This window comes from Panthera pardus, unplaced genomic scaffold, assembly GCF_024362965.1.
Source record: "Panthera pardus isolate Hobbes unplaced genomic scaffold, ASM2436296v1 HiC_scaffold_27, whole genome shotgun sequence".
Lineage (NCBI taxonomy): Eukaryota > Metazoa > Chordata > Mammalia > Carnivora > Felidae > Panthera > Panthera pardus.
The window spans coordinates 1,934,343-2,004,684 of record NW_026526843.1 but is presented as its reverse complement, the minus strand read 5'-3'; the positions used below and the strand labels follow the sequence as shown (position 1 = coordinate 2,004,684).

General features: G+C 51.7%; 1 protein-coding gene and 1 pseudogene across 5 annotated transcripts; one reads left to right on the top strand and one right to left on the bottom strand.

Annotated features, from left to right (window-relative positions):
* Positions 1-32,903: 32,903 nt before the first annotated feature.
* Positions 32,904-57,501, bottom strand: L1CAM (L1 cell adhesion molecule). Of its 5 annotated transcripts, XM_053891469.1 has the most exons (29): positions 57,096-57,223; positions 47,405-47,595; positions 44,674-44,688; positions 43,987-44,092; positions 43,540-43,742; positions 42,431-42,553; positions 42,154-42,324; positions 41,755-41,866; positions 41,435-41,619; positions 41,145-41,276; positions 40,873-41,016; positions 40,156-40,267; positions 39,873-40,039; positions 39,594-39,750; positions 39,291-39,415; positions 39,020-39,130; positions 38,546-38,743; positions 38,214-38,284; positions 37,802-38,024; positions 37,105-37,220; positions 36,679-36,880; positions 36,470-36,592; positions 36,196-36,369; positions 35,976-36,095; positions 35,734-35,886; positions 35,346-35,480; positions 34,933-35,005; positions 34,816-34,827; positions 32,904-34,263 (listed from the first exon to the last, which is right to left on the bottom strand). In XM_053891469.1, exons 2-29 carry the CDS (start codon positions 47,478-47,480, stop codon positions 34,032-34,034), a joined length of 3,771 nt encoding a protein of 1,256 aa, XP_053747444.1. In that variant the 5' UTR covers positions 47,481-47,595; positions 57,096-57,223; the 3' UTR covers positions 32,904-34,031. The 5 variants fall into 5 exon arrangements, with proteins under 5 accessions (XP_053747444.1, XP_053747448.1, XP_053747445.1 ...); XM_053891473.1 differs by lacking the exon at positions 47,405-47,595 and having other exon boundaries at positions 57,096-57,501; XM_053891470.1 differs by lacking the exon at positions 34,816-34,827.
* Positions 57,502-63,675: 6,174 nt separating this feature from the next.
* On the top strand, positions 63,676-64,456 carry LOC109259835 (protein lin-37 homolog; annotated as a pseudogene).
* The last annotated feature ends 5,886 nt before the right edge of the window (positions 64,457-70,342 follow it).

The window sequence follows — 70,342 nt, the reverse complement described above, 5'->3', positions numbered from 1 at the left end:
ACTGTCCTGGTTGTAGTTACCAAAATCCCCCTGGTGGATAGTGTCCTCTCAAAAGCTGTAAATGCCTGTTCACAGCTACTGACTACCAAGCAAGTGATGTCCCTGCGACTGGAACTTCAGAGGAAAAGTGAAAAGAATGGCTGACCTGAGGGTTGTGGACCTGGAATTGTAGCCTGTGAAGATCACAGGGATTCTGCAACAACGTGACCCGTGAGTATCACACTGAGGCTCGCTAAGAGCCACGAGCACCACAGAGCAGAGCCGTGGCGCAAAGACGTGCTAACGCCTTAGGTTTCAATCACATTCTCTGTTACGCTGAGAGGCTAATCAAAAGGGGGGAATTGTTCAAAAGAAAACCGCAGGCCCCAAATAGCATGACATAGGCCAAGCCACCCAACCAGGGCTTAGTACCCAAGCTAATCGCATTGTCAAGTTACCCTAGAAATGTAAGTCGTAATGGTCAGTCAGGAATTTTCTCATCAGTGCCAATGAAGGAATCTTTCCCATGGGCCTTCTCCATCCCCCAAAGGAAGATGAGGTCATCCACCTAATAAGACTCCTTGTGTCCTGGGGCACCTGGGTGGCTCTGTTGGTTGAGCATCCAACTCTTGATCTCAGCTCAGGTCATGATCTCAAGGTTCGTGAGTTCGAGACCTGCTTCGAGGCTCTGTGCTGATGGTGTGGAACCTGCTTGGGATTCTGTCTCTCCTTCTCTCTGCCCTCCCCTGCTTGTGCTCTCTCTCTCTCGAAATAAATAAACTCAAAAAATAAAAAAGGACTCCTTGTCCTTCCCCCTAAGGGAATGTGACCTTGCCTGGAATAATGCTTTTTTTCGTATTTTGCTAATAACTTTTGGGGCCTACCTTCCTTCCCTTAAAAACCTTCCACTTTGTACAATTCCTTAGAGCAATGTTCCACTTGCTAGACAGGATGCTGCCCGAATCATGAATCACTTTGAATTTACACAGTTGAATTTTCTTCTTTAACAACTTGTTGAAGCCCTGATCCCCACTGGAATGATATTTGGAGGTGGGGGGATGTTGGGAGGTAATTAAGTTTATTTTTTGATTTTTTTAAATTTATATTAAAAAAGAGAGAGCACAAGGGGGATGGGGGCAGAGAGAGAGGGAGAGAGAGAATCCCAAGCAGTCTCCACACTACCAGCGCAGAGCCCGATGCGGGGCTCGAACTCACGGACCGTGAGACTATGACCTGAGCCAAAGTCAGACGCTCAACTGAGTGAGCCACCCAGACACCCAGCACCGTTCTTTTTTAAACTTTTTTTAATGTTTATTTATTTTTGAAAGAGAGAGACAGAGCATGAGCAGGGGAAGGGCAGAGAGAGAGGGAGACACAGAATCCGAAGCAGACTCCAGGCTCCGAGCCATCGGCACAGAGCCCAATGCAGGGTTCGAACTCACAAACCATGAGATCATGACCTGAGCCGAAGTCAGACGCTTCACGGACCGAGCCACCAAGGCACCCCCAGCATCGTTCTTTTTTATTGGAAATGTGGAAGTATTAGGGGGTGAGTGCCTTTTCAAAATTTTCTCTTGTTTTTCTAATTCTTTTATAATGGGTTTTATTTTTTCTACTGCAGCTTTTCACAAAGGATATTGTTTTACACATGATTATGGCTTATCCTTTCAGTAAATTTTTTTTTTTGGTTCTATATCTCAAATTGAACCACCAGGGTGCCGGGGTGGCTCAGTCAGTTAAGCATCTAACTCTTGATTTTGGCTCAGGTCATGATCTCACAGCTCGTGGTTCAAGCCCCGCATTGGGCTCTGTGCTGACAGCTCGGAGCCTGGAGCCTGCTTCAGATTCCGTGTCTCCCCCTCTCTCTGCCCCTCCCCTGCTTGTGCTCTGTCTCTGTCTCTGTCTCTCTCTCTCAAAAATAAACATTTAAAAAAATATTTTTAAAGAATGCTTTAAAAAAAAAGAAGAAGAAGAAGGCACAGAGTAACCAAATCAAGTGTCTTCCCCCAGGAGCTCTACAGACATCCCCTCCAGAAGGAGAACAGGGCAACCTCTCCCCAGCAGTTTTCTGGGCAATTTGGAAGCAAGTAAGAACACACATCCCCAGAGAACCTATTTGTGTGGAGACCACGAAGGAAGAGGAACAGTAGAAAGGTAATCCAAGATACCAGCCACCTGTACCTTCCCAAAAAGGTAAGGATGGGTTAGCCTTAGGAAACACTGTTGACATACAGAGTCCCCAGTCCCCACCTGTGAGATTCCCTCAGCCTTTAAGTTTTGAGCCTTTTTTTAGACTTTATTTTTAAGTAACCTCCACACCCAACATGGGGCTCAAATTTACAACACTGAGATCGAGAGTCGCACACTCCATCAACTGAGCTAGCCAAGCACCCAGAGTTTTGAGCCTTTCGTTGAGTGTTTCCTAGCTGAGGTTCTTGTCCCTCTAGGCTCCTGATTCTCCTGTTCCTGGAGCTTCTTCCTCCTCCAGTCTTTTTCTACAATCCCTCTTCCACTAACCTAGTTTCTTCAGACAAAGACATACAGTCTCTTTCTTCCTTTCTCCCCCTTACAGGTTGGCCAGAGTAGAGCTCACTCTCTTTAGAAAAAAGTTCCAACTGAGCAACTAACACAGCAGTTTTTGGTTTCTTTTGTCCGTCTTCCTCTGGAGTTCCCCAAATAGGGTATCTGCTGCTGAGCTTGGGTAATCATCAGTCCCCGCCAGCTTCCCACCTTCTCTTCATTTGAGTTTTGAGAGTCAAGACAAAGGTGGTCAGGGACAGGGAGCGATTTTGATATACCCTTGGATCCATGGCCATATATTTTCAGAGACAAAAATCCCCAATAAAACCGAGGGTGAGACATGTGAGGGACTCACTCTCTCCTGAGTACACCGCTGCAGCTTCTCTCAGGTCACCTGTCCCCAAAGGCTTTGTGTACGGCTGTCAGTAACCCCTCCCAGTGGGTCTCCCATGCCTTCAGTTTTTCCAGACTCATGGAGGGGGGTGGTGTCCGGACCCCAGCATGCTTGCTCCACCAAACGAGCAAAATCTGGTTGTAGAATTCCACGAGCGAGGCTCGAAACGGAAAACACGCTGACAAATGCTTTTGCAAACGTTTGGGGCACAGGGCGAAGAAGGCTTTAAACGGGTAATATCAGATGACAGAAAAGGCGAGTGGATGACCTCAGAGGCCCAAGTAGCTTCTCAATGGCAGCAGCTTTCTGGCCACCCAAATAGGAAAGACTGCCTTTCCTTGCATTGAGACAAGAAAAAAGTTAAAATTACATGGCATTTTTGGTCTCCTTTCCGATATTGACACCCATCGGCCAAACACCTTAATAATAACAGAAAGACAACAGGAAAATCTCCAAACACTTAGAAATGAAATGATATACTTCCTAAAAATCAAAGAAATGTCCAAGGAAATTTTAAAAAATACACTGAACCGAATGACAATGAAAGTATAGTGGCCCCTGGGTAGCTCAGTCGGTTAAGCATCCGACTTCAGCTCAAGTCATGATCTCACCATTTGTGAGTTCAAGCCCCACATCGGGCTTGCTGCTGTCAGTGCAGAGCTTGCTTGGGATTCTCTGTCACCTTCTCTCTCTGCCCAGCTCCCCACTCTTGCATGCTCTCTCTGTCTCTCTCAAAAATGAGTAAACGTTAAAAAAAAGAAAATGAAAATACAGCTTCGCCAAGTGTGTGGGACACAGCTAAAGCAGCACTGAGAGGGAAATTTATACACTAAATGCATACATTAGAAAAAAAAGGATAAGTCTCAAATCAGCAACCTGAACTCCTACCTCGAGGAATTAGAAAAATAAGAGTAGAATGAACCTAGAGCAGAAGGAAACAATAAAGATAAAAGGACATCGGGGTCACCCAGCTGGCTCAGTTAGTAGAGCATGTGACTGTTGATCTCAGGGTTGCAAGTTCCAGCCCCACACTGGGTGTAGAGCTTAAAAAATAAAATAAAAAATGAAAAAGAGGACATCAAAAGCAGAAAAACGAGAGAATCAATGAAACAAAGAGCTGGTTGCTTGAAAAGATCAATAAAATTGACCAACCTCTAGAAAACTGACAAAGAAAAAAGAGAGAAAACACAAATGCCTGATATCAAGAATGAAATAAGGGATGTCAACACAGACCCTCCAGGCATCAAAGGGATAATAAGGAATTCGACCAATAACTCACACACATACGTGTGACAAAAACAGAAATGGAAATGGACCAATTCCTCGAAAACACAAACCACCACAGCTCATCCAATATAAAAGAGATCGTTTGAATCACCCCATAACTATTAAGGAAATAGAATTGACTTAAAATCTCCCCCCACCAAAAAAAAAAAACCACTTCCAGTCCCAGATGGTTTCACTGGAGAATTCTGCCAAACGTTAACAGAAGATAACTGTCCATTCTATACAATCTTTTCCAGAAAATAGAAGAGGAAGGAGCACTCATCAATTCATTTTATGAAGCTGGTATTATTCTGGTACAAAAACCAGACAAAGACAGATAAAAATTAAGGCAAACTACAAACCAGTATCCCTGAATACAATGAATATAAACAGGAATTCTTTTTTTACACAGTTTTTTAAAGTTTTTATTTGTTTTGGGGAGAAAAAGAGAGCATGAGTGAGGGAGGAGCAGAGAGAGTGAGAGAGAGAGAGAGAGAGAGAGAGAGAGAGAGAGAGAGAGAATCCCAAGCAGTCTCCAAGCTCTCAGTGCAGAGCCTGACTCGGGGCTTGATCCTTTAAACCATGAGGTCATGACCTGAGCACAAATCAAGAGGCAGACACTCAACTGACTGAGTCCCCCAGATGCCCCTAAACATAGAAATTCCTTTTTCTTTAATTTCCTAACGTTTATTTATTTTTGAGAGAGAGAGATGAGCGTAGAGGGGCAGAGAGAGAGGGAGACAGAGGGTCCGAAGTGGGCTCGGTGCTTAGAATGGAAAGACCAATGTGGAGCATGAAGTCATAAACCGTGAGATCGTGACTTGAGCCAAAGTCTGATGCTTAACTGACTGAACCACACAGGTGCCCCTAGAAATTCTCAATAAAATATTAGTGAATGGAATTCAGCAGGATAGAGAATTATACACCAAGACCAAGGAGGGTCTATTCCAGGGATACAGGCTGGTTCAATATTTGAAAATTAATCAATGCAATCCACCATATTAACAGCTTAAAAAAAGAAGAAAAAATACATCCTGGTATTAATTGATACAAAAAAATTGATACAAAATGCAACACCTATTCACGATTAAAAACTCTAAGAAAAATAGGAAGAGAGGGGGAAGCTCCCTAACTTGATTACAAGTGGCTACAAACGCTCTACAGTTTATATTATACTTAAAAGTGAAAGACTGTTTTCCCCTTAAGATCTAGAGGGGACCAGGTAAGGATGTCTGCTCTCACTACTCTTATTCAAATAGTGCTAGAAGTTCTAGCCAATGCATTGGCTTGCAATGCAAGGCTTGCAAGACTTAGGGCAAGAAAAGAGAATAAAAGGCATATAGGTCAGAAAGGAATAAATAGGGGCGCCTGGGTGGCTCAGTCGATTAAGCGTCCCAACTTCGGCTCAGGTCATGATCTCACAGCTCGTGGGTTCGAGCCCTGTGTTGGACCCTGTGCAGACAGCTCAGAGCCTGGAGCCTGCTTCGGATTCTTTGTCTCCCTCTATCTCTGCCCCTCCCCTGTTCACTCTCTGTCTCTCAAAAATGAATAAACATTTTACAAAATTTTTTAAAGGAAAGGAAGAAATAAAACTGTCTTTATCTGTAGATGACATGATTGTTTATGTGGAGAATCCCAAGGAGTGTACAAAAAAACTCCTGGGACTAATACGGGAATTCAGCAAGGCTACAGTCTACAAGATCAGTGTGCAAAAATCAGTATACTACAAATGAACATATGAACACCAAAATTAAAATACAATATCAGTTACAAGAGCTCAAAAGAATACTTAGGTATAAATCTAACAAAATATGTATAAGACTTGTACGCTGAAAATTGAGTCTAAACAAGACTCAACATAGAAGAGATGTCAATTGTCCCCAAATTAACATGCAGATTTAATGCAATTCCTATAAAAATCCCAGAAAAATTTCTTGTAGATATAGATAATATTATCCTAAAATCTATGTTGAAAGGCAAAGAAGTTAGAATAACAAGCGATCTTTAAGAAAGAATAAAGTGGGCCAGACTTCAAGCTGTATTACAAAGCTGTAATCATCAAGACAGTATGGTATTGGCACAAAAACAGACAGATCAATGGAACAGAATAGAGAAGCCAGAAATGGACCCACAAACGTATGGCCAACTAATCTTTGACAAAGCAGGAACGAATATCCAATGGAATAAAGACAGTCTCTTCAGCAAGTGGTGCTGGGAAAACTGGACAGCGACATGCAGAAGAATGAACCTGGACCACTTTCTTACACCAGACACAAAAATAAACTAAAAATGGATGAAAGGCCTAAATGTAAGACAAGAAGCCATCAAAATCCTCGAGGAGAAAGCAGGCAAGAACCTCTTTGACCTGGGCCTCAGCAACTTCTTACTCAACACGTCTCCAGAGGCAAGGGAAACCAAAGCAAAAATGAACTACTGGGACCTCATCAAAATAAGGAATTTCAGCACAGCGAAGGAAATAATCAGCAAAACTTTTAAAAGGCAACCGATGGAATGGGAGATGATATTTGCAAATGACATATCAGATAAAGGGTTAGTATCCAAAATGTACAAAGAATTCATCAAACAACACCCCAAAAAACAAAGAATCCAGTGAAGAAATGGGCAAAGACATGAATAGACACTTCTCCAAAGAAGACATCCAGGTGGCCAACCAACACATGAAAAAATGCTCAACGTCACTCCTCTTCAGGGAAATACAAATCAAAACCACAATGAGATACCACCTGACACTTGTCAGAATGGCTAACATTAACAACTCAGGCAACAACAGATGTTGGCAAAGATGTGGAGAAAGAGGATCTCTTTTGCATTGTTGGTGGGAATGCAAGCTGGTGCAGCCACCCTGGAAAACAGTATGGAGGTTCCTCAAAAAGTTAAAAGTAGAACTACCCTACAACCCAGCAATTGCACTACTAGGTATTTATTCAAGGGATACAGGTGTGCTGTTTCAAAAGGACACATGCACCCCAATGTTTATAGCAGCACTATCGACAATAGCCAAAGTATGGAAAGAGCCCAAATGTCCATCGATGGATGAATGGAGAAAGAAGATGGGGTGTGTGTGTGTATATATAGATATTTAGATAGATATATAATGGAGTATTTCTCGGCAATCAAAAAGAATGAAATCTTGCCATCTGCAACTACATGGATGGAACTGGAGGGTATTGTGCTAAGCGAAATTAGTCAGAGAAAGACAAGTATCATATGACTTCACTCATATGAGGACTGCACTCATATAAAACATGAACATAAGGGAAGGGAAGCAAAAATAATATGAAAACAAGGAGGGGGACAAAACATAAGAGACTCTTAAATATGGAGAACAAACAGAGGGTTGCTGGAGGGGTTGTGGGAGGAGGGATGGGCTAAATGGGTAAGGGGCATTAAGGAATCTACTCCTGAAATCATTGTTGCACTATATGCTAACTAACTTGGATGTAAATTTACAAATTAATTAATTAATTAAATTGAAAAAAAAAGAAAGAGTAAAGTGGGAAGAATCACTTTTCCCAACTTTAAGACTTATTATATGGTTATAGTAACTGAGATGGTGTGGTTATTGGTAGAGGAAAGGCACACAAATCAATGAAACAGAATAGAGAACCCAGAAATAGACCCTCACAAATATACCCAAACTGATTTTTGACCAAGACGCGGAAGTAATTCCATGGAGTAAGGACAGACTTCCAAGGAACCACTGGAGCAACTGGACATCCATAGGCCAAAAAATGAACCTTGACCAAAGTCTCACACCTTATACAAAAATTAACTCACAATGGATCATAGGCATAAATGTAAAACTCTTAGGAAAAAAAAAATAGAAGACAAATCTCTCAGGACCTAGGGCCAGGCAAAAAAGCTCATACATATGACACAAAAACATGATCCATACAAGGAAACATTGATAAATCAGACTTCATTAGAATTAAAAGCTTTTGCTTTCTGAAAAACTGTGTTAAGTAAGGGGATAGAAACGCAAGCTACAGTGTGGTAGAAAATACTAAGAAGCCACATACCTGAGAAAGGACAGGTATCTTGAACATATAAAGAACATGATAAATTGTCTTCTGTAGCTGCCCCAGTGTGCCTGTCCATCACACGCCCACTCGTGCGAGAACGTGGATTAAAGCCTCGCTTCACTGTGCTCCAAGTCCCTGCGTCCCTCCTTTGATTGTGTCGATGGGCTTATTTCTAACGGGAGGAAAGTCTTATCTCCAACGGAAGCACAACACTGATTCCATTGAACTGGAAGTTAAGACTGCTGCCCCGCCGCTTTGGGCTCTTCCCTAGGGGCAGTTACAGCAGACAGTTTATCTCCTAGCATGCAAGTCCCCCCCTCCCCGGTTCCTCATTGGCTGAGTACTGCAGAGGTCACAGCCTTACCCGGACGTTCCCTATGCCCATGGAAGACTAAAAGCAGTCTGATTGGAACAAATGTACATTCCCTGAGGTGATGGAGAGACTTTTAGTCCCTCCTCCCTTTGTTCTTTGGAGCATGCTCATTGCAAAGCCTGAGAAAATAAGCCAATGAATCGGAGAAGGGAAGAAGAACCAGGAAGTGAAATGTCCAAGGGTTTGGGACTCCATTAAGGGGGGGGGGGGTGTACATATTTCCAATAGATTGTAAACCTACTATTAACTAGACAGCACAGCTTTTATTTGGTATTTCTGAAAATGAATCATTTCCCTTCTCAGACCTCCCTTTGGAATTAAGACCTCTAGGACAGCAGAGCATAACATCACAGGAACAGGAAGCAAAAATTTTGCTGGCAGGTCACTAGGAGTTGTAGGGAGTTAGTGTCATTTGCACCCCTTGATTCCTGGACCCATGAATCCTGGCTATGGGAGAAAGAGCACCATTTACTAGATGTTGATTCAGAGTATATATAGCTTTCTGGAAAACTTTGCTCTAGCCCTGCAAGGTATTGCCACCTAGCCAGCACTGTAACTGAGTCTTCCAAAGGCCATTCCACTGTTCTATCAAGCCAGTTGCTTCAGGATGGTGGGGAACATGGTGAGACCAGTGAATTCTATGAGCATGGGCCCATCGACACACTTTTTTTTTTTTTTTTGGACACACTTCTTTTGCTGTGAAGTGAGTTCCTTTATCAGAAGCAATGCTGTGTGGAATGCCATGAGGGTGGATAAGGCACTCTGTATGTCCACACACAGTGGTTTTGACAGAAACGTGTGCAGGGAAGGCAAATCCATGGATTTGAGTAAATGTGTGTTCCAGTAAAGAAAAACACTGCCCCATCAATGATGGAATGCATACCATGTATACTGATATTTAAAGTTTTTAAATTTGGTATATTATCTAGCTTCTTGCTTGTTATCTTATTGAATTAAGGCCAGAATGATGAGAATTTACTTGCAAAAGATAATATGTATCTCAACTATTCAATATTTTATTTTGATAAATCTCATGGTAGAGGAACAATAATATATTGTCAGGAATGGAAAAAGAGGTTTAAAAAAATTTTTTTAGTTTATTCATTTTTTGAGGGGGGGGAGGGGCAGAGAGAGAGGGAGAGAGAGAAGCCCAAGCAGGCCCCGCACTGTCAGTACAGAGCCCAAGGTGAGGCTCGCACTCAAGAAACGTGAGATCATGACCTGAGTCAAAGTCAGATGCTTAACTGACTGAGCCACCCGGTGCCCTGGAAAAAGAATTTTTAAAGTAATTTTCATAAACTCAGGATGTTCATTTTAAACTTTTACCTAAAATGAAGCAAGTGATAGTATATTTTCAAAATTCAACTTCAATCCTTCACCAAGAGCCAGTTCCAACAAAGTATACTGTGAAATTATAGTCAAATTTGAATAATCTTTTTCTACTATTTTTTAATGTTCATGTATTTATTTTTGAGAGAGTGAGCATGAGTGGGGGAGGGGCAGAGAGAGAGGAAGAGAGAGAATCCCAAGCAGGCTCTGTGCTGACAACACAGGGCCTAACACGGGGCTCAATCTCACAAACCGCAAGATCACGACCTGAGCCAAAATCAAGAGTTGGATGCTTAACCAACTGAGCCCCTAAATGATCTTTTGATGAGAGAAATGGACCTCATATTTTAGACACTTTAGGGTTTACAGTTGACAAAGGGTGTTAAGACACACCTTGTAACTTGGTCCTACTGTGCATACCTAACATACACCTTGTTCCACATATGATTCACCACCAAGTTGGACAGCACAACTGACCTATATCATACTCAACAAGGCAAGGCCACTAATTTTGCTCTTTAGATGCCTCAGCATTGTTCAATTACGGTCCATGTTTCAAAAGCTTGCGACTTTCTTTGGTGAAGCTCTACTAATAAGGAATTCACTCTTTTTTCTTTCTGAACGTGTTTTTATTTTACTTCCTCCTCAAAGTTTATCAGTTAGCTTTGGTATGCAGTGAACCTCAACCAAACAATAATTCATTCACTCACAATTACGTGTGTCAGCGATTTAGGCCACGCTCAGCTGCATGGTTCTTATTTTGGTCTTGCCTGGGCTCACTCATGTGTTTACTGTCACCTGACAGGATCGCTGGGGTCACTGGGGCCTGTGTCTCCAGCGGACAAGCCCAGGTGGATTCACATGGTAGTGGTCGTAGTATTCCAGAGAGCAGCAAGGGAGGAAGTCCTGACGTACAAACGCTTTTTAAGCTTCACACTCAGTAATGTCCCATTGACCAAAGCAAATCACATGGCCAAGGCCATATTTGACCATGCAGAAATGGATCCCGTCTCCTGAAGGGAGGAGCTGCAAAGTCAAGTTGTAAAAGGACGTGAATACAGCAATAGGAAGAATTTATTGCCACTTTTGTGGTCTATCATAGATACTTTCATTGGATGCAAGTATTCTACACTTGTACTATCCTTTTACCTCTCCAGACTTTATTCTGGCTATTTTCTTCTTTTTTTTTTTTTTAAGCTTATTTATTTTGAGAGAGAGAGAGAGTGTGTGTGTGTGTGTGCACATGAGCGAGGAAGGGGCAGAGCGAGAGAATCCCAAGGAGGCTCCATGCTGTCAGCACAGAGCCAGACGGGAGCTTGATCCCACCAACTGTGAGATCATGACCTCAGCTGAAATCAAGAGTCGGTCACTTGACCCACTGAGCCACCTGTGCGCCCCTGGCTATTTTCTTCTGACCTAACTTCCAGCTCACTGATTTTCTCTTCAGCCCCTGTTTAACCAACCCACTGAACTCTTAATTTTGGTTGCTGTATTTCACATTTCTAGACTTTTTATTTTATTCTTTTTGTACTTTCAAAATGTCTGACAATTTCTCGGTTTTGTCTTTTATTTCCTTAAATGTATTAACTAGAATTATTTTAAAGTCTATGGGGGTGCCGGGTGGCTCAGTCGGTTAAGCATCCAACTCTTGATTTTGGCTCACGTCGTGATCTCACGGTTTCTGCACGCTGACCTGCTTGGGATTCTCAATCTCTCCCTCTCTCTCAGCCCCTCCCCCAGTCACGCTCTCTCCATCTCTCTCAAAATAAATAAATATATATAAATAAACAAAATAAAGTCTGGCATTAATTCCCTTGCTGGAGTCCCTGGAGCTCTGTTACTGTGTTTTGTTTGTTTCTTTGCTTGTTTTTTAATGAGCTCTACACTCAATGTGGGGCTTGAATTCACAACCCTGAGCTCAAGAGTTCCCTGCTCTACTGACTGAGCCAGTGAAGGGCCCTTCTGTTATTGTTATCTGCTGCTTTTGTAACTTTATTTTTTATTACACTTTCTTCCCTCCCTATCACCTGGTTGTTTTTAATTGAATGTTGGACATTGTATATAGAAAAGTGCATAACTAAAATGAGGCAAAGGATGATGCTATCTTCCTCCAGAAAAGATTTATATCTGCTTCTGGCAGGCAGCTAAGACACTAGAAATCTTGGATTTCCTTAATCCAGTTTCCAGGTATTGAAACAGCTCAGGTATTGACTACAGTCTCTTATGGGACAGGGCTACAGTCCATTTATAGGGCTATTCTATATACAGTTTATGTTTACTCCTAGACCTTTGGGTTTTCAACTCAAAGATGCCACCTCTTTGGTGGGCCCTGAACCCCAAGTCAGGATCCCTTGCCTCATAAGTCTGTCCACAGCTGTGCCCAGCTTCTCATACTCCCAGCTGACTCTTCTGGAATCAGCAACTGAGATCACTTCTTTCTGTTTCCCCTTTCTCCCATATCTTGGCCCCATAATGCTTCACTACCTGTTATCTCTTCTTGGATATTTTATTCCTTTTTTTCTTTTCAAAGATTTTTATTAAAAAAATGTTTTAAGTTTGTTTGTTTATTCTTTTTTTTAAATTTGTTTTTAACGTTTATTTATTTTTGGGACAGAGAGAGACAGAGCATGAACGAGGGAGGGGCAGAGAGAGAGGGAGACACAGAATTGGAAGCAGGCTCCAGGCTCTGAGCCATCAGCCCAGAGCCTGACGCGGGGCTCGAACTCATGGACCGCGAGATCGTGACCTGAGCTGAAGTCGGACACTTAACCGACTGAGCCACCCAGGCGCCCCTTTTTTTTTTTTTAATTTTTTTTTTAACGTTTATTTATTTTTGGGACAGAGAGAGACAGAGCATGAGCGGGGGAGGGGCAGATGTTTGTTTATTCTTGAGAGAGAGACAGAGAGAGTGAGCAGAGGAGGAGGAGGAGCAGATTCCAAGCCGGCTGCAAGCTGGCTGACAGCACGGAACACAGCGTGGGGCTCGAACTCACGAACTGTGAGATCATGACCTGAGCTGAATCCAAGTGTTGGATGCTTAACCAACTGAGTCACCCGGGTGCCCCCTTAAAGATTTTTAAAGTCATCTCTACTCCCAACATGGGGCTTGAACTGACAACCCCGAGATCAAAAGTCACATGCTCCACCAACTAAGCCAGCAAGGTACCCCTGTCACTCGGGTATTTTCAAGCAAATGTTTTCCATAGTTTGTTGAGCTTGTCTGCTTGTTCTCGGTAAGAACTGTACTTCAAATTACTTACTCCTTCCTCAGTGATGGATGTCCACATTGCCTGTGCTTCCCGGGCACCACAAAAAAGCTGCAATGAGCTTCTTTTACACATGCCACCTTACACCTTGTGTAAGAACTACTTTGTGGCATATACCAAAAAGCAGAATTACTAGATGTGGAGGCTAGGCATCTACTTAATACTCATATGTTGTTGTCCATCCAGATGGCTGTGTCTGTCTATATTCCCAGTGGCAGTACACAGGTGCCCCTATATCCCTACACTTCTGCCAGCATTTGGTATTATGTTTGTTTCTAGATGTGTATGTGTATTTGCCAGCTAATGAATAGAAAGTGATAGCTCATTGTTGCTTTCATTTGGATTTTTGTGATAACCAATGGGTTTGAGCATCTTAATATCTTTTTGAGCCTCTTCTCTACATGCCTCTTAACATTTTGGGGGTTTTCTTCTGTAAACCCCTTCTTCCTCTACTTTGCCCATTTTTCTTCTTTTGCTAGGTATATTGAGAATATAATTGGCATATAACCTTTAAAGTGCACTATAAGTCAGGATTCAGCCAGGAAAACAAAAGCTACGCAAAGTATTTCCACAGAGCAGATTTAATACAGAGACTTGATTAACCAAGCAGCAGACACCTGGGTACTAGAGGAACTGAGCACAGAGGCAATGAGGGCGGGAAGCCACTCCCACCTTCAATACTGGGAGAAGAAAAGGAAGGTGCTGGGTTATGGACCTCGAAGCTCAGAGGAGGGGCTCTGCAGAACTGGAAATCAGACTCTGAGGAGAGGGTGCTGAGTGCCTGCTGCCCATACTGCCAAGGCCTAGAGGAAGGGCCACACAGGTCTGGGACTTCGACCTCTGAGGAGGGGTGACCCCTGATGAGTTCTGAGAACGCTGAAATTAGCTGGAAATCAACTGATGCTCCCAGGCTGCAGGCCAAGGCTGGGTGACAGCAGTAGGAACAGAAAGCAAACAGGAAGGAACAGGATCTTTGTCCCCTTCTCCGGGCTTGCAGTCTTCCTCTAGTGTCCCTGCTGCTGGAGCCTAACAGAGAGCCAGGAGACAAGGAAGAGATGTGGTTGTGGAGTCCCAGCGCGAGCATCACAAAGCTGTATTTACCCCCCTCCCCCCCACCCGCCGTGCCCCCCTTGGCCTCTCAGCATCAGTACAAACACTTCTACATGTATTTGAACTTCAATCGGCAATGGTGACAACTTTTTGTCTCTGCCTGACAAAATGGCAGCATTATTGATAAAAATATGACCCCACCCGGGGCGCCTGGGTGTCTCGGTTGGTTGAACATCTGACACTTGATATCAGCTCAGGTCATGATCCCACAGTCGTGGGATCGAGCCCCGTGTCAGGCATGGAGCCTGCTTAAGATTCTCTCTTTTTCTGCCCCTCCCCATCTCTCGCTCTGGCCCCATCTCTCTAAAAAAATAATAAAATCAACAACAACAACAACAACAACAGCAACAACAACAATATGCTCCCACCCTGTCCCCCAGGAAGAGAGACACGAAGCCCCAACAGCCTTTGTAATCATCTCCAAATCACAGCCACAGTATTGATGATGTTAATTTCTCCTCTAAATAAGTCGTAGTCCCATTTGAACATTAAGTGACACAGTGACTAAATTGTAAAATTACCTATCAAACGAATTGCTATATAAAGTACTAAGGGGAAAGGAGAGGAAGCAGAAAATAAATTATAATAATATAATATAATATAATATAATATAATATAATATAATATAGGAAGAAATTGTACATAGCTGTAATACTTATTTCTATCACTGGTCAGGAGTCCAAAATTGATTTTTGTTTGCTTCTGTGTTTTAATCCAATTTACACAACTGTGTTACTCTCAGCAAAACGATTGCTAGGAGAGTATGCTTACGTCTGGTAAGTAATCAAAGCATTCCTTCTAATCCACAACGATGCCTTCCATATACTTTCTGACAATATTTTTGATAAGCAAATTTTCTATGCATCTTTCAACAAACATTTATGGTGTACTTAACGCATAGTATGTATACATATATGTATATGAAATATGTTTATCTATATGTATGTGTATGTGTGTATTCTATTTTTTTAGGGAACACCCTCAGAGACCTTCAACTAGTAATACCACTTATGTTCTGCCCAAGTTGAAGAACCAACAAAAACTCCCTAGTAATATGGCTTTTGCATGGTGATTGAAAACATGGGCTCTGATGCGAGACTGACTGAAATATGGGGATTGTATGACTTAATTTATGTGCAGAACTTGGAACCATTTCCCACATATATAATAAGCATTCCAAGCTAGTATAAGTTATTATTATAATGCTCACTATCACTATAATTATAATATGTAATAATTATTCACAGCTATTGTTTTTATCATTATTAGTAATATTATTATTAAAAAGTTGGTTTAGTCTCCGGAGAACTTGTTAGAGGAGCAAATTCACCTTTTCAAGGACCACAAAACTGTTTATATTCAGAAAACAAATCAACCAAAGTCAAATATAAAAGCACTGAGCTTAGAAGGAAGGTTTCTTCTGCTTGGGACCGAAATGGTGGTAGAACATGAATTTGAAGAAGGTTGGACAAATGGAACTTAAATGCTGTTTGGCAACATGGCAAGAAGACATCAACCAAGACCCTAAGACTCCAAATACCTTGTACCATCTCATAAAAAGTACGAAAGGACTAGTGGCGTCCCCTTTGGAAGAAGCGCAAGAACAACGTGGGACCGAGGGTCACTGATACGGCCAGAGACTTGGCCAAAAAATACAAAGACTATTAGAGTGTATCCTTTTTGTTATATATCCATCTTAAGTTTACTCTCTTAACCATTAGAGTGCTTAAGATAACCATGTATTATTATTTAATATGCTCCCTAAAGAGTTTAATAATGTCTTAGAACAAGGACGTGTAGACTGTTCTGTAAACGATCAGACTGTACATACTTTAAGTAGCCATAGGCGACACTGAAATGAAAAAGTTTGGCTGTGTTTCAATAAAGCTTTATTTGCAGCAACAGGGGATGGGCCAGATTGGGGCTTGTGGGATATTGTCTGCCAGTGCTTGTCTCAGAAGAGTTCAACCACTCTTCTCCTACAACTTTCACTCCCAGTGAGTGCTTGAGACTCGCTAGCAACTTCAACGTTGCTGAATCTCAAATGGTTTATAGAGCAAGAAAGTCCACGCCACTAGAGCGTGTGTCTGAAGAGGAGGAAGGCAAGCAGTTGGTCAGCCTCGGGTCACGTCTCAGTAGTGGCGTGGAAGAGACAGGAGATGCCCTTGCTCAGATTATCAAGCACGTGCCACGGTGGGCCTCTAACGAATCTGGGTTCGAAGATTGAACTGTAACAGATCAAGCAGAGATATTCCTACTAAGGTGAAACTGGAGGAAGGCAGTTGCATAGGAAAAACTCTGTGAATAAGGCTAACTGATGAAAGGAAAGGAAATGGCTCTTTAATATAGGGCAGTCATTGGACTGTGAACATGACAATGACAGAGAACATACCTTGTCGTGTGTTTGGGGCCCTAACACAGAGCCTGCACTCAGAAAATGTTCCCTAAATGTTTGTTCAAGTGTATCCACTCAGGTGGTAATAGGGAATCCAATCTAACCGTACCAATAAGGAGTCCAGGTGGCGTCACCATTGAACACTGTGTCTGTATGTGGAAGATGTCTGGCTCAAAAGATGACAACCTGAGAACAGAGTCTAGTCCTAGAAAGTAGAAATACAAAAGCCAAGCAGAACTTTGTGAAACGGGAAAGAAGACAGAAGGAAAAATCCAGGCACTACTCCAGAGCAGGTCAGCACTGGAAGAGGAAGAGTCATTGGAATTCATGTGTCATGAGAAAGTATGAGCATTTTATGTCTACAGTACTGGATTCCCAATCTGGCTGCTGAAAAAGAGACTTGGATCTCCAAAGGCAGTCCAACAAGGGACCTGTCAGATGTGATTGGAATACTGACTTCTAAGCCTACAAGAAAGTCTGAGCTTCAAAACTCAAGGACGTTGATGATATATTATCCCAAGTCAGGGAAGATGGTCGGGAAACAGTGGACCTTATAGGCATAGGTGTTTTATGGATATAGCCAGGAAGGATAGGTTGAGAGGCTGAGTTATTACAATACAGTGTAATCACTAAAATCATGAACCTCAGAGTCAGATAGCCTGGATTTAAATGTTGACTCTTCCCCCATTGTTCTACCCCGTTTAGCTTTTACTCGTAAGCAAGTTATTTAATATATAGTGTTTATCTTCAATTAGCTTTCCTACAAAAATGGGCATAAAAATAGCACCTACCTCATAAGATTGCCTCATAAGAAACTTAATGAAGGAAATATGCGGAGTGCTTTATGTCTGGCTATCCAGTAACTTTTCAATAAAGGAAAGACTTCAAGTAGGAAAAGAGACTGGTAGGGATATGGGTTTAGCACTTCCTACATCGGTGTTTGTTAAAATATATTTAGATTTCTCAAAGCACAGATCCAGGAGCACAAAGCCCATTTTTACATTTTCTTTTCTATTTTGCCAAGAGCCAGCACTCGTGGACTTTGCAAATTTTGCTAAAAGCAATTTCCAGGATAGATGGAGAGCCTCCAGCAAATCAGAACCCAGCCTGTGGATTCCGGTTGAAGTTCAGAGAATGAATCTCCCAAGCCTGTTATGATTTTAATCTGAACTTTTGGAGGGGCCAAGGGAACATCGTACAGGAGCTTTTATTCTTTAGGGTTTTCTGGGACACAGTGACCTCTCCTCCCAAACCCTGCAAAAGCCCTAATTTGGACACAGTATAGAGGAAAACTCAGTATAAGGAGAATGTCCTCAGTCTCCCAGACCTCCCTGGACATGAGCTTCAGAGACTCACTTCAGAGTCGAGTAATACTAGCACATGGCATAGCACCTGATGCCAACTGCCTTTTGGAGCAGATTAAAACCAGAGCTCGGGTGCTATGAAATCTTGTCACAAATGGCATTTTCTTTTTTCCCCATTCTTCTAGACGTTAGGCGGTTTCAGCTTCCACCTGAGCTCTGTCAAACATTTCAAATACGATACGTCTTCATTGTGATCATAAGGCACTTAAATATTCTCGCAAAGGTGGCTTGGAAGATGTTTTAACCCATGCCCAATTTAAATATCATCTTTTCGTCTTTTCTCTCCTGAGTTGAGAGGCAAAAAGTTCAAATCAGAAAAGAAAATTTTTAGTTTCTGCGTTCTCTTATTTGGAATGATTGCGCATAAGACCCGCGTAGCCTCCAGACATTGTAACACTTAAATTATGTTTTCATCCAGCAGAACCAATATGGTCCTTTGTCATTAAACAGTTACTCCTAAGGAAAATATCAACAGCACAAGGACATTTCATTTGCATTTTCTCTTGGACCGCCTACATCAGAATCAATAGGAGTATTACTGAAAAATGGTGATATCTCGGCCCCACTCAAAATTGAGTCAATTAAAATACTAGAGTTGGGACTCAGGAATCTGCTGCTTGGCAAAGATTCCAGCTGATTCATGTACACTATAAAACTTGAGGATCAATGATTTAGGGACTCAGTTCTAACACTAGATTTAAAAGTTAAAAGGATTTTAAAAGTAATATTGCATAAACTTTGTAATTCATTTGTGTCCGTAATTTCTACCATTTCACTGATTGTTTTATTATATTAAAATGTTGTACTACTAAATTCATAAACCCAAATAAAGGGGCGCCTGGGTGGCTCATTCGGTTAAGCACCCGACTTCAGCTCAGGTCATGATCTCGCAGTTCGTGGGTTCGAGCCCCGCATCGGGCTCTGTGCTGACAGCTCGGAGCCTGGAGCCTGCTTCGGATTCCGTGTCTCCCTCTCTCTCTGCCCCTCCCCTGCTCACACTCGGTCTCTCTCAAAAATAAAGAAACATTTAAAAAAAATAAAGCCAAATAAAAATTTTAATCATGAACCAAATATCCAAATTTTCAGTATCTTTTTCTATTAGCACCATATATAATTTTCTTAACTTGAAATTTCAAAAAGAATTACATTGTTTTTCACAAGAAAAAGAGGAAAATAACAAAAACACATGAAACTGTGATCAAGCATTGGAAAATAGGAGCCAAGGGACTCTCACAAAGGGGGCACAAATGAGGTAAGCCCTATAATTTCCCTGGCTTCACTTCAGCAGACTCTTCTAAGAACGAAGTTCTGGGAAGAGGGACTGAACCAGATCAAGGTAGTCTTGTTGCGTTGAGGAGATAGAGATTTAACTGTGAGAAAGTCGAGGCAAGAAGAATTTTCAGGCCAGGGACCTGGAATGAGTTACACAGAGGAAGTACCTCAAAAATCTAGGTAGACGTCTACTTGGGCATGTTGCTAACAACCAAGTTGTATATGCATGAAGTGAAGTTCCATGATATCAAGCAAAAACCAAACAAGATGGTTAACTACACAATTCCTGAGCTCACACAGGGGTAGAAGATATTCATCTTCTAACTAGCCAGACAGTAGAATTCTCAATAAAAATTCAGGGTATTTTATCAGAGACCCCAGAGAGTCAGACCTTAATAGTAATGCTACAGTAGTCCCAGATAAAAAGATACTCAAAACTTTTCTTTTTTTTTAACTTTCTCTTTTATTTTTTAAAATTTACATCCAAATTAGTATATAGTGAAGCAATGATTTCAGAAGTAGATTCCTTAATGCCCCTTACCCATTTAGCCCATCCCACCTCCCACAATAAAACTTTTCTAACAAAGACTAAAACTAACTTAAGGGGCACCTGGGTGGCTCAGTCGGTTAAGCGTCTGACTTCGGCTCATGTCATGATCTCATGGCTCATGAGTTCAATCCCCACGTCAGGCTCTGGGCTCACAGCTCGGAGCCTGGAGCCTGCTTCGGATTCTGTGTCTCCCTCTCTCTCTGCTCCTCCCCCACTCATGTTCTCTCTCTCTCTCTCTCTCTCTCTCTCTCTCTCAAAAATACAATAAACATTAAAAAAAAAACTAACCTAAAAGGATCAAGTTGATTGGCAAGTGATTTACCTGCCTACCAAAATAAACAACATAATTTTTGAACAAAGACAAAATTCACACACACATATATATATATATATTCTGTGAAAGGGAGGTATGTACAAAATGATCTCCAAAGGCCAAAGGGGCTGTAAGACCAGTTTGATGAGAAATGATTTATGTGGAGGAATTAGCACACACAGAATAAATAAACTTAGACAGCTGCAAGATGAGTAGATGTTTGTCCCAAATTGATTTTTATACCTTCCTTCTTCTTCTGTCTTTTCCATATTTCTCTTACCAGCAGCTGGCACTTTGGCCGCTTGAGGATCTATAGCTGGTGGAGTTTCTCAAACTTTCATTCCCGAAGGGTCTGAACACCTTTCAAATTTTTTCTTTAACGTGTATTCATTTTTGAGAGACAGAAAGAGACAGAGCCTGAGCAGGGAAGGGGCAGAGAGAGAGGGAGACACAGAATCGGAAACAAGCTCCAGGTTCTGAGCCGTCAGCACAGAGCCCAACATGGGGCTCGAACTCACGGACTGTGATCATGACCTGAGCCGAAGTCGGACGCTCAGCCGACCGAGCCACCCAGGTACCCCTGAACACTTTTCAGAGTGCTGTCTCCACTCCGGAGCCATAAATTGGCTGCAATTCATGGGGCAGTGAGTCTCTGCTGTGAGTGGATTAGGCCCGCAGCTGCAGCGAGGGCCAGGTTGGCCTTGGCAAGGGACAGTCTATAATGTTGAAGTCATACATAAGCCCTCCTGTCACCATAGCCACTTAGTTCAAGGGCCCGTTGAGACAACACTGGAGTGGCGTCCATCTGGCTATTGAGAGTCTCCCCTACAGTGAATGCCCTTCTGAGAGGCCCATCCACATTCCTCTTCCCCAAACCTGTCCCCCAACTTCCAACCCTGTTCTTGCCAGGTCACGACCTTTCAGCCAAATCATTAGCAGTTTCCTATGAATCAATGTTGATCCATACTTCTAGCCATCTCCCAGGCCAGTCAGAATGACCAATCAACTACATCAAGTTAAACAGCCACTACATGGGGTGCCTGGCTGGCTCCGTTGGTAGAGAATGCAACTCTTGGTCTCAGGGTTGTGAGTTCAAGCCCCACGTGGCTACAGCACAGCAAAGGAAACAATCAACACAACTGAAAAAGCAGCCTGCAAAATGGAAGAGAATATTTGCAAATCATAAATAAGATAAATGGCTAATATCCAAAATGTGTGTTTAAAAAAAAAAAAAAAACTCCTACAACTCAATAGCAAAAACCCCGAATAGCTCAATTTTAAAACCGGCAGAAGACCTGAATACACATTTGTAAAGAAGACATACAAGAAGGGGTGCCTGGGTGGCTCAGCCGACTCTTGGTTTCGGCTCAGGTTGTGATCTAGTTCGTGAGTCTGATCCCCATGTCAGGCTCTGCAGAGCAGAGTCTGGTTGGGATTCTCTCTCTCTCTCCTTCTCTCTCTGCCCCTCCCCTGTTCATTCTCTCTCTCTCTCTCTCTCTCTCTCTCTCTCTCAAAATAAATAAACTTTTAAAAAAAATTTTAAAGAAAAAAGAAGACATACAAATGACCAACAGGTTCATGAAAATGTGCTCAACATCACCAATCATCAGGGAAACGCAAATCAAAACCACAATGAGGTACCATGTGCAAGGTACTCTCCGTCGGAAGAGCATGTGAGTCTTGATCTCGGGGTTGTGAATTCCAGTACCATATTGGGTGTAGAGATTACTGAAAGAATAAATAAATAAACTCAAAAAAAAAAAAGAATAGGTTATCATCAAAAAGACAAGAGATAACGAGTGTTGGAAAGGATGTGGAGAAAAGGGAGCCCTTGTGCACACTTGATAGGAATGTAAATTGGTGCAGCCACTGTGAAAAATAAGATGGAGGGTCCTCAAAAAAATCAAAACTAGAAATGCCAGATGATCCAGCTCTCCCAACTCTGGGTATATATCCAAAGGAAATGAAACCACTATGTCAAAGAGACATCTGTCCTCTCGTGTTCAGCAGCACCATTCACAATAGCCAAGACATGGAAACCACCTGTTTATTAATGGGTGGATAAAGAAAAGATGATGTGGCATACATATATGAATATATTTTCCAGCTGTAAAAAAGAAGGGAGTCCTGTCATTTGGGACAACGTGGATGGACCTTGAGGGCATGATGTTCAGTGAAATAAGTCAGAGAAAGACAAATACCATATGACTTCATTTACATGTGGAAGCTAAGAAAGTTGAATTCATGGGGCACTTGGGTGGCTCTATAAGTTAAGTGTCTGACTCTTGATTTTGGCTCAGGTTATGATCTCACAGTTCGTGAGATCAAGCCCTGCATCAGGTTCTGTGCTGATGGTGGGGAGTCTGCTTGGGATTCTCTCTCTTTCTCTCTCTCTCTCTCTCTGCACCTCTCCCGCTCACACTCATGCTCTCTTTCTCTCAAAATAAATAAATAAACTTAAAAAAAAATAAGAAAAAAGCAAAAAGCTGAACTCCTAGAGGCAGAGAGTAGAAGGGTGGTTGTCAGGGGCTGGGGGTGGGTAATGACGAGATGTTGGTCACAGGGTACAAACTTCAGTTATAAGATACATAACACGGTGTTGTATCCCTCAAAGTTGCTATGAGAGTAGAATTTAAATGTTTTCATCACAACAAAATGGTAATTCTATGAGGTAAAGGATACGTTAACTAACCTTATTGCGGTAAACATTTCGCAACGTATACATGTACCAAACCAATGGTGTATATCAATTTTACCTCAGTAAAGCCAGAAAAAGAATTTTATTTATGTATTTGTTTGTTTGTTTTTGCTTGTTTTTGCTGCTTCTGCCCCCTGAAAAACAACTGTTAAAAAAGAACGGACAAAATGAACAAATCAGGAGACTACAGATGCTGGCGAGGATGGGGAGAAGCGGGAACCCTGTTGCACTGTTGGTGGGAATGCAAACTGGTGCAGCCTCTCTGGAAAACAGTGTGGAGGTTCCTCAAAAAATTAAAAATAGACCTACCCTATGACCCAGCAATAGCACTGCTAGGAATTTACCCAAGGGATACAGGAGTGCTGATGCAGAGGGGCAACTGTACCCCAATGTTTATAGCAGCACTTTCAACAATAGCCAAATTATGGAAAGAGCCTAAATGTCCATCAACTGATGAATGGATAAGGAAATTGTGGTTTATATACACAATGGAATACTACGTGGCAATGAAAAAGAATGAAATCTGGCCTTTTGGAGCAACGTGGATGGAGCTGGAGATTGTTATGCTAAGTGAAATAAGTCAGGCAGAGAAAAACAGATGCCATATGTTTTCACTCTTATGTGGATCCTGAGAAACTTAACATAGGGGTACCTGGGTGGCTCAGTCGGTTAAGCGTCCAACTTCAGCTCAGGTCATGATCTCACAGCTCATGAGTTCAAGCCCCACATCGAGCTCTGTGCTTACAGCTCGAAGCCGGGATTCTGCTTCGGTTTCTGTGTGCCTCTCTCTCTCTGCCCCTCCCCCACTCGCGCTCTGTCTCCCTGTCTCAAAAATAAATAAACATTAAAAACAATTAAAAAAAAAGAAACTTAACAGAAGACCATGGGGGAGGGGAAGGGGAAAAAAGTTACAGAGAGGAAGGGAGGCAAACCATAAGAGACTCTTAAAAACTGAGAATAAACTGAGGGTTGATGGGGGGTGGGAGGGAGGGGAGGGTGGGTGATGGGCATTGAGGAGGGCACCTGTTGGGAGGAGCACTGGGTGTAATGTGACAATAAATTTCATATTAAAATAAATAAATAAAATAAAAACGAATGGACAATCTGCTGTACCGCTCAAGGGCCTGTCCACTTGGAGAATTGTACTTTGCCACGGTCCTTAGGGTCGCCCGGAAGTGGTGCTGTCACGCTGCAGCCATCTACTTCCGGGAGATTAAGCAGGGCCGTCCTCACCCTCTCGCACCCACTGCTCCTTAGTCAGCTGGTCACATGAAGCACTTCCGGAAGTGCAGACGAGGCTGAGGGAGGGGAGGCCATGCTGCAGGAGTGGGCTGAAGCCACGTGAGTTTCTGTCTCTAAAATTCCACTTGCCATCATCACGATATGCGAAGGTTTGATGGGGAAGGCCAACACCTAGCTCCTGATGGCAAACTCGGGTCGCATGGGCACCCATAGTCGTAAGAGTTCATTGTCTACCGGGGCCCAATAGCAAGCCAGATCTGTTTTTCCAAAGGACAGTGGTTTTCAGAAGAAGGCCAGAGGCTCCTCACAATATCACTACTTTCCACAGGCATTTTGAGTAGGGTTAGATCTGCTGGGTCACAAGGTCCAGTCGGAAGAGTAGCTTGCACTGAAGCCTGGACTTACTGCAGAGTTATCTCTTGTCTCCCCACACAGAAGTGGTCGCCTCGAGTGACACAGAAACAGGTCAACGTGTCACCGTCATATGTGACATATATTCCCCAATCTAAAAGGGTCCACCAGACATTACTTTTAGAGGTAGCTGGTGCAAGGTGCAGCCTCCTGTCTTTCACCTTGAAGAGGGGATTTGTACATGCTTTGGAGCACTGAACTTCCGGAAGCTCCACTGAGGTTTTACTTCCCCGTATTTTCATGGGGTGTAACTCCCACCTTCTGGTTTGCTTATATCCTACTGGGGCATCCATGGTACTTTCCGCTTCTTGCTCATCAGATTCGATCAGGATGATGTCATCCACGCACTGGACCGGTGGATGCTGTGAGGGATGGTAAGACCAAGTCTCTAAGGACTATGTCAGAGAGGAGGAGACGTGACGTGGCCCTTAGGCAAGACTGTGAAGGTGAACTGTTGGACATCGAAGTGCTTCTGGTGGACTTAGTGAGTTGGCATGGGGCAACTTATCTGATAGGACGACAGTTGCGGAGCAGGGGCCAAGGGCTGTGACGCTCTGCTTTGGTAGAGAGACTGCCTCTGGGGCAGCATTTGCGATGGGAGTCACTGCCTGATTAAGTTCACCCTCATCCACAGTCATCCTCCAAGATGCCTCCACCTTCTGCACAGGGTCAAATAGACAAATGGAGGTGCAATCACAAATGCAACTTTATCTCTCTTTTTTTTTTCTTTAGTTTATTTATTTTTGAGAATAAGAGAGAGAGAGAGAGAGCGCACACGTGCGCAAGCGGGGAAACGGCAGAGACAGGGAGAGAGAGAAGATACCAGGCAGGCTCTACGCTGTCAGGACAGAGCCAGATGTGGAACTCACAAACCATGAGACCATGACCTGAGCCGAAATCAAGAGTTGGATGCTTAATTGACTGAGGCATCCAGGTGCCCCTCTTTTTTTTTTTTAAGTGGGCTCTATGCCCACCATGAAGCCCAATCTGGGGCTTGACCTCATAACCCTGAAATCAAGACCTGAACTGAGATGAAAAGTCAGATGCTTAATTAACTGAGTCACCTGGGAGCCGCACAACTGCAACTTTCAAGTTCAAGGCACTAATCTCTGCAAATCCTTCTAGGAGTTACACCTTTGGGGTCCTTCCTCAATATCAAGCCAGGGATGTTCTGACATCTTCATTTGTTTTGTTTTGTTTTGGTTTGGTTTGGTTTTTTGCATCAACCCCTTGGTTTTTGTTTGTTTTTTAATTCCAGTATAGTTAACATACAGTATTATATTAGTTCTGTGTGCAATATAGTGATTCAACACTTCCATACATCACCCAGTGCTCATCACAGGTGCTCTCCTTGACCCCCATCACCTGTTTCCCCATCTCCCCACCCACCTTCCCTCTGGTAACCATCAGTTTGTTCTCTATAATTGAGAATCTGTTTCTTGGTTTCTCTCTCACTCTTTTTTTCCCTTTGCTTATTTGTTTTGTTTCTTAAATTCCACATATGATGAAATCATATGGTATTTGTCTTTCTCTCACTTTTGCTCTCTAGCTCTATCCATGTCTTTGCAAATGGCGAGGTTTCATTCTTTCTGTGGCTGAATAATGTTCCATTGTGTATATACACCACATCTTCTTTATCCATTCATTCATTGACAGACACTAGGTTGCTTCCATAATTTGGCTATTGCAAATAATATTGTTATAAACATAGGGGTTAATGTACCTCTTTGAATTAGTGTTTTTGTATTTTGGGTGTAAATATCCAGTGGTGCGATTACCGGATCATAGGACAGTTCTATTTTTAACTTTTTTAAAAAATATTTTTTTGTTTTTAAGTAATCTCTATTCCCAAGGTGGGGCTCGAACTCATGATACCAAGATCAAGAGTCACATGTCCTACTGACTGAGTCTGCCAAGTGCCCCTATTTTTAATTTTTTTAAGTTTATTTATTTATTTCAAGAGAGATAGAGTGGGCGGGGGAGGGGCAGCGAAAGAGGGAGATAGAGAATCCCAAGCAGGCTCTGCACTGTCAGCGCAGAGCCCAATGTGGGGCTCGAACTCTCGAAAACATGAGATCATGACCTGAGCTGAAACCAAGAGTTGGATGCTTAACTAACTGAGCCACTCAGGCGTGCAGGCCCCCCCCCCCCATTTTTAACTTGTTGAGGAACCTCCATACTGTTTTCCACTGTGGCTACACCAACTTGCATTCCCACCAACAAAGCAAGAGGGTTCCTTTTTCTCCAATCTTTGCCAACGCTTGTTGTTTCTTGTGTTGTTGATTTTAACCATTCTGACAGGTGTGAGGTAATATCTCATTGTGGTTTTGATTTGCATTTCCCTGATGACGAGTGATGTTGAGCATCTTTTCATGTGTTTGTTGGCCATCTGGATGTCTTCTTTGGAGACATGTCTGTTCATGTCTTCTGTCCATTTTTTAATTGGATTATTTGTGTCCTGGGTGTTGAGTTTTATAAGTTCTTTATATATTTGGGATACTAATCCTTTATCAGATATGTCATTTGCAAATATTTTCTCCTATTCAATAGGCTGTCTTTTAGTTTTGTTGGTTGTTTCCTTCACTGTGCAAAAGCTTTTAAGTTTTATGTAGTCCCAATAATTTTAATTTTTGCTTTTATTTCCCTTGCTTCAGGAGACATATCTAGAAAAATGTTGCTACAGTTGATGTCAGAGAAATAATTGCCTGTGGTCTCTTCTACGATTTTTATGGTTTCAGGTTTCACATTTAGGTCTTTAAATGCATTTGGGGTTTATCTTTGTGTATGGTGTAAGAAAGCAGTCCACTTTCATTCTTTTGCATGTAGCTGATCAGTTTTTCCAACACCATTTGTTGAAGAGACTGCCTTTTTCCCATTGGATTCCCATTCTTTCCCGCTTTGTCGAAGATTAATTGACCATATAGTTGTAGGTTTATTTCCGGGTTTTCTATTCTGTTCTATTGATCTATGTGTCTATTTTTGTGCAGTACCATACTGTTTTGATCACTATGGCTTTGTAATATAACTTGAAGTCAGGAATTGATTGTGATGCCTCCAGCTTTGTTTTTCTTTTTCAAAATTGCTTTGGCTATCAGGGTCTTTTGTGGCTCCATATTTTAGGATTGTTTGTTATTGTCCTGTGAAAAAATCTGTTGGTATTTTGATAGGGATTACATGAAATCTGTAGATTGCTTTGGGTAGTATAGACATTTTAACAATATTTGTACTTCCTATCCATGAGCATGGACTGTCTTTCCATTTTTTGGTGTCATCTTCATTTTCTTTCATCAGTGTTTTATAGTTTTCAGGGTACAGGTCTTTCACCTCTTTCATTAAGTTTATTCCTAGGTATCTTATTATTCTTAGTGCAATTGTAAATGAGATTGTTTTCTTTTTTTAAAAAAAATTTTAATGCTTATTTATTTTTGAGAGAGCACGAGCAGGGGAGGGGCAGAGAAAGAGGGAGACACAGAATTCGAAGCAGGCTCCAGGCTCCGAGCTGTCAGCACAGAGCCCAACTCAGGTCTCGAACTCAGGAGCCGTGAGATCATGACCCGAGTCGAAGTCAGACACTTAACTGACTGAGCCACCCAGGAGCCCAAGATTGTTTTCTTAACTTATTCTTTCTGCTGCTTCATTTTTGGTGTCTAGAAATACAACCAATTTCTGCACATTAATTTTGTATCCTTCAACTTTACTGAATTCCCTTATCAGTTCTAGCAGGTTTTTTTTGGTGGAGTCTTTTGGGTTTTCTATATATAGTATGTCATATGCAAACAGTGAAAGTTTTCCTTCCTCCTTACCCACTTGGATGCCTTTTATTTCTTTTTCTTGTCTGATTTCTGTGGCTAGGACTTCCAGGGCTATGTTGAACAAAAGTGGTGAGAGTGACATTCTTGTCTTGTTCCTGGCCTTCAGGGAAAAGGTCTCAGTTTTTCCCCATTGAGGAGGATGTTTGCTGTGAGATTTTCATATAGAAGGCCTTTATTGTGTTGAGCTATGTTCCCTCTAAACCGACTTTCTTGAGGTTTTTATCATGAATGGATGTACTTTGTCAAATGCTTTTTCTGCATGTATCAAAAAGATCATATGGTTTTTGTCCTTTCTCTTATTGATGTGATGCATCATGTTGATTGATTTGTGAATATTGAACCACTCTTGCATCCCAGGAATAAATTCCACCTGATCGTGGTGAATGATATTTTTTTTAATGTTTATTTTTAGAGAGAGTGAGAGCAGGGAAGGAGCAGAGAGAGAAGGGGAGAGAGAGAATCCCAAGCAGACTCTGGCTGTCAGCATAGAGCCTGATGCAGGGCTCCAACCCACAAACTGTGAGATCATGACCTGAGCCAAAATCAAGAGTGGGATGCTTAACCGACTGAGCCACCCAGGTGCCCCTAGTGAATGGGTTGGATTTAATGTGTTGTTGGATTCAGTTTGCCAGTATTTTGTTGAGGATTCTTGCATCTATGTTAATCAGAAATATTGGCCTGTACTTCTCTTTTTTTTGTGGTTTCTTTATCTGGCTTTGGTATCAGAGTCATGCTGGCCTCATAGAATGAATTTGGAAGTTTTCCTTCTTCTATTTTTTGGAATAGTTTGAGAGGAATAGGTATTAACTTTTCTTTAAATGTTTTTTTTAACATTTATTTATTTTTGAGACAGAGAGAGACAGCATGAATGGGGAGGGTCAGAGAGAGAGGGAGACACAGAATCTGAAACAGGCTCCAGGCTCTGAGCTGTCAGCACAGAGCCCGACGCGGGGCTCGAACTCACGGACCGCAAGATCATGACAGCCAAAGTCAGACGCTTACCCGACTGAGCCACCCAGGCGCCCTGGTATTAACTCTTCTTTAAATGTTTGGTAGAATTTGCCTCTGAAGAAGACTGGTCCTGGACTTTGGTTTGTTGGGAATTTGTTTTTTAAAAGATTTTATTTTTAAGTGATCTCTACACCCACTGTGGGCCTCGAACTCACAACCCTGAGATCAAGAGTTACAATCTCCACTGACTGAGCCAGCCAGGTGGCCCATTTGTTGGGAATCTTTTGACTATCGATTCAATCTCCTTACTGGTAATCGGTCTGTCCAAATTTTCTATTGTTCTGACATCTTGATATCACCTAATTTAGGCCAGGATTGAGTTCAAGTTTAAGTCTCTTCCAGCTGCTTGGGTGAACATTAAGTAGAATCTCTTGTAAATGCACCCAGCTCAATAAATTGTGTCCAACTCAATGTTACTATCCATCCTCCTTGGTGTAACATCTCTAGAATTCACTCCCACACATATTCTCCCAGCTTTCTGCCAGTATTCACTAACAAAAATCCTGTTATACTTTTGGTGTATAAACTATTATCTCTTAGGTCTTGGTGTGTGCCTGTTTCCCTGGAACTCGCTGAGAGACCCTAGTTATGGGTTCAATGTCACCAGGGGATGGTTGTGGGGGTTCTTGAGGAGAGTGGGTACTCGTTTGTATGAAAGCCCTAAATATTCTCTTACTTTTTGTAGCCATAGGGCTCCCAGTACTGAAAATCCAGCTCAGTTGAATTATGCAGATTCAGAATCCCCAAGTCAGTTGAGTTCCCAGCCTCTCCACGTTTCTCAGGTGAAAGGCAGGGTGATGGGAAGGAGTGGGGGAGCGGGGGGCTCAAAGTGGTGGTGCTTTCAAGCCTGAAGATGCAAACAAACCAATACACAAAGCCCCTTTTTGGGGATAGGATTCCTGACACCATGCCTGTTACCACTTTCTCCATCAGTCTGGATCCTGTGAGGAAGTCAAAACAATGGCAGATCCTTCCCTGGTTCCTTTCAGAGAGAGCACAACTCTGCCGATGACACCTTGATCCTGGCCTCCTGGCCTTCCGAAGTGGGAGACGATACATTTTGGCTGTGTAAGGCTTCTGGTTTGTGGTCCTTCCTCACAGCAGCCCCTGCAGACTCACGAAGCCCTTATGACTGGAACCACAGGGGTGGGGGTGGAGGTGCAACTCCTCAAACTTCGCAACTTAGAGACGGGGGCAGGGCTCACCTAGGGCCGGGGTCCCTGAGCTCAGAAGAGGGCCCTTGTGGGGCTGGGGCCCCAAAGACAACAGCTTAAGAAGTGGCACACCCACTGTCTGGCTCAGCGCCTCTCCTCCCGGGCACGTACCTCTGAGGAAAGACCGGGCGTACCCACTTGATTCACGATAGCCAGAACTGGAAACCACCCGAATGGCTACCCACGGGGACACGGATAAATTGTGGTGTATGCATACAATGGATATTTGTCAGCAGTGATGAGGAGGGAACAGCTGACACAGACGGCCACGTGGGTGATGTCACCGGCCACATTGTCTCTGGAGCGGGATATTGGATGGGTGGAGGCACGAGGGGGCTTCTCACAGTGATGTAAATGTTCCGCAGTTTGATCTGAGTGGCAGATTCGCAGGCAAAGAAGGCGGGTGTCCACTTCATCTCATGCGAGCTCTCAATAGAGCCATTTTGCAGGAATTTTCAGGGCCGAGAAACTATTCTGTGCCATCCTGTGAAGGTGGATCCCTGTGCTTATACGTCTGTCCAAATCCACACGACACCCACCACAGAGAGTGAACCCTGATGCCAGCCGTGGGCCCTGGTTAATGATAACACACCAGTATTGGCTCATCAGGGGTAACAAGTGACCCACATCCCTGCGGGATGTTAGTAGAAGTGGATACAGCTGAGGAGCAGAGTGAGGAACTCTCTCTCTAGGAACCCTGCCCTCGGCTCCATTTCTCTGCAAACCTAAACTTGCTTTGAAACCCAAAGTCCACCGGGGCACCTGGGTGGCTCAGTTGGTTAAGTGTCCGACTCTCGATTTCAGCTCAGGCCATGATCTCAAGGTTTGTGGGTTTGAGCCCCACACGCGGACAGCGCACAGCCTGCTTGGAATTCTCCCTCTCTTTCTGTCTCTCCCCTGCTTGCACTGCCTCTGTCTCTCAAAATAAAAATAAACTTAAAAAAAAACCCAAAAGTGTATTGATTTTTTAAAGGAGATATTCGGTTATTGAATACACCGCAAGGAGGGTGGCGAGAGGACAGCAGAGGAGGGGCCGTCTGCCAAGTCCATTAACTTTTTTTAACACCCGGGAAGGCAGCCCCGGGCAGAAGCAGTAGGTCCACATCGTCAGGACCCGAGGCTCCTTTTATCCCCCAGAGCCCGATAGCGTCCCTTCATCGGTGTAGCATGCCCCCCCCCCCCCCCCCCGCCCAGGCCACTGTGGCGTCCGTGTCCCAGCGAGGAGCTGGAGTGGGGCAGGGAGCCCAGCCTCGAGGTTACCCACGCACCCACATTCCACTGCCCCACCTACTCACAAAAGGGGGAGGGTGTACCTTGAGCTGAGCACAATTCTATTATGTAAAAATAAGCACAGACACTGGGGATGAGAAACAGATCCCATTGCTACCCTTGGAGATTAGGCGGGACGATGAGTGTAGAGTCAAGAGAAGCGGAGAAACGGGGCAAGAACCGGAGGGGCTGTGCTGGTAGGCGCAGGGTGTTGTTACTGACGGAAGGTATTACGGCACCATTGGTCTGCTCCCGGGACTGGTCAACGGAGACAGAAAAATCAGAGATGCGGAAAAGAGAGCAATCCCCGAGCGGGTCACAGGGGGTGGGACCCGGTGCCCAGGCACAGGGACTGACCTCAGCGAACTGCACCTCACCCACGGGGCCGGGAGAGCAAAGGGTTTGGGTCCAGGCCTTGGGGGACTGACTCGGCCGTGGAAAGCCGGGAATTTGGGGGAGAAATTCTGATGCTTTCTGTGCTCAGTTACACATGAAACAAAGGCTGCTACTGAGATGTGGGGCAGGCGAGAGTTCACCGTGGAGAGCCCGGGGTGGGGGTGGGGGGTGGCGGTGAAGGGCAGACCGACTCAGAAATTCCCAAAGCAGGCTGGCCACGCCAGCGGGCCCACTGAAGGCTCTCCTTCATTTAAAGTGTGTTTTACTAGGGGCGCCTGGGGACGGGGGGGGCTCAGTCGGTTAAGCCTCGACTTTGGCTCAGGTCATGATCTCACCGTTCGCAGGTTCGAGCCCTGCATCGGCGCTCTGTGCCGACAGCTCACAGCCCGGAACCTGCTTCGGATTCGGTCTCCCTCTCTCGCTGCCCCTCCCCCACGCATGCTCTGTCTCTCAAAAATTAATAAACATTAAAAACATAAATAAAGCGTGTTTTACTGGGCGCTGGCGCTGCAGCAGGGAGCCGGGCGGGTGCTCACAGGGGTGCGGGGCAGGGCCCAGCGGGGTAGAGGCCAGGAATGGGCCGGCAGGTGGTTCCGGCTGCCCTGCTTGGCTCTGGCACCTACTGGTCGGTGTGGGACACGGCCGGGGGGCATCGTGCTCAGTAAAAGGACAACTGTTTATCTTCATGTGCAGGTTTTTATTTGCCTGTCATAATTCTGATATTTATGTACATATATATATATTTCTTTTGTTTTTTTGTAAAGGGCTCATCAACAGACCAAGCAAAGGCATAGAGGGACACCTTGCCTGCCAGGCAGGAGCACAGCAGAGCTGGGAGAACCAATCTTTCCTTTTTCCTTTTTTTTTTTTGTCTGTTTTTATTTTTCCTAGGATGGGATCATCAAAGCTAATTGCTATAAAACCTAGAAACCACCTAGAGACTCAGACATCTGCCTACACACTAGTGGCATATGGGGGAAGGCAAGGGCACAAACTTTCAAAGTCACGGTGTATTTACATTCCCAAGGTTGAGGGGCGGGGGAAGCTGAGCACGGGAACTACTCAGGGGCTGGGCGGGGTGGCTAAAGGGTTCTGGGCTGCAGGCGGTGGCAGGGGCAGTGGGGGGGGGGTGTGCCTGCCCCACACCCTGGCAGTGACAGAGGCCACTTGGATGCTGTCTGGTGGGCACCGAAGGCAGCGTGTGTATAGAACTCCTGGAAGCCGGCTGCGGGGCGGGGTGGGCGGTGGGAGGAAGGTGCCGATGAGAGTGACACTGGCAGGTGGGGACTCTGGGCTCTCCAGATGGCCTCCTCTGCACCCGTGGCCAGCTTGCCCAGCTCCCATCCTGGTTGGAGCAGATGGTGGGGACGCCGAGTTCTGTCCCCGGTCCCAGCCAGGCTGTGTGAAGAGCGGCCAGCCCTACTTCCTCTCTGTCCAGCCACGGCCTCTCTCTGCCCAAAGGCTGATGAGGCAGCACCTGAAGGCTCCCGATGTGTGGGTGACTGGCCCCTGGGCTGGAACAAAGCGGTGTGTGCCCAAGAAGGGGTGTGGCTGGGTTTTGGCAATAAAGTGGGGACCGGGTAGTCAGAGGGGGATCAGAGGCAGTGAGTTCCTCTCCTCTGCCCCCAACTTCAAGCCTCCCACAGGCCCAAGGCCAGAGCAGGGGGCCGAGGCCTGGTAGAGAGTGGAAGGAGCCTCCGTCCCAAGGTCAGCACAGGTGTCGGGCTTGGGAGCCTTGGCCTCTGACTCCCGTGTGGCCCAGCCCCAGGCTCCGCCCTGCCTGGCCTTGCCTGGCTGGAACCTGCTACTCTAGGGTCCCGGCAGGGTTGATGGGGGAGGCGGCCCCCGAGCTGTCATTGCCTCCCGCCGCTTCCTTCTCCTTCTTGCCGCTGTACTGGCCGATGAAGGAGCCGTCCTCATTGAACTGGACGTCCACGCTGCCCCCGTAGTCGGCCAAGCTGTCATCACTGCCCAGGGGCTTGATGTCTCCATTGAGGGATGGCTGGCTGCTGCCAAAAGCCTTCTCCTCATTGTCACTGTGGGGGCAGAGGGCAGGCAGGAGTGGGAGGCTGCCCGCTAGAGCCCGGCAGGAGCCGGCAGGTGCTAGCCCGAGGGAGGAGGCCTGGCCCAGGGTCCACCTGCCTTCCATGCGCTCTGAATGCACTGGGGCAAGGGTCCTCATTCCTGACACATACCAGGGGTGGGGGTGGGGGTGGGGGGCAGGTGACATGCACAGCGCCAGAGGGGCAAGGCCCAGGCCTGCCCAGGATGCTGGGGGACGTGAGGAAACAAGTGGGCGCTCGGCCTGTAGGTGAGCCGGACGGGGGCGCCAGTCCAGCTGGCAGCCCTTCCACAGCCCAGAGGGGGGAAGCCGGGGAGGTGACAGGTAGGCCCAGAAACTGAGCGTCGGCATGGGGACGAACTGGGGCGTGTTGGCTTCTCCCAGAAACAGGGAGCTGCGGGGCCAGAGGGCTGGGGGCGTGCGGAGCCCCAGCAAGCGGGGGCCGGTGGCACTCCCAGGCACACGGTCCGCAGGAGGGCCCCTGCCGTCAGGCTCTGACAGTGTCTTCCCACCGCCCCTGTCTTACCTCTCCAGGGACCTGACATCACCCAGCGGCACAGAGAAGAGAGAGAGACAGGGTCAGATACAAGGGCGAGAGCAGTGCTGGGCGGCTGGCCAGCACCTGCTCTTACCCCCAGCTCACCTGTACTCGCCAAAGGTCTCGTCCTTCATCGGCCGGGCCTCGGAGTCCACCTGGGTGTCCTCCTTATCCTTCACTGGAGACACAGAGAAGGCCCGGCTATCCCTCCCACCCCCGCCGGACCCCGGACACCGGGCCCATCCCCGGCCTGGGGACGCGGGCGAGGCTTGCCCCCTGTGCTCCGAGGGCCCCGGGGACTCTCTCGGCAGCGCCCAGAAGCCAGGAAGTCTTCGACGTGGACCACTCACCCCACGTGGGCCTGGCTGCCGTTTGCTGCTGGTCTGCGCAGAAGCTCCCTCTGGGCCCCCCGCCTGCCCCCGACATGCCCATGCCGTCCTGCCGGAGGCTTGGGGACCGGGGGTGGGGGGCATGTACCCGCTCTATCGCCCTCACCTGAGCCCCAGGCCGGGGCCTACCTGAGTATTTGCCACCCTTGCTGCGCTTGATGAAGCAGAGGATGAGCAAGACGAGGACCAAGAGGATGATGGCGCTGATGAAGCCGATGAACCAGCCCTCGGTGGCGAAGCCAGCGGGAGGGAGTCTCACGCGGCCTGCGGGCAGATCGGGAAGACACGGAACCCGGCCCCAGGTGAGACACCCACTCCCAGCCCCTCTGCGCCGGGAACTGGCCGGGGCTGGGGGAGGACCAGGCCGGCAAACACCACAGGGGCGGGAGGGGACCGAAGCACGCTTGAAGCTGGCTGGCTGGGGAGGCCCTCGGGGGGGAGGGAGGACAGGGGGCACGGAGATCCCGGGGGGAGGAGTGGGGGCGCGGCGCGGGGCCGGGGCGGAGGGACACGTCACCGGTGCCATTGGTCTTCACAGCCATCTTTAGGAGCACCCTCTCCTTGAGCAGGTGGATCTCATAGTCTGTGTCGGGCTGCAGGTCCCACTGCGTGTAGGAGCTCTGGTTGTAGCTGACGTACTGCGGTGGCAGATGAGGGCCTGTCTTCTCGTCTGCAGGGGCGACAGGGCAGCAGAGGTGAGCAGGAGTACCGTGCGGTGCCCTGGTTCCACACCGCCCCCGGGGGGGCTTTTGTGCTCACCTCCCAGGGCTTTGAACCAGATCTGGAACCCAAAGTTGCACTGGCCCTCCTTGGGGACCCAGGAGACCACGCTGTAATTCTCGCCGGCCATGGCCGAGATGTTGCCAAAATCCGGGGTCCCTGGGGAGCAAGAGGGCGTTGCGGGACCTCGAGGCAGCCCAAGGCTGGCCATCCTGGGCCTGGCTGTCCGGCGGGGCCTTCTCAGCCCCCTCCAGCTCACCAGATAAGGCCATGGTGCCTCCTTCCCGCACGATGGCCTCTCCAGGGCCCTCTTTCGTGGTGGCTTGCAGCTGGAAACGATAGCGCAGGTGCGGGCTAAGGTTGGTCAGGTTGTGCGTCCGCAGCTCAGGGTCCGGAAGGTCAAAGGACAGCTGCTCCTTGTCCCCATCATCCACTGCGAGGACAGACGGGGAGTTGGCTGTGACCTCCAGCTCCGCCCGCCCCCCAGCCGCCCTCCACTTGTCGGCCGAGCCCGGCCGGGACGACGCACGTACACGGGTGGTAAGAGAGCACGTAGCCAGTGAGCACGCCGTTGTGGCTGAGCGGGGGCTGCCAGTGCAGCAGCAGGCTGGTGTCCGACTGGCACTCCACGTGCAATGCCTCAGGGTGGCCGGGCACTGCGGAGCACAGACACGGTGGCAGGTCCTTGCCTGGCCAGCCCTGGGGGGGCGGTGGGGACAGGGCCGTGGGCTGCAAAGCTCACCTCCTTCTGGGGTGCTGAAGGTCATCTCGCTGGCAGGCCCCAGTCCTCGGCTGTTAAAGGCCTGCACCTCCAGATGGTAGGAGCTGTAGGGCCGCAGGCCTCCCAGGACGGCGCTGGTGGTGTTGGCGGGCACCACCACGTGCCCTTTGTGGACATGCCTCTTGCTGTGCTTCCTCTGACTGCCCTCCCACCAGTACGTCACCTGCAGGTGGACGGGAGGCCCCGTAGGGACGGAAGGTGTCCAGCAGGGCAGACCCCCTCCCCGCTCCGGCGCAGGCTTCCCACTGCCCTGAATGGAGAACCTTTCCTCCTACCCTGATGACTCTAGGACAGCAGGTGGCAGAGGCCCGCCCCAAAGCCTGCCACTCCCGGTGGCCTCGCACCTCACCCTGGGAATCCCCTTGCCCCCACGCCTTGAACCCTTACATTGTATCCCCGAAGGTGGCCCTTGACCTGGGCTGGGTCCACGGGCCACCATCTGACCAGCACGGCACTCGAGTTAAGGATCTTGATGCCTTCCAGCTCGGGGCTTGCCTCGGGGTCTGGAAACAGCCGGTGGCATGGATGAGGGCCTGTGGCCTCCGGAGGCCAGCCCAGAACCCTCCCGCAGAAGGGAGATAGATTTGGATGCTACGTGGGGGGCGGGCCGTTTGATGAGCACGGTGTGTGCACAGTGCGGGGTCTCTCCTTGCATACTGTTTGTCGGTCGCAAGGGCAAAAATAGTACACAAAGGAGTAACCAGGAAAGATCTTGACCAGGTGATCAAAACTAACATCTCGCAATGTTCCAGATGCAGGGAAAAGAAAGAAGCAGGACAACCAGACTTGATGGGGGATCTGGGACTGGACCCCGGACCGGGGGAAAAGACAGCACTAATTGATACAATTGGAATATCGGCTGCCAACTAGGTAAATACAGTGGTAAATCAACAGTAAATGTGCTGTCAAGATGGCACTTTGGTTATGGAAAAAAACGTCCTTACTCCTAGGATATGCTCTATGCAGAGCCCCGGCGTGGAGGGAGGAGTGTGGGCCATCTGTGCGCATTTGGGCTCCACCCCCCCATGGGCGGGGCCAGCCCAATACCCACCCCCCCCATGGGCGGGGCCAGCCCAATACTCACAGTCTTCCCCAGAGTAGCCAATGGTAATCTGGGGCTCAGGGCCTTTGCCCTGGCTGTTGACAGCCTGGACTTTGATCTCATAAGGCACAAAGGTGGACGTGTTGGACACAACCAGGAAGGGGTCGCTCACAATCTGCTCCTGCCAGGCACCCCGCGTCCCCTGGGGGCGCCACTGGACGCGGTACTGAACCTGGGGGGCGTTCCAGTCCATCCACCTAAGCGGCTGGAGGAGGAGGAGCACCAGAGGAGCTGGTGAGCCAAGAGCACTCTCCTCCTTTGACCCCCTCCCGAGCCCAGCCTCATGTCCGGTCATCCTCTGGTCCTCAGCACAGCCAGGGGTCGCGGCCAACACCTGGTCCTGGCCTGATGCCCCGGGGCACGCTCAGCCCAAGGGGGAGGGGGGCGCCCTCACCTTCCAAGTGATGACCATGTTGCTGGTCTCATTCCCTTCCCCCTTCACGTCCACAGGGTTCTTCTCTGGGGCTGGAAAGTAATGTGTTAACACATCAAAGCCATGGGCTCCTGCCGAGGCTGTGAAGGCCAAGGACCAAGGAAGGAACGGCACTTTCTGGCTCCCCTTTCTGGCCCTGGGAGCCGGGAGCCAGCAGCTCTGGGGGAACCCTGCCTCCCACCTTGCACTGGAAACCTAGAAGCACAGGGGCTTGGGCACAGTCACCTCTCTAGGCCTTCCTTGCAGGAGCCCAGGGGCCCTGGAGTTGGAGGCGCCCCTCCCAGGTGGCTCACCTGCCTCAGGCGTGACCACAGTCTCAGAGGCCGGGCTGGGCTCTCCAGAGCCATACTTGTTGATGGCAGTAACTCTAAAGGTGTAGTGGACATAGGGCGACAGCTTGAGGGTGGTGGAGGTCTGGTTCCCGGGCACCTTGCCCAGACTATACCATTTCTCAGGCGCCATCTCCTTGTCCTCAAATTCAATGTCATACTCTGCCAAGAAGCGAGCCGGCAATTAGGCGTGTGGCATAGAGGGGAGGGCTACATGGGGCTGTAAGTCCGGGTCTCCCTGAGGAGGGGAGGGAGCGCCCAAGGCAACAGGCATTCTCAGAGCTCCAGGAGGAACTGTGAGCCCCACACCCAGGTGCTTGCCCCGTGGGATGGGCGGTCCTGGAGCCTTGGGCCCGGGAGGACGGAGGTCCCGCAAGGAGGGCAGGCTACCCGGGGTGGCTGTGGGGAGGTGGGTGGCGCCACGCTCAGGCCTCTTACTCTCGATGGGGGCGTTGTGGTCCTCGGCGGGTCTCCAAGACAGGCGCACCTGGCTCTGCTTCAGCAGGTGGCGGTCAGACAGCTCCAGCTGAGGCACCGGCCCGGGGCTCCCTGAGGGCCATGGAGGGTGGGTTCTCTGGCCCATACGCCAGCTGGCCACCCCCCTCCCCAGCTTGAGAAGGCCCTGCAACGTGACCCTGGGCTCTTGTGCCCGGAGGCCCGTGCCCCCCACGCCTGTAGGTCGGGAGCCCGACACTATCCTAGGACTCACCCACCACCAGGAGCTCAGCCCTGCTCTCCACTATGTCCAGCTCGGTGCCAGCCACGCAGCTATAGTTGCCCTGGTCACTGTAGTCCAGGCTGTGGATGACCAGGAGCCCGTCCTCTATGAAGTACCTGGTGGGGAGAGGGCGCGCGCTTGTCCTTTTGTTCTGCTGCCCCCCTCCCCCTTTTGCCAGAACCTTCCTGCTCAAAGCAGGGGCACTTCCCAACGGATGAGGCCAAGAGGTCTGGACATCCTGCCCTCCCCACTCTGCCCCCTTCCACCAGGCCCGGGTTGGGGCTGGGCCCGCACTTGTCATCGTCCCCAGACTCCTGCAGGTTTCGACCGTCCCCTCGCCAGGTGATGCTGTGCTGCAGGGAGGGGTCAAAGGAGGCTTGGCACGTGAATGTCACTTTTGAGCCTTTCTTCTCGATGGCACTCTGTGGCCCCTGTGTGATCTGAGTGGCATCTGGGGGCAATGATGGAAAAGGAGGGTCAGTCTGGTGTCCTCCGGAGACCATAACCCTCCCTCCTGGAGGAGCTGTTGATCACATCAGTCGGGGGCAAGGTGGGGAGGGGGTATCATCTGACCTTTGACCTGCAGGTTAGCCACAATGGTCACATTGTTTTGGTCGTTGGCAGCCTGGCAGAAGTAGTGGCCAGTGTCGTTGGTCTGGAGGTCCCGGATGCCCAGGGTCCCGTTGGCGTAGGGGAAGAAGCGTTCATCCTGTAGCACGGTCTTCCCTTCCTTGTCTAGCCTAGTGTGAGCAGAGCAGGCCTGGCTCAGACCCCACCGGGCTGGGCTCCCCGCCCTCCCCAGCTCCCTGGGCCAGAATATGGCTTAGAGGCGCCCCCTTCCGGGAGGGTCACTCACCACTGGACGCTGGGCACAGGGGCTCCAAAGGCCTTGCACAGGAGATAGGCGGTGCTGCCCTCCACCGCCATGTATGTCTCGTTGTCTGGGGTCAGGATCTTGGCCGGAAGCTCTGGGGGAGAAGTAGTTACAGGGGAGGGGGCAGGACTCAGGGTGGGGCGAGGGCCCGTGAGCATCCAGGGCAGGCGCGGGGTTCAGCAGGGCAACCTCTCCCAAGAGGGCCCTTGGGTACTTCCCTGCACCCTACTCCCACCCCTGCCAGACTGAGTCTCTGCCTTCCAGCGTGCCTCAGAGGCGCCTCCCATCCCAAGCATCCAAGTTTTACCAATTACTTGAGCCCCACTGACAGTCGACCTCTTCCTGAAAGCCTTCCTGGCCCACCTCTGTCTTCCCTGAGGCTCCGGGAGAGGAGCCACCAGGCTGGCCTTGGGCACATCCTGGCCAGGGTGAGCCTCCGCTCAGCGACACCTGCTCAGTGACACGCGGTGGGCCAGAGCACTCTCTAAAACTGCTTTTTCATCTGTAAATGGTGGCGAGACCCCGCCCTTCCTCCACAGCACTCACCCCCCCTCCGCCCCGCCCCAGCCCAAGCCACGGCTATTGATGGGGGTGGGCGAGACATGGGGTGGAGGGCCCCAGCGAGGAGAAAAGCAGCTGCTGGCCGAGTCGGTCTGGTGGCCTTGCCTGGTGGGCTGCGGGGACAGGTGGGTTACTCACGAACGACATAGATGTAGGCGTTGGCCAGCAGCAGCCCGTGCCGGTTTCGGGCCTCACACTGGGTCACCATCGTGTCGCTGGGCTGCATGTTGCTCAGGATCAATGCTCCACGCTGGATGCGGTACTTCTGGTCCTTGGCCAGCTCTGTGTGAGCAGCAGGCGGGCCCCGAGGCCCAGGGCGGAGCAGTGAGGCACAGCGAGGCTCCTCGTCACCCTCCCCTTCCTCCCCGGGGCCCCCCAAGCTCCCTGCCCCTGTTCGAGGCCCCGCTCACCCTCCACGGGAATGCCATTGATTCTCCAGGTGACCTCGGGCTGGGGCCTCCCTTGCACTTGGCAATCCAGGCGGGCAGTCTCTCCAGGCCCATACAAATGGCTCTGGGGCTTGTGTAGCCAGTAGGGGGCAGCTGCGAGAGGTGGCGAGCTGCCCTGAGCAGGGGCAGCCGGCGGCCAGCTCTGGCCCCAGACCCAGACCCAGCCCACCCCCTGTGACAGTGGGCACTGCACACCGCCGTCCCTGGAGGTCACTCCTGGGAGGCCGCGCGACCCAGGAGAGGCACCATACCCTCCACAGTGACGTAGTAGGTGTGCCGGTCGCTGCCCAGCGAGTTCTCGGCCAGGCACCGATACTCGCCGTCGTCCTCCTCCACCACGTTCAGCAGCTGCAGGGTCTTGTTGTGGTTCTGGTAGGTGACTCGGTCGGCCGGCATGGGGCCACTTGGGCGCAGCCACTTGATGGTGGGTGTGGGGCTGTCCAGGGCCACGGTGGAGGGAGGCCGAGGGAGGGGAGCACAGTGGAAGAGAGAGCGCAAGCCTGCTCGGCCCCGGCCCGTGACAGAGGTCCGCTCGTGCCTGCCCACCCCCACCCGGGGCACCCAGACTCACAAGCCCTCAGCGATGCACTCCAGGACCAACGGCTGCCCCTGCAAGGCCACCAGGTGGCTGCTGGAGTTGGTGGGGAAGAGTAGACGTGGCTTCCTGTCGATCATGCTGTTGGCTGGGAGGAGAAAAGGGGTGGGTGGCACGGCCAACCCCACCCTCCACCCACGGAGTTACCGGGCCAGGTGGCTGCCCCTGTGAGGCCTTAGGGCCTCTGTTTCCTCCTCTGTTAAAGGGAGGGCCCCTTCTCTGTTCTCGCCTCCTGGGAAGGGGTCCGAACAGAGGCGAAGCGGGAGCCAAGCCATCCTGGAGGAAGACCAAGGTCGCCTGATCTTTGGGATGGGCCGTGCCAGAGCGTGAGACAGCAGGTGAGGAGGAGGGCATGTCAGAGTCTTAGGGACTCACTGGCCTTGACCCGGAGGTCAATGGGCTCCTTCTGGATGATGGTCCGGGTGCCAGGGAAGTGGGCGTGGCAGATGTAGTCCGAGTGGTTGTCCGACGTGAGCACGTTGGCAAAGTAGAGATTGCCATTCTGGCCCATCGTCACCCGCTCATCCTGTTTGATGTGCAAGATCTCTGTGGGGGCGGGTGGGGGGCAAGGAGGCGAAGGTCAGGCCCCCGTCCGGGAAGCTGTACCCACTGACACCTCCACCCCAGGCGGCAGCCGCTCCTGGGCACCCACTGCTATTCATCCAGTAGATCCGGAGCGGCTCTGCGCTGGGCGGCGGGTGGCATGGCAATATCACCGACTCCCCTTCCTCCACCTCCACAGGTTTCACCGTCTCCTTCGGCCACTTGGGGGCACCTAGAAGGGACAGAGAGAGGCTGGCACTGTGGGGCCCAACTCTCCTCCCCGTCAAGGCAGGGCAGGGCAGGGGAAAGGAGGAGGGACGGCCAAGAGGGTGAGAGGGCCAGGTGGCGAGGAAGTTCACACGGTGGGAGGCAGAGACTTGGGGTCCTTTCCGGGCTCCCCACGCCGCACACAGAGGACCAGATGGCTGTGAGGGGCCAACCCTTCACAATGCTTAGCTCCCACCCAGAGGCCTAAGATGGTTGGGGGGCGGGGGGGGGGGGGGAGGCTGCGGTGCAGCGGTGGGGGAGGGGAGCTGCGGAAGGATGTGGGAGTCACAGACCCTTCCATCATCCTGACACAGGAACCATGGCAACAGTTCCCAAGGTAACCCGCGGGGTGGAGAGGAGAGAGGAGCATGCTCAGGAGGCAGAAAGCTCAGGGAGGACGGAATGCAGAGGGAAAACCCCAGGGACAGGGCGACACAGATAACGACGGAGCTGGCTGGCGGGCAGAAAGGAGGGAGACGGAGGGGCCGGGTCGGAGGTGGAGGGAGGAGGGGAGAGCAGAGGAGAGAGGCCACAGAGTGACGGGCGCAGCGGAGAGAAAGGCCCAGGGTGGGGCAGGAGATGGGGCCGCGGAGGCACGGAGGGGGCAGTGGGTCACACAGAGGCAGAGCAGACCCGAGGGAGAGTGAGGCAGGTCAGCAAGGTCGAGGTGGGGCAAAGCCCAGAGGCAGAAGCCAGGGAAGGGGAGACGGAGGGGACCAGGAAGGCAGCGCGGAAAGGGACAAAGCAAAGAAGCGGGAGGACCCTGCCGGGGAGTGAAAGGGGAAGGCAGCGGGCGGCCGGCGGAGCAGCCGGTGTCTTCCGCCCGCTAAACCGGCAGCTGGGGGCGCGTGGCCACCCCCGGCCCGGACCCCCACACACGCTCCCTGAGACCTGTTTGGGGACCCTCTCGTGTACCCCCAGGCCCTCCCAGGCCCCCGCGGTGCCTCGCACCCTCAGCCATGAGCTGGATCTCGTGAGACATGGCGGTGCCCAGCTTATTGCTGGCAAAGCAGCGGTAGGTGCCCTGGAACCTCTGGGCGAAGTTGCTGTTGTTGCCCGCGATGGTGAAGGAGCCGGAATGGGGCGCCTGGTGCACGGTCACACCCGCTTCCTCCTTGGGTTTGAAGTGGACGCCGTCCCGAGTCCAGCGGAACCTGTGGGCAGAAAAGGGCTCAGAGGCCGAAGGCCCTGGAACCCAGGACAGGGGCTGGCACAGGCTGGAGGCCACGGTGCGAGCAGCCAGGGGCCCCGGGGACGGGCCGTGTAGGGCAAGGACCAGGGGACACGAGAGAGATCCGGGGCATCCGGGCGCAGAAGCTGGGCGGCCCCGGGAGGCAAGAGGACTAGAAGCTGAGGTCAGCAGTGAACAACAGGGCTTAGAAGGTGATGGTCACTCACTGCACTTCAGGTCTGCCGCTGGCCTCGCACTTGAGGCTGATGTCGTCTGTGGGGAAGACAACCAGGCGCCGTGGAGACTGTTCGGTGATGACAGGTGGTTCCATCACTGGGGACAGGATAGGGAAGAGGTGGTGAGGATGGGGTCTGGCTGGCTTCACGGCCTCGACCCCCGTCCCACTGGGAGGGAAGGCACGGTCTGAAACCCTCAGAGGCCCCAAGGCCGCGGAGGTGGGGAGCAAGGAAGAACGAGCTGGAAACAACCCGGCTGGGCCACAGGCGAGTGGGCCATGAAAAGAGGGAGAGAAAGGGACACGGCACAAAGGTAGAAAGGGACAGAACAGAGAGGACAGCCACAAAAAGTACAAAGAAAGACATCTGAGGGAGAGATGAAGCCAGAGACAGAAACCAGGAAGTCACGGGGACAGAGGGAGCAGAGAGGACGCAGTGGCGACAAGAAGCAGGAGAGGGTACAAGAAAACCCAGGCCAAGGCAGAGACAGAACAAAGATGGCCCGCGGGTGAGACAGCGGGACGAGGACCCAAGAGCCGGAAAAGGCAGCGACCCGCACAGGGCACAGGGCTCACAGAAGTGGAGCATGTGCGGCAGGGGGACTCACTGGCACCCCTCTTCCCCGCCCCTCCCGCCCCGGGCCTGGGAAACACTCCCCCCCCCCCTCCCCCGACTTACCACGGTATCCTTCATCTAAGAAGTCCGGGCAGCAAGGGAGAGAGCGGAGAGAAATGCTGACACTTGCAGACCCCCTGGGGAAGGGGACGGAGGGAAAGGGGGCTACGGGTGGTGTCATACGGGGGGCACAGGCCAGGCTGGGGTTATGGGGCAGAGCAAGGCCCAGAAGGACAGGACCGTCTCGGGGTGGGCTAGGCTGCAGCCCCAGCACACAGGGAGAAATTCGTGCCTTTAACAAGGAATGCCCTCTGGACAGACGCTTGCATCCTGCGGGCGGAGGTGCAGAACTGACCCCCCTCCCCCCCCAGAAGGTGGGGAGGCAGGCAGCCCAGCATCCAGGGCACCCTCCCCCGCTCCAGCCCACTTCCCTCCTAATCCAATTAGCACAGCTCAGTGTTTTCAATTACCCAGGCCCAGCCTTCAGAGCCCGGCTGCCCCCGCTCTCCCCCGCCAGCCCTGCGAAACCCTCCCAAAGGCCTGGCTGCATCCGAGTTTCCATTGCCTGCAGGGCTGACTCCAGTCTTTTCTTTCTCCCCTTCCTTCCTCCCGGGCAACGGCCACCAAGTTGCCCGGGGCTGAGGCCAGAGCTGCTGCTTCCCTGCCACAGGACTCGGCCCAGCACCAGCCAGGGCAGCTGTGAGGAGGGGAGAGGAGGCGGGGAGGCAGGACGGGGAAGGCAGGAGCGCACAGCCTCTGAAAGCTTTGTCTCTGCAGAAGACCTCAGTCGCGGGTCCCCTGGAGAGAGGAGGAGGCTCCCGGGGGACACTGCAGAGGGAGCCCGGGGCTGGGGAGGGGCCAGTACAGGCAGCCTAGAGCAAGAGACAGTGACCGGGATGGAGAAAATCGCCTGGGCGGAGGAAGACGGGGAAAGAGACAAAGGGGCCCAGGGGCAGGGAGAGAGACAGCTCTAGCTGGAGGGCAGGTTCCAACAGGGCGACACCAGGTGCCCAGAGCGGCCCACTTCTCTCTTTCTCCAAACTCTCCCTGCCCCTCCCTCCACAGACGGACACACCCGGCCAGACGGCCCTGTCGCTGTGGCAGCAGGGCAGGCCAGGCGGGTGCCCAGGGTGAGGCCTGAAAAGCGACCAAGAGGAGATTGAGGGGAAGGAGGACGAGCACATGTGTGTGAGTCCAGGCACACATGTGAATGCTCGGGAGTGTACCGCGCGCAGGACGTTTGTGTGTCAGTGTGTTTGCATATGGGTGTGTCTTGGCAGAGTACGTCTGAAGGCTGTGCGTGTGCCTCCGTTCAGTACCATACACCTGCCTCTGTGTGTATGGATGACTCTGTTCCTTTGTGTCTAAACCCCTCGCTTGTGTGTGTGTGCGTGTGTGTGTGTGCCTCCTATGCGTCTTCTCCGGGGGCTCTGCCCCGTCTGTATATCTGTGCCTGGTTGGATACAGGTGGCTCGTCTGTGTCTACCCACGTGTGCATCTATGTCCATCTGCCACAGGGAATCGGCACAGGCATGACTGCACGTACCTCCGTGTGCATATCCCAGGGGACATCCCCACCCCACCCTTTGTCCCATCCGTCCCTCTCCACCTCCTCCAAACCCTCGGCTGCCTCCCCCCAGCACCAGGTGTCCTCCAAGCCCGCCTCCCTCAGCCCCTGCCCCATTCCTGGCATAGACAGTGTTCCCCAGCGCCAGCCCCCCCCCCCATCTTTCAGTGACACTGGCCTCCCCCAGGTCCGGGCTCAGAGACAAAGGTGGCAAGGTGAGGGAGAAAGGACTGGAGCCACCAAGGAGCAGGCTCGAGATACACAAATGCTGCTGCCCTGCGAGATGCCCCCCACACAAGCCCAACAGCCACTCACAGCAGTGTGTTTACACTTCCTGCTCACACTGGGGAGAAAACATCATCACGGTGACACAGACTCCACACACAAATGGGTACTCACAGACGGCCCCAGCTCACATGCACACACGACCCACTATAATCAAATGCTAACAAACACCCGCAGACCTTCACAGACCTGACCAACAAGTAACAGTTACAGCGACTCACAAACTTACCCATGTGGGAAATCAAAATCACACTCAGCCACACCTAGTCGATCACAACCACACACATCCACACACACCAAATATACTGTCTGTGCAACTCACAAGCATACACAAATACTCGTGTTTTGTCACAAGCCCCCAGTCATACTCCCTAACACCCGCACACCTACCCACGACCCTCCACGGACGGAAAGCTCCAGCAGTCTCACCCCTTCAGCCCCACCCAATCGTCAGGATTTACAAAACTGCTGGGCCTTTGTAAGGTGTCTTGTCCTGTGGCAGCTCACACACAGAGCTACCAGAGGCCGAAGATGAGATTACTCAGGTCAGAAACAGGGCAAAACTTGAATCCAGGCCTTTGCACAAGCTAGCTCAGGACTGGGGGCCGGCCCGTTCTCCCGCCCGCCACAACACCGGGGGAGGGTCGGGGAGAGCGGGCCAAGGGAGAGCACCGCGGGGGCCCTTCCGGCGCCGAGCCCGCTGTCCGTGGTCCTGAAACCGCCCTCCCCCGCCCGCGCCGGTCCCCTGTCCGTGGTGCTGACACACCCCGCGTCTTCCACCCTGTCCTTCTCTCCAGAGGTCCGGGGTACCTCCTGTCCACTCTGTACCCAGGAAAGTAGAGGGGAGGGTCCAGAGCCGGCAGAAGGTGAGGAGGCAGAAGATAAAAGAGGAGCCCAGCGCGGCGGCGAAGGGAGGCGTCAAGGCTCCCTCCAGCTACTCACATTCCTCGGGGATCTGGATGAGCAGGCAGGGGCTGCACAGAAGGAGAGGCCACAAGTACCGCAGCGACACGGCCATCTTCCCGGCGGCGCCGGCGGCTCGGCACGGCACAGCCGGCCGGGCTCGGCTCAGGCTCCGGCCGGAGGGAAGGGGGCTGGTGGGCGGCTTGGGGCGGGAGCCAGGGGTGGGGGCACTGGGAGAGGGAAGGAGGGAAAGGAAGGGTGGGGGAGGAGAGAGGAGAGAACGGACGACTTTAGTGACTAACATCTGGGCGAGCCCGGGCTCCTGGCCCCGCCCTCCGCCCCGCCCCCAGTGGGCCAGCTCCCCCATCCCTCCCTCCCCCGCACCTTGGAGGGAGAAACCTAGAAGTCTTAGCACTGGTTAGGCCTCCAGGTTGCCTTTCATTCCCTTTCTCCTCTCCGTCTGTGCTTCCACACCAGCTGCCTCTTCAGCATCAACTTGTTGCCCCAATCAGCTCCCCTGGGCATGCCACAGGCCACTCTGTGCATGAGTGTGGATGTGGATGGGCATGTAGCCAAATATACACATTAGTATTTATGTGGCTGTGCGTGTGCATGCAGGAGCACATTTGTATATGTCTTTTCTGGAAAGGGGGTGTGTGTCTGCAAGAATCAACGCATGGGTCTAGATAGCTGCATGTGCACATGAGAGCATGTGTGTGTCTTCTTGTGTGTCTGTACCTCTGGGGGATAAATCCTCGTGTCTGCTATCTCTGTGTGTGCACACAAGCATGAGTGCACGTGTATGTAGAGAAGAACTCTCGTCGGTCTCATTGTTGTGGGTTTCAGAGCCAACTGATCTCTGGGTGGTGTTCAGGCCTACAAAGCTGGTGGGGGACAGGGAGGTCTTGGGAAGTGGGGACTGGGAAGGGAGGAAAGGGGCCCGGGAGGGTGGCATTTCACAGAACAGGTTGAGGAAATGGAAGAAGGGGGAAGGAAACCTGACCTCAAGATGTGGCAGGAGGAAGGGAAGTAGGAGAACACCTCTCTGCTGTCCCTCATGCCCCTGCGGGGGGGGGGGAGGCAATAGAGGTGACTGTGGCCTCTCCCCTTCCAGATGCTCCAAGCCAGGGTCAGGAGGAGCTCTGAGACAGAGTTTCTGTCACCTCTCATGTGTCTGGCAGGCCCGGGTCTTTTTCTGAGTCTTCAGGGCTCAACTGCTAGATGTGTTCACCCCAGCCCAAGTGACACCAGCCATACCCACATTCTCCCTGCATGCAAGAAGCCCTGAAGACCGGAGGCCCAGGGAAGCGGGCGGGGGGGGGGGGGATTCTCTGCCATGACTACAAGAGGAAACACACTCCCAAGAAGACAGCTGTCTTTGACTCCAAACAGGAAGGGGTGTGAGAAAGAGGCAAGGAGAGAAAGTGCAGGTGGGGTAAGAGTAGGTTGCTGGTTGACAGAGAGCTTGGAGGCTGGAGCTGGGGTCCGGATGCACTCTCCAAGACCATACTGGACATCTTCATTGTGCCCAGCCAACACCTTATCAAAGGGGGACGATGCCTCATCTAGAATGCTGAAGGGGAGGGGAGGGAGGCCTGGAATGCCATGCTAAGGCATCTAGACTCTGTCAGGAAGGGACTAGGAGACATAAATTGGTTTAGTGTAAGGGGACCCGACAAGAGTGGGGAGTTCAATAGACTGCCTGGGGACTCAGTAGGGGAAATGGATGGTGGTGAACAGCTGGAGGGGGAGGTGGAGAAGCACCAGGACAGGTCGACATGGATGGGCTGAAGGCCAAGAGAAGGACTCAGAGGGCAGGAAGTGGCGAACGCGAGGCCAGTTCCCAACTTGCAAGAACTGAGCTGGGGCCCAGAAGGAAGGAGCAAACAGCAGACCTGTTCTGCCCCCACCTTCCCCCACAAAGCCCGGACAAGCAAGGTGGGCCCCAGGCGGCCTTGGCCTCCACTTCAAGGCCTGTAGGAAACAGTAGGAGACTCAGATCAGAGGGCAGGCGATCAAACGACAACCTTGGGAGCTCTGAGCACTCTAGTCTTAGAAGGGGGGAGGGGAGAGAAACCAGCTAGGGGAAGCTCAAAGAAGGGCCTTCCTGCACAGAGGAGGCCAGGGAGCTCCCTTTGCTGGAATGATGATCACGGTCATGGGAACTCGTCTTTGTCCTCAAAATCTAGGCTCCCAGAATCGGGTTCGGCATATATGCCCTGGATGTATACGCAGGGAAAATGCAGTACTTCCGAGCCCCTGGCTCCCCATTCTCTGCCCCATCCCGATGTCCCACAGTCTCACACCCAACCTCTTTTAGTCTCCTGGCATTTGCCACCCAGCTCGCCACCTTCCCGGGGAACTCAGACAGGCAGGAGCCAGAAGGTTGAGGCCCCTGACAGCTGGGAGGGGGCTCTGCCTCTTCCCCTCCCACCACTGCTGGGTCTCTGATCTCTCATCATTCCTCAGGCAATTACAGAGCCAGCAGCTCAGGTTGTCGGCTCAGCAGGCCCCCCAACCCCCATCAGCACCTCCAGGGGCAAGGAAGGCGAGAGTGTTCCACAAGCTGGTGTACAGATGGAGCCAAGGCCACGTCTGCGAGGGGTGGGGATGGGCTGGGGAAGACTGAAGGGTGACAGACAGGGTGAGAAAGAGGCAGGAGGGAGCAGGAGAGGCTGAGGAGAGGGGCTGGGGGAGGGAGGGCAGGGAATGGGAGACAAAGACAGGATGCTGGACCACCACCACGGTAACCAAGACGGAGAAATCCAGCAACAGAGACCGGCATCGGGGAAAGGGTGAGAGAAAAGGAGTACAAAGGGTGAGAGGTGGCCGCAGAAAGCCCTGATGGGAAATGGTCCAAAGAGCAAGAAGAGTGAGTGGTGTGTGTGCGTGCACATGTGCACAGACGTGGTGGTGCCTCCTTGAGTGTCCTTGTCCCTGGGGGGGGGGCATGCCAGGCAAGGGACTGGGAGGGAGGAAGGAGGCGGGCCCGAGTAGGGGGGCTTCTTGGGCTTAGAGGTCAGGCTGGACTGACAGGCAGGGCAGAGAGACAAACAGCAGAGAAGCTGTTGAGCCAGAAGCAGAGAGACAAAGCCCACGACAACAGAGACAGAGCAGCAGGTCCCTGGCCACTTGTGGCACTGGGGCTAGGAGACAGTTGTAAGGCAAGATGAATGAGCCACTGCTGGCTGGCTCTCCTGGAGGAGGTGGGGACCCCCACAGCAGGAAGGGAGAAGCACTCAGAGTGAGCAGCCACCCGGCTGGAGGTAGGCGCCCACACGTCTCCAGGCACAACCGTGAGTGTCCGTGTGCATGCCCGCACTTTGTGCTGGGGCGATGCACAACAAAGGCAGGCTGATCCTGAGTGGGTCTAGCTGGGAACCCATCCCCCCGGACACACCACACCGCACAGGCAAGAAGAAAGGGCGTGGCAGGCACCGAGGCAGACTGCCGTCCGCTGGAGCCTGCACAGACAGGGCTCAGGGCGGCAGAGGAGCCACGCCCCTTGCTGCACCCTCAGTCCCTGGGTCCCCTGGGGAGTCTTCTCCTCTGGCCTCCTGTCCTCTTACTGAGGGGGACTTGGAAGGTCGTGGGTTGAAGCCAAGATCTGGGGTGGCTGCTTTCCTCCCTGACTCCCTGACCATACACACACACACACACACACACACACCCCTCACGAACCTTCAAGGGTGCCCCGCGTCAAGGGTGTCCCGCGTGAGTGAGTGCCCAGGTCCTGTGTAGGGTCCTCCGTGTCCCTCCCATCTGATAGAAATGGAGTCCCTCCAGGGGCACGTAGCCAGAGGGCCCTCCAGCTCAATGTCTGTTGAGAATGGCAGCTTCCCATGGCCCGGCAGGCCCACCAGGGGCAGGGCTGGGGGCTCAGCTGGGGCTCAGTGCCCCAGGTGTGTGAGACGGTCAGGGTGTGGGTGCTGGGTCCACATCCTTGAGGCTCGGGGAGTGAGCGCATGGGGGCATCCATGCCCGGGCTGTCTGCCAGAAGGGCTGGTGGGGGCCTTTGAGCCCGTCAGTGCGTATATGAGGGTATGGGTGTCACCTCCACCCTACGCACTGTGTTCCTTTAAGGCTCCTCCTCGCCCTCCCCCCCCCCAGGCTGTGGCTGGCGGGTTTCCATGGAGATGGAGCCCAACTCCCTCCACTGGCAGCAGAGAGGAAAGCCTGCCTGCCTGCCTGCCTGTCTGCCTGCAGCAGCCTAATGGGTTAGATAATACATAAAGGAGGCTGCTGGGTGGGAGCCCCCACAGGTATCTGGGGCCTGAAGTGCTAAAGGACTGCCACCTTGTCCTCTGTGGTTCCCACTGCCTCGCCCCTCCCAAGGCACTCCCCAGAGTGAGCCCACAGCCCCCTCAAGGCTGCAGTCTCCAAGGCAACAGCAGCTCACCTGTAATGGACCATTCTCCTTAAAGGATGAGGAAGGGGTGGGACAGAAGTTAACCCTTCATGGGAGAGCAGTGAGAACAGACCGTCTCCACTGGGGAAGGAAGGGGGCATCTCACCATCTGCGGCCAGAACAGCTTTTCTCCACCCCCTCACGTGTGTGTCTCAGTCAGGTGCCCCATTTTATTAAATAAATCCATGGATACCACTTACCACACGCCAGGGTTCTTCCAAGCACGTTTACGCACATCACTCAATGAATCCTTAAAATCACCCCGGAGAAGGAGGCCCTATCATTACCCCAATTTTACAGATTAGGGAACTGAGGTTCAGAGAACCAGAGCACAGTGTCCAAGGTCACAGAGCTGGCACTAACGTTCACCAGGAGTAAGGTTCTAGATGGCGTGGAGGTTCCCAAAGCCACCAAAGACTACTCTGGCAGGGCTCCGGGAGGTCAGCTTGCCTCTCAGGCATGTGTACGTGTGTTCCCAGAGGGCCAGGGGCCTGGACAAGGATGGCCTCCAAGCCGTCCTGTCCCCTAGGGAAGGGCTGATTTGCTAGGCAGATGGCAGGCAAATGGGGGGGGGCAGGGATGGAAATCTTGGGAGGAGGCCACGTGGAAGTAGGATGTGACCCATATCACGCCTCAGCACAGAGCAGGGACCATCTCATCCCTAGGCCTTGGGCTTTACTCGACCCACCATTCAAGGACGCCATCCAAAAAGAAGGCAAATTCCTTTCTCTATTAAGCTTGGGGATAGCGTGCAGAAGGGGAAACTGAGGCCCAAGAGAGCAGAGGCCAAGACTCATAGAATGCCAGTGCTACAGCCAAGTTTCCCATGCACAGTTGGAGAAACTGAGGCCCACAGCCCGAAAGCTGCCTCCCTCGATGCCCTCTAAGCCTCCCCTTCAACTTTGGAAAGCGGGCTGAAAACAAGACCAGAATACCCCCCGTACACACCTGAAAAATGAACCTGGCACTAGAGGGGGCTTCGGGGGCCAGGCTAGAGGGCACAGCGTATCTCTCATTGCTATGGGCTGGCGGGGCCTGTCGCTAGAGCAGGCAGGCGGTGCAGGGAAGGTGCTGCTCAGATACGCCAGTCCGGGGACACCTGGACCAAAAGGGCGGGTGGGGGCGCCTAAAAATGGCTCAGAGACTGCCAGGCCCCTCCGGCCCCCTCGCGGCTCCCCACTGCCAAAGGGCTAAAGAACAGAGGGGGCCCAGGAAGCCTGGGGTAGACAATGGGGCCTCTGTTGTCCCCAGGGCCTCAGCATTCCTAAGGCATGAACGCAGGAGGCCAGGGGAGGGGTCAGAGGGCACCCCCCCACACACAGCGGGAAGCCCCATATCATGCGCGTCATGCATCGGGCATGCCAGCCTCTGTGCCACCGCCATCAGTCCCGCCCCTTCCCCCACACAGGCCCACGGGGCATCTGAGGGGACCCATTCGGGCACAGAAGGATCTGTGTGCCCACGCTCTCTCACGAACACACACAAATGCACACATGCAACCAGATAGATGATCCCCACACATGCAAAGAGGAATACCGGAAGCTACGCACACGCCCATGCCCAACATCGCCCCCATGCAAACATCCAGCCTGGCTGCCCTCTCCCAATGGGCCTAGCTCCGAAGGCTCTAGACGGGAGAGCTGAGGGAGGGGCTCCCGGTAACTCATCTCCTCCCTTCAAGCTCAATCAGACCGACATCAAGATGGACAGGCTCAGAAGGCCCCCCTGGCTGAGTGCACAAAGCCCAGGACGCTGCCGCCTCCTGCTCCACCCAATCCAAGGCTGACAAAGCCGTCCGTCCTCGGTGGGTTTAGGGACAGAGGCTGGCATGAGCCGCTGAGAGGCAGGACAGTGGCTGGGCGCTCCCTCGGAAGCTTCAAGACCTAGAGAGAACACGAGGGCCCAGGCGGGCTCCCGAGGCCCTGGGTGGGGGGAACTGGACAAAGAAAAGCTTCTGGAAAGGCCAGCAGCCCAGAGCCTTCCCCTGCAGAGGGACCCCCCTCCCCCCTACCATCTGACCATAGCCTTTAGGAAGCCACAAAGATCCTGTTGATATCTGGGGAGAAGGCAGGCTGGCCTTGCTAACTGCCTGACCCCCGGTCCTCTGGCTGGTGGCCAGCAGGCGCCTCCTGTCCACCCCTCAGGTCAGATGAGGCCCCTACGGGCAGTGTGGGCCCAACCCAAAGGCATGAGCAGTCACCCTGGTGCTGAGGCTCAGAGCTGGGGCCAAGCTCAGGGCCATGGGGAGTGGGGCAGGGGAGAAGCAGAGAGAGAAGATAGGCAGAAGGGGAGGGGTGGGGCAGGCAGAGGAAGGGGGAGAGAAGGAGGGGAGTAGTGCCCTCCCCACAGCGAAACTCAACTGAGTGGGGAGAGGGAGGGGGACCTGGAGAGGTGGGTGGCTGGCAAGGAGAGAGCAAGGGGGGGTGGGGGGAGGGCAGAAGAAGGGAGGCATCCAGAATGGGGCAAGTCAGAGCAAGCAGGAGGGTGAAAGGCTGGAGGGCAGGGCCTGCTGAGGGCCCATCCCAGCGGGCCCCACCCAGGGACCCAAGCCCGGCCTTCCCAATCACGGCAGGAGCGGGCAGGGCAAAGACAGCTGCCAGCCTGTGACCCTAGAGGGGGGATCAGACCCGCCGCCTCCCCCATTGTCTGACTCACAGGGTGGGGCAGGGCCCCTGGGACTGCACTCCGGCTGTCACCCTCCCCCCTCGCTCCTGCAGAGGTCTGCACCGGACCCCCATCTCTACTCCATTCTCCCCCAGCGCATGCCCCTCCCCAGGCCCCCAGACAGCCCTGGAAACGCATCCCCCTCATCCCAAAACTGTTCAATCTTTTGCCCAAGAAGGGGGTCCGGCAAAAGCTGCCATCACCTTTGCCCTGGCTCTCCTGGAGGCTGGCCTGGCACTGATGCGTGACTGGCACGGCCTGGTTGGGCCTCTCCGCGAGGCCACGCGGCCCTCACTGCTCAGAAGAGGGCCCCGAGACGTGCTTTCCAGCCGCGCCATTTAGAGTGGCCCCAGAGACGTTGGTCTTGAAAGGGACCTTGGAGATGAATGTGATAGCCAAGAGGCCTGAGACTCAAAGCAGGGAAGGGACCGAGGGTCCCAAGTCACTGGGCTGGAGAGTGGCAGGTATGGCACGCGGGGCTGCTCCCTCCAGCCTCCCCCGCAGGCACTGCCCAAGTGGGTGCCATGGAAGGCACCCACCCCAGCGGCAGAAAGAGGCTTAACAGGAGAACAGCCCGATGCCCCTGCCCACTGGAGTAGACCTTGGACCAGGCCTTCCGTCACTCCTCGCTTCCCTTTTCCCTTCAGATAGTCACAAAGGAAAAGAGAAAAGCAATTCGTACCCTCTGAGGACAAAGATGGTGTTGGGCTGGTTTGTTACCGGTTTTTCCATCAGTGGCACGGAGCCTGGCCCAAGTGGGCACTTGCCCAGCAAATGACCGTCCACACCACGGCCACGGAGCTCCCGGCCGGGGAGGAGCTCATCACTGTGCAGGAAGGGGACCCTGCCGCCTCGGGGCGCGCCGTGCACACACTCGCACAGTCGGTGCTCTGCAGGGGTCTGGGGGGCTGGGGGAGGAGCCTCTGGGGAGCGGCCCGTAGCAAAGCAAAGAGACTGAGGCCGGGGTGTGCTGAGCGGTGATCAGATCACCAGCGCTCCTTAATTTCTTTTGTTCTTTTCTGTATATTTCAAGCGTTCCACAGTAAGATGCATTACTTCTGGGGTCGCGCACACACAGACACAAGTGAGTAGGGAGAGAAGGACGAGAAAGCAGCAAACAGAAACGACGGAGGAGCCGGAGGGCGCCGCTGGTCTCAGCCCCGATGCCAACTTGCCTTGTGGCCGTAGAAAGCCAAGAGCCCCTGGAGGCTGGGGAGCCCAGGGGTGCGCGTGTGGGTGCTTCATTGGGTGCAGTGCCAGGTGAGAGGCTGGGCCAGACCGAGTCCCGCCGCCCGTAGCAAGGAGCTGATCGGGAGAGAGAGGCCCCGACGGGCCCCTGCCGCAGCCACCCCGTAAGGGACAAGAAACACGAAGCTCGGCAGCAGTTTGTGGGAAGAAAGGCTGACTGGCTTATTCACTGTCAGGGCCACGTGAGTCAGCAGAGATGGCACTGGGTTGCCCAGAAGCCCCTGCCTTTGGGTGGAGTTAACTGGAAGCAGGGCACCTACTTGGAGGGGGTGTCAGGCCTGCGACTCCTCGGGGCTGGCAGATGGCCCTGGGCCTGCCTCCCGAAGACAGACAGGCAGTGAGGAGCCGGGCTCCAGATACCCTGTAGGGGGCGGCAGGTTGCACTACGGTGCTCTTTGCAACCCCTACCAACCAAGAGATCCCCAAAATCGACCCTAGGGAGGGGGGAGGAGGAATTGCAGGCCCCTCCCATAACTGAACCGAGATAGAAAGACTTGGCAAAAGACCCGCAGTGGGCAGAGACATCGCCATGGGCACCTTGCTTTCCAGAATCCCTAGCCGCGAGCCAATGAGACCCTCCCTCCCTCACCTGTCCCCCACAGACCCGCATTCTACACCCCTGCGCACAGCCGCCCGTCTGTTGGTGCCCGGGCTGACCTCGCACGGTGCGCCCTTTCTTAGCCACAAGAGCCTGCGGAAACTGAGGCTGCGGACACACCCTGCGCCTCCGCAGGAGGAGACCCCGGTCCCGGGGCAGGCTTTCGCAGGGGAGCCCCGGGGAGTCCAGGCTGGGGTTTGGAAAGAAGAGGGAGGAGAACAAAGCCCCCCTTCCCCACCCCTCCGCCTCGGGGCGGAGGGCCAGACAGCGCCCTGCCCCGTCCTCACCCCTCCCCCATGGCAGGGGCAGCCTAGGCCAGCCCCTACCACGCAGGCGACGGGATTTTCAGCCAAACAGAGCCGTCGGCTGGGGAAGAGGGGCAGCCACGCCCAGGGCCACACCCCACGGCGGCCGATGGGGGGTCACTCGGCCCGCACCGCGCTCCCTTTCTCACACACGCGCACACACCCGTAGGGACGTGCCAACTTGGGCCCCCCACCTGCCCGCACGGGCCCTGCCTGACTCCCCGCTTGGTGTCCCTCTCCAGATCGGCATCTTGGGCGTCGCCCAGGTACCGCTCACCTGTCGGGCTCCGGCCCCCGGCCTCCCTCCCCCGCCCGGCTCCCGTCCGTGGGGCCCGGAGCCCGGTCCCCGGCCTGGGTGGGGCTCCAGCCGCCCAGCCCGCAACTGCGGGCAGGGCCGTGTGGCGCTCCTAGCTCTCGTCCCCCGACCCCGGCCGGGCAGGGCTGGGACGGGGGGCCGGGGACGCCGCAGCCGCAGCCGGGGCGCGAGGGCAGGCCTGCCCGGCTTACCTGCGCTGCGGCCGCCGCTCGGGCTGCCCGCCCAGCCTCCGCGCACGCCGGCCTCGGACCCGCTGCCGGAGCGCGTCTGCGATGCCGATGCTGCGGCGGCAGCAGCGGCGGGGCGGGGCGGGCGTGCGCGCAGGGGAGGGGGAGGGGAGCGCAGGGGAGGCGGGGGAGGAGGGAGTGAGATCACCTCCCCCGCCGCCCGCTCCGCCCCGCCGCGCCCTCGCCCCTCGTCTCCGCGGACCCCGGCTTCCGAGCCGGGCTGCCGAGCCCGGCGCGGGCTGGGAGTCCCCTGTGGTCCCCGCCCTCCGCGGGACCTCCGGGGGACCCCCGCCGCCAGGTCCCGCCGGACCTGCGCCCGCAGTCCCGAAGTCCCTGGCCCGGGAGTGCCCCGCATCCGGGCGCCCGCGCTGCAGTGTTGGCTCGGGGCAGGGATCGCGGGGCCGGGGTGCCCCCGGGGCGCGGGGCTGGGCGGTGGAGAGAGGAGTCGGCTGGGGAAACATCCCCAACCCTTTCCCGGCCCTCGAGGGCGCTGATGAGCGACGGGCACCCACACGCAACGGGTCCCGGCCGCACCCCGGTCGTGGGGTGTTTGGACGTTCCCCAACCCCAAGGGACAAGATTCCTGAGGCCCTGGGCTCTCTCCCGCATCCCTCCCATCCTAGGCCCCCGATCCGGTCCAGTGGGGCCCGCGGGCCTCCATTTCAGCCCATCAAGGACGTTCCAGGGGCGCAGGCAGCCCGGAGCCCAGGGGCCAGGAGGTCGCGGAGAGGGAGCCCCCGGAGCCGCCCCTCTCATTTCCTAGATTTTCCTCCAGCTCGCTGCCAGCTTTCCCAGGCCCGTGTTTTATTTCTTTGTGGTGGGGATTGGCCCCATCTCGACCTTTCCCGGGGGCCCCACTCTCTCTGCAGCCTTGCACTGGAAGCCCGGGAAGAAGTTCCTCCCCTGCGCCCCCCCCCCCCCCGCGACCCCCCTGGCCGTGACCTCAGATGGGAGGCGGAGGGCGCAGCAATTCCGGAGTGAGCCGAGCCGGCCTCAGGGCAAGGAAGGCCTAGGGTCCAGATGGCAGATTGCGGCCGTGGTGGCCACGGTATTTTTATGAGCATGCCTGTTGCCCAATGAAGCATTCCGGGGCCTTCAGCTCAGCCTCTCGAGACCCTCCAAGCCAGGCAGGAGGCCCGCGTGGGAGGGGGCCGGGCATCCTGGCCTGAAGTCCCCATCCCCCTTCCACGTCCCCCGGAAGGGGAGGCTTGGAGCCCTGCCCTCAGTGACGGTCTGGATGACATGTTCTAAGGGTCTTTTATTTTGTTTAAGCTTATTTATTTTGCGAGAGACAGACACAGAGAGAGAGAGAGAGAGAGCGAGCAGGGGAGGGGCAGAAAGAGTGGGAGAGAGAGAATCCCAAGCAGGCTCCGTGCTGGCAGCGCAGAGCCCAGTGCGGGGCTGGAAACCACCAAGCGTGAGATCGTGACCTGAGCAGAAATCCAGAGTGGGATGCTTGACCCTTAGCCGACCGAGCCCCCGCAGACGCCCCTCTAGGGGTCTTTAGAAGGAGACCGGTGAGGAGGTCAGTCTGGGGCGTGCAGGTGGAGGGCTGCCCGGAGGGAGGAGCCAAGGGAGCTCCGCCCCCCACCCCACCCCAGGGGCGCCAGGGGCCCAGGGTTGGGCGGTGGTAGACCCAGAGCCGGGGGTGGGGGGGTGGGGTGATGGCGGCGCTCTCCTGCCACTGGCCCGGCCCTTGCGGGAGCAGGGAGGAGGCTGTGGGCACCAGGCCTGTTGGCCCGGAGCTCCGTAAGGAGGGCGGGGGCGGGCGCCCAGGAGGGGGGTGTTTTCCATGAGGCACTGAGCTGCTATCTGCTTCCTGCCTGCTCTGATCCCACCGCTGATAGGCCCAGCCTCTCTCCTCTCTGGCCACCTCTGCCTCTCCACTCACCCCAAACAGTTATCAGCCTCTTCCTCCAGCCCCGAAGCCTTTGCTCCTTTCAGGAGGGTGGGGTTTGAGGCTGGTGGCCGTGCTGGCATTGGCGGGAGGGAGGTAAGAGGACGCAGCCCCGTGAGTCTGCTCCCCGCTCAGTGCACGATGGTGGGTTCAGTCTCCACGGACCGTGCCCTCGGTCACCAGTCACGACACGAAATAGCATTCATTGAGCCCTGCCACGGGCCTGCCCTTGTCGGAAGCACGTTTCGTGTGTTAGCACGTTTATTTAACACACCGACCCCGGGGAAGTCCATCATTAGACCCCAGTACAGACGAGGGAACTCAAGTCCCAAGAGCACAGCAGTGCCCCTCTCCCACTCGTGCTCTCTCTCTGTCTCGTGGGAGCCTGTTGGGAGGCGGTGGTCTCGGGCCCCTCCAGTGGTCCTGCGTGCTTCCCACCCCCTATGATGAACGTTCTCTTGTGATGCTCACTGCAAGCGAGGAGCCTGTGGTCCAGAAGGGAGGTCATGCAGCCGGGGTGGGGAGGCGCCGTGCCGAGTTTCTGCTCACCTGCTCCTCCGCCCGTCACTAGGGCCCCATTTCCCAGATGAGGAAACCGAAAGTCAGACGGGTCACGCGACTTCACCAAAATGACCCGGAAGGTGAATGGCACAGCTGGGGTTTGAACTCGCCTCTGTTTGACTGCAGAGCCCATTCTCCCACTTCTGCGTCCCAAGATAGAGGGGCCAGCGGGAGTGACAACAGGAAGAAGAGAGGTCCCCGGGCAGAGAAGCAGGAAAGATTGGCCTCGAACACGTGGTGAACCGGGTCTCCGCTGCCACACGCTAGCTGTGGAGACCGGGAGGCTCTGCAGAGACAGCGGCTGGGTCTCGCCCACTCACCACCTTCAGTGGCCTGAGCTCCTCACGGCTCCCCGTGACCCACGCGTCTTGGGCACAGCAACCGGACGAGGGCAGCCACCCAGAGTCGGGCCGGACCCTCCCCCACAGCAAGACAAAGGCCACGTGATGAGGGAGCAGGAAGAAAGTGCCAGCAGGTTGACAGGGCGGACTGATGAGCCCGACCCACCTTTCTCTGGTTTTCTCCTTTCCATTTGTCTGCGTCTTCCTGTCCCAGGTGTATCTCTTCAAGCAGCACGTCGTCGGGGTTTGGTTTGCTTTGATCCGGCCTAACGATCGTTGCCTTTTTAAAACTCGGCTTTATGGAGGCATCGTTTACATGCAGTAAAATTGGCCTCTGGGAGGTGTACAGCTTGACGATTTTCGATAAACGTCCCGTAACCACCGCCACAATCAAGATATGGAATAACTCCATCACCTCCCCAAATTCTCTCCTACCTTTTGAAGTCACGCGCTCCCTCTAGCCCTGCCCCCCCCCCACCCCTCCCCTGATCTGCTGCCTTCGCTGGAATTTCAGACTGAATCGTGCCGGGTGTATTCTCTTGGCTGGCTTCCCTCGCTCAGGGTGGTTTTCGAGACCCTCCCATGTTGGTGTGCGTGCGCACGCGGCAGTGGTTCGTTCCTGTTTATTACTGAGTAGCATGCCAGTGTTTGGCCATATCCCGCTTTGTTTAGCCACAAGCCCGCTGGGTGGTTTCCCGCTCTGGGCGACGCTGAGAGGAGCTGCTCGAAGCATTAACGTACAGGGTCTGTGTCCGCTTTCATTTCTGTAACCATCACCGAGCCGGGGCTGCTGGGCCAGAGGGTACGTTCTTCTACCTTTGTCTTTTACCTGGAGGGTTCAGTTGATTCTGTCGGTGGTGTTTGCTAAATGCTTGCATTTGTTCTTGCCTGCCTGTTAAGTGCTTCCCATTTGCCCGGCTTTCCACATTTCTCTTTCTCTGCCCCCATTTTCTATCAGTGAAGGTTCAGGCGGGGGAAGCAGAAATCACTCCAGCCATCTTCCGGAGAAAAAGATTTGTGAGGGGCGCCTGGGTGGCTCAGTCCGTTGAGCGTCCGACCTCGGCTCAGGTCATGATCTCGCGGTCCGTGAGTTCGAGCCCCGCATCGGGCTCTGTGCTGACAGCTTGGAGCCTGGAGCCTGCTTCAGATTCTGTGTCTCCCTCTCTCTCTGCCCCTCTCCCACTCGCGCTCTGTCTCAAAAATAAAAACATTTTTAAAAAATTAAAAAAAAAAAAGATTTTGTGAGCCTAAGAAAGGGGGTGGGAAGCATGCAGGACCGCTGGAGGGGCCCCAGACCACCGCCTCCAAACCGGCTCCCACGAGGAGCCGCCGCTCCTGGCCTCCACCACCGCGGGCACCGAAGCAAATGCTGAGTTCAGGAAGACAACACCGTAGCCACGAGTCAGGGATCACCAACCCGGGACAGGAAGTCACCGCGGCCATAAGGAGTGGAGGCCCACCAGGCACAGGAGCGCTGCCGCCGAAGCCGCATGCTTCTTCATCCTTGCCATCCAGCAGGAAAACCGCTCCGCACGGCAGAAACGCGGCCTTCCTTCAGCCTTCCCAGTCTCAGGGGAGGGCACCCGACTGGCAAAAGCCAACCTGCCTCCCGGAGCCCGGCCCGCACCGCCTGGGAAGTGCCGCTCATTGCCCCTATTCTTGGTTGTCGTTTACATGGATTGAATTTGTGTTCTGGAATCTTCCTTTCGGTTTAGAAGCACCGCGAGAATCTTTGAATAGTGACTCTAGATATTTTGACATGCGTTCTTTTTTTTTTTTTAAAGTTTATTTATCTATTTTGAGAGAGAAAGGGACAGAGCGCTTGAGCAGGGGAGGAGCGGAGAGAGAATCCCCAGCAGGCTCCGCGCTGTCAGCGCAGAGCCCGGCGCAGCACTCAGACTCACGAACCGTGAGATCATGACCTGAGCCAAAATCAAGAGTCGGACGCTTACCCGATTGGGCCACCCAGGCGCCCCTTGATGTGCATTCTTAGTAAAGCCCAGAGTTCATGAATATCTCTGTTCTGGTGGTTTTAACCTATGGCCACAAATTCTTTGATGTTCCTCCCTTCAAGAGGTGGTGACTCCTTTCCTCCTCTTGAGCACTGGCTGGACTCCGTGCAGCGGAGGCCAAGGTTGGGGCAGGCTCTGTGATACACGGCGTGGCCATCTGTTAGGAACTGAATTTCGTGTACCCCTCCCCTTCACAGGCTGAAGCCCTCACCCACCATGTGGCTGTATTTGGAGCCGGGGCCTCTGAGAAAGTCAGTACGGCAAAATGAGGTCATAAGGGCAGGGCGCCGATCGGAGAGGATTCCTGTCCTTATGAAGACAGACAACAGAGACTTGTCTCTCCGTCTCCGTCTCTGTCTCTGCCTCAGCCTCTCTCATTGCTCTGTGAGAACACGGCAAGAAGACAACCATCTAGAAGCCAAGAAAAGGAAACCGACCTTGGCAGAACTTGATCTGGGACATCCTGCCTCCAGAACGGTGACAAAGTACATGGCTGTCGTTTAAGCCACACGGCCTGCGGCCTTCTGTTGTGGCGGCCCGAGCTGCCGAAGACCCCACCTCTGTGTTCATCGCTGCCAGCGACACTTCCACAGCACCTGGCCTGGCTGACCACACTTCAGTTACCTGTTGTCTCGTGTCTCCTCCAAACCCCCGGGCTTTGAACGGAATGGCCCCGGGTGACACCCGCGGTCCCGCTCAGAGGCTGCAGATGCTGTAGGAGAAAGTGTGGATGGGTCTCACTAGGGATTCACAAACACCAGACCATCTGGCTTGTAAGGAACGCAGTGCAGGTGCGTGCCCCCAGCCAGCCTCCGGCCCCTTCCAGACTTTCTCCACATACTGTTGACTTGGATGTAAAAGGGACAAATCGGGGCACCTGGGTGGCTCGGGTGGGTAAGCATCTGACTCTTGATTCGGGCTCAGGTCAAGATCTCGCAGTTCCGTGAGATCGAGCCCTACGTCACGCTCTGTGCCGATGGCGCAGAGCCTGCCTGGGATTCTCTCTCTGTCTCCCTCTGTGTCTCTGCCCCTCCCCCACTCACACTGTCTCTGTCTCTCTTAAAATAAATCAATTTAAAAAAAATTTTTTAAAGGGACAAATTCAGCACAGCCATTTATTTGCTCTCCCTTATGAAACCCCACTAAAATGACAGCAAGTGAGTTTTTAAAAGCAAACGGTGCCAAGGATGAAAGTAATAGGAGATGAGGTAACCCCAACGAGAGCGTGGGGGTCCGGCAGTCACCCCCGCAGCGGCCCCAGCTGAACGGTGAATTCCCACGGCAGAGCTCACATGTGGCACAGAAATCAGCCGTGCAGACAGGGGTGAGAATCTGTGCAAGAGGCAGATAGACCCCCACATGCCGCCCCCCATCCCCGCAGAAGAGGAAGTTCTTTCTTCGGAGACGATGACACAGAAAGTGCCTTCGCTGGGCACCACCGGGGACAGTTGCAGGGGCAGCACGCTGGGGACAGGAGGACGAGGCAAGTGAACATTCCCAGCGAACATGGAGCCTTCCGGCCCTCTCGCCCTACTCAGTTCAAGTGCAGACAGCCAGCCCCAGGCACGGGACTGGAGATCTTTGGGCTCTTCGGCCATTCCAAGAGGAAGGAACTGAAGCCAGGAGGTGGCGGTCACCACCGGGTACCGCTCAGCGCCGAGGACTGGCCGCACACGAACCTTACCTCTGGCCTCTCCCTGTGGGCCTCGGGCCTCTATTCGTGACCCTGGGCTCCTCGGGGCACCTCCGACCCAGCGAGCGACACCTCAGACCCAGGACGTGTTCCCGGTGATGTGACAGGAGAGAAGTCGCAGCTGGAGATGGCCAAGGCCTGGAATCGACTAGATGCTGTTTTGCAGTGTCTGCTGGAGAAGAGTCACATGGACAGGGAGCACCTGGAGGAGGAAGCTTCGACAACGCCTTGGGCACCCACGACTTAGAATTGCTCCATTGCGAGGGGCGCCTGGCCAGCTCCCTCAGTGGAGCATGTGACTCCTGGTCTCAAGGTTGTACATTCGAGCCCCGTGTTGGGTGTAGAGATTACTTACAAATAAAATCTTTAAAAAAAAAAAAAAAAAAAAAAAGAATTGTTCCATTGCAGGCATTGGAAGAGGAGGAGGGGAAAGGGAGGTGGGTTATGGGCCAGCTGAGCGAGGACCTCGGCGATCCAACAGGTATGTGATCAAGCTGTTTGACCGGAGCACAGACTTGGGTCAGTTGAGCCAGAACACATCGCTGTACCCGCTCTGCCGGGCCTGGATGCCCGACAGCCCCTCAGGGCAAGAGCGTGAATGCCCACTCGGTTCACCACTGCCACCACTGCCTGAGGATGAGGAGAGGTCAGAGGTCACTGACTGCCTCCACCCACTACCCCCAGACCACCTGGAGGGGCTTGCGGGATTTCCAGTTCAATCCCCGTTGCAGCCTGAGACCCAGGGTACCCCTGATGATGAGCCCTCCAAGCCTGAGCCCTCAGCACCCATACCCTGGACATTCCCCTCCTTCACATCTTAAAAAAATAATAATAATAGAGCAGGGCCACCTGGGTGGCTCAGTGGGTTGAGCGTCCGACTTCGGCTCAGGTCATGATCTCACAGTTCGTGGGTTCGAGCCCCACGTCGGGCTCTGTGCTGATGGCTCAGAGCCTGGAGCCTGCTTCTGTGTCTCCCTCTCTCTCTGCCCCTCCTTGTGCTGTCTCTCTCCGTCTCTCAAAAAAATGAATAAACAGTAAAAGAATTTTTTTTTCAATGGAGATGAAATCGAAGAAGAAAACGGTTTGTGGGAAACAGGACCATGAGGGATAAGAACACAAATTCAATCCATGTAAATGACAGCCAAGAACAGGGGGAATGAGTGGCACTTCCCAGACGGCGCTGGCCGGGCTCCGGGAGGCAGGTTGGCTTTTGCCAGTCGGGTGCCCTCCCCTGAGACTGGGAAGGCTGAAGGAACAAGTCAGTAGGTGGATGTTTTGCATCTGTCTGGGATGCAGAAAGTTGCAAGACTTTGGAAGCACGGTAGCCTCCAAAGTCATGGATTGTTTTTTCCTATAAGCCCACCAGGGAGCTGAAGTTGCCACCGTGGGGGGGAAAACAAAGTGGGCCAAAATGTGAAACACAACAGGCCCTTCCCAGGAAAAAGACGCAGGGGCACTTTTATCCTTGGCGGCGGCGGCCCTAGACTCGAGGAAGAAGGGAGCAGAGAACTGTTCGCTAACGTTTAAAGGCCGCGTGGCAGGGCAGTTTGAATCCCTAGCCTCAGACAGAGGAGTTTGTGTTCGCCCAGCAACTCTCTTCCACGGGTTTCCCCGCAAAGGCTGGAAGCAGCATAGCTGGGCTGATATGCTTTCCCTGAAGGTATCGATGCACTAACGGGGTGAAGTGTGAATGCAGGGGCAGGAGAACTGAGGGCAACCCCACTCCTGCCGGCAGCAGGCCGTGGCCGGGAAAGGACAGAAGACCTGACCTGTCTTAAGGCAGGGGAGGGGGACTGACAGAAACCTTCCAGCCTCCCTGAGTCCGACACTGAGGACAAAGCAAAAGCCTGCTACGGCAGCAGTCGAGGCAGAAGACCCGAGAGAGACACTCCTGAGGCACCTGTTCATGGATCTGCTAACGTCGCAGGGTGAGGTGGAACTGAAAAAAAAAATCTCCAGGCACTCAGATCACAAGGCCACAATATTTTATTTATTTTTACTTATCTCTTTAAGATTTCATTTTTATTTTTTTAAATTTTTTTAATGTTTTTATTTATTTTGGAGACAGAGAGAGACAGAGCACATACGGGGGAGGAGCAGAAAGAGAGGGAGACACAGAATCGGAAGCAGGCTCCAGGCTCCGAGCTGACAGCACAGAGCCCGACGTGGGGCCCGAACCCACGGACCGTGAGATCATGACCTGAGCTGAAGTCAGACGCTCAACCGACTGAGCCACCCAGGGGCCCCTAAGATTTTATTTTTAAGCAATCTCCACACCCAACGTGGGGCTCGAACTTCCAACTACGAGATCAAGAGTCGCGCGCTCCGTTGACCGAGCCAGCTGGGTGCCCCACAAGTCCACAATTCTTTTTTTAAAGAAGCATCTGGGAAGGGCTCAGCTGGGTGGTCCCGCCCGAGGGTCCTTCGTGCGCTCGCTGTCCAGCTGGGGCTGGAACAGTGTGGAGTTGGAGCAACTTAGAGCTGCGCGAGCATCTCTCTTCACGGGTCAGAGCCCTTCCATGTGGTCTGTCCAAGAGGGGCTAGCTTGGGCTTCCTCACAGCATGGCAGCCTCAGGGAAGCTAGAGGCCGGAAGACTGAATATCCCCGCCAACAGGGCCGAAGCTGCATTGCCTCTTCTGACCCAGCCTCAGAAATCAAGCGGCATCGCTTATGCCATATTATGTGGATTATTTATTTTTGAGAGACAGCGAGAGAGAGAGAGAGAGAGAGAGAGAGAGCAAGGGCGGGGAAGGGGCAGAGAGAGAGGGAGACACAGAACCCCAACTGGGCTCAGCACAGAGCCTGACGCAGGGCTTGAACCCAAAAACTGTGAGATCATGACTCGAGCCGAAGTGGGATGCTTCACCGACTGAGCCAGCCAGGTGCCCCAAATTCCACCTCTTGATGGCAAAATGGCAAGGTTCCAGAACAGCAGAATGGGAGATATTGTCGGGGCTACCTCTGAAAAACACAGTCTGCCACACACACAAGTTAAAAGGCAGAAACTGTCGGGCTAGATAAAATATGTTATTTACAAGAAGCACACTTTTAGCCTAAAGACACAGACAAGCTGAAAGTAAAAGGATGGAAAAAGATATATCGCACGAGCTCAGCGTAAGAAAGCTGGTGTGACAATATTAATATCAGAATAGAATTCAACACAAAGAATATTATCAGAGATAAGCAGGGATATTTCATAATGGAAAAAGGGCAATCAGTCAAGAAATACACAAATCTCCAAATGTAGTTGGAGTCTATAACATCTTTTTCTCAGTAGCTCATAAAACAAAGCAGGGGAAAAATCAGTAAGAATATGGATGTGAACAACACTGTCAACCAAAGTGGCCTAATTGATATTTATAGCATACCACACCCAACAACAAGAAAATACACATATACACATTCTTTTCAAGGATAGATGTAACGTTCACCAACATAGACAATGTTCTGGACAACAGAACAGAGTTCGAGAAATGACAAAGGGTAACAGTCCTACAAAGTAGGATTTCTGACCACAGTGATGCTGAATCAGAAATCAGTAACAGGGGCACCTGGCTGGCTCGGTCAGTAGAGCATGCGACTCTTGATCTCGTGGTTGTAAGTTCAAGCCCCACAGTGGATGTAGAGATTACTTAAAAATATTTTTTTTTTTAAAGAAAGAAATCAATAGCAAAATGATATGTAGGAAATTTCCAAATATTTAGAAATGAAAAAATACACTTCCAAATAAGCCATGAATCAAAGGGGAAGTCACAAGTTAAAACCTGTTCTAATACAAAAAAATCATATTGAATTGAATAAAACTAAAAACGTAAAATATCAAAATTTGGGAATTCAACTAAACAAGCGATGAGAGGAAAATGTATAACATTCACTGTTCATATTAGAAAAGGAAAGGGTCCCAAATCATTTTGAGCTTCCGCTTTAAGAAACTAGAAGATTTCGACTCTTGATTTCAGCTCAGGTCATGATCCCAGGGTTGTGGGATCAAGCTCCACTCATCAGCCTCTGCGCTGAGCATGGAACCTGTGTAAGATTCTCTTTCTCTCACCCTCTACCCCTCTCCCCTGCTCTCTCTCTCTCTCTCTCTCAAATAAAAAAAAATTAAAAAGTAAACTAGAAAAGGAAGAGTCAATTAAATTTAAAATAAATAGAAGGAAGAAAATAATAAAGAGCAGAAGTCAAAGAAATAGAAAACAGAAAAACGTTATAGTAAATATATGAAACCCAAAGCTGTCTTTGAAAACATTAGTGAAATTGATAAACCTCTAGCTAGTCTGATCAGAAAAAAAATGGAGAGAATACACAAATTACCAATATCAAAAATGAAAGAAGTAAAATGAAAGAGAAGACACCACTACAGATATTACAGACATTAAAAGGATAATAATAATATGCTAATACATTACAATACAACTTAGATGAAATGGATGAATTATGTGAAAGATACAAACTATCAAATTCATTCCAGAGGAAATAGATAACCTGAATAACCCCGTATCTATGAAAGGAGTTGAATTTGTAGCTAAAAACGTTGCCACAGAGAATTCTACCAAACGTTTCGAAAGAAAGAACACCAGTTCTCCACAAATTCTTCCAGAAAATAGAGGAAACAGTTCCCAACTCATCTGACAAGGTAAACATTATCCTTATACCAAAATCAAAGATGTTACACAAAGAGGAAACTACAGACCAGTGTCCCTTGTGAATACACACACTGTAAAAATATTAACCGAAATTTTAGCAAATCAAATACAGCAATATATAAAAAAATAATACATCATGACCAAGTAACGTTCCTTTCAGGAACGCCAGTTTGCTTTGACATTTGAAGATCAGTCAAGGTAATTAATCATATTACCAGAACAACAACAAAAAAGGAAAAACTGCATGATCATCTCAATAGATGCGGGAAAAACATTTGACATAATTCAACACCTACTCATGATAAAAGTTCTCAATAAAGTAGAAGTAAAGGGAAACTTCCTCAGCCTGATAAGGGGCATCTATGAAAAACCCTAGCAAGTGTGATAAGGCAAGAAAAAGGAATAAAAGGCATATAGATTAGAAAGAAATGTAAAAGCGTTTTTATTTGAGATGGCATTATTATCTAGGTAAAAAAAATCCTAAGAAATCTACAAAAACCAATTGAACTATTAAGTGGGTTTAGCAAGGTCACAGGATAAACAGTCAGTATGCAAATATCAATGGTATTTTTATACACTAGCAACAGGCAATTCCCCCCAGTTGTGGGGGGACAACTGGATAGCCACACGCAAAAAAATGAACCTGGATCTTTAATCCATACCACGCACAAAATTTAACTCGAGATGAATTATAGGCCTAAATATAAGAGCTAGAGATACAGAACTTCTAGAATAAATCATAGGAGAATAGCTTTGTGACACTGAATTAGGCAAAGGCTTTTTAGATAGGATACACAAAATACAAACTGTAAAGGAAAAAAAACTGATAAAATTCGATATCTTCAAAACATCTTAAGTTGGCTTTTTCTTTTTTTCTTTTTTTAAGTAGGCTCCATGCCCAACATGGAGCCTGAACTCACGACCCTGAGATAAAGAGTCATGTGCTCTACCAACTGAGCCAACCAGGTGCCCCTAAGGTTTTTGTTTTATTTTAAAGAGACGGTTAGGGGCTGGCTCAGTCGATAGAGCACAAGACTCTTGATCTGAGAGTTGTAAGTTCCAGCCCCACCTTGCAGGGTAGAAATTACTTAAAAGAGACTGTAATACAGTGACAAGGCACACTGGCAAAACAAAACATATATGTTAAAGAACTTGTATCTAGGGGCGCCTGGGTGGCTCAGTCGGTTAAGCATCTGACTTCGGCTCAGGTCGTGATCTTGCGGTGTGTGAGTTCGAGTCCCCCATCGGGCTCTCAGATGCTGTGTCTCCTCCTCTCTCTGTCACTGCCCTGCTTGTACTGTGTATGTGTGTGTGTCTCTCTCTCAAAAATAAAGAAACATCGAAAATCTTTTTAAAGAATTTGTATCCAAAATATATTAAAAGTGAGGAGTGCCTGGGCAGCTCAGTTGGTTAAGCATCTGACTCTTGACGCTCGGGTCATGATCTAACAGTTCGTGACATTGAGCCCTGTGCTGGGCTCTGTGCTTCTCTCTCTCTCTGCCCTTCCCCTGCTCGACCTCTTTCTTTCTCTCACTCTCTCTCTCTCTCTCTCTCTCTCTCTCAAAATAAATAAATAAACATTTTTAAAAATTCAAAACACATTGAAAATGAAAACACTCTTACAACTCAGCAACTGGAAAAGCTTTAAAAAATTGACAAAAGATTTGACTAGATAATTCATCAAAGATAATATGCAAATGGCAAATAAACATATGAAAAGATTCTCACCATCATCAGTCATAAGTAAAATGCAGAATAAGTTCCCAATAAAATACTGCTGAAATGGTTAAAATCAGAGAGGCAGAGTAGTGGACCTCATCAACTGACCCAGCAGCCTCAGTTCTAAGGATTTACTCTGGAGAAATTAAACCATGTGTGTCCGTGCGTCAGATCTCATTAAGCAATTTGTGAATTTGATTGGCTATTAATCAGACCTCAGAAAGTCTGATTTTAAAAAGCGAGGCGGGACGAGGAGAGAAGTCCTTGCGTACGTCGTGGCAGCCAGAGTAGTGGGAGCGCCGAACAGCGACGATGCCCTCGACGCAGCCATAAGTGGAAGG

Bases quoted from the DNA above. Each gene is read 5' to 3' on its own strand.
- L1CAM (XM_053891473.1), bottom strand. From the start codon at position 57,486: ATGCGGGGCACTCCCGGGCCAGGGACTTCGGGACTGCGGGCGCAGGTC. The intron at 38,285-38,545 runs GTGAGCCACCTG...ATTACTTTCCAG, and splicing joins TGTGGTCACGCCTGAGGCAG to CCCCAGAGAAGAACCCTGTG. The intron at 38,025-38,213 runs GTGAGGGCGCCC...CTCCTCCTCCAG, and splicing joins ACATGGTCATCACTTGGAAG to CCGCTTAGGTGGATGGACTG.